The sequence below is a fragment of the Sminthopsis crassicaudata genome, chromosome 3 (assembly GCF_048593235.1).
Source record: "Sminthopsis crassicaudata isolate SCR6 chromosome 3, ASM4859323v1, whole genome shotgun sequence".
Classification (NCBI taxonomy): domain Eukaryota; kingdom Metazoa; phylum Chordata; class Mammalia; order Dasyuromorphia; family Dasyuridae; genus Sminthopsis; species Sminthopsis crassicaudata.
In genome coordinates this window covers 395,783,021-395,855,109 of record NC_133619.1, presented here as the reverse complement: position 1 = coordinate 395,855,109, position 72,089 = coordinate 395,783,021, and the positions used below count along the sequence as shown (strand labels likewise).

The window sequence follows — 72,089 nt, the reverse complement described above, 5'->3', positions numbered from 1 at the left end:
GGAATATCTCCTGGTTCTCAAACAGAAATAGTAATGAAAATGCCTCACATTTTCATAGCACTTTAAGGAATATAAAACACTTTCATCATAGAAACCCTGGAGGTATGTAGTACAAATATTATCTCCACTTGATAGATGAGGAAACTGAGAATCAGGGGTAACTGGCCCATGGTCCAAGGTCTCTTCTGATTCTAACTCTGGCATAATTTTCTGTATGTCTCCTTCTCCAACTTTTGCTGTAGCCTCTCAGTCAGACCATTTAGAAATCTGAGGAATGCTCAAAAGTGTTTTGCATTATGTGTATAAAAACCGGGAAAAATGCCCCTCTAATTTCCCCTATTAGACCATAAACCCCTTGAGGTCAACGAGCACGTTTTATTCATTTTTGTATCACAGTGCCTTAGTCATTTTTGTTTCACTAATACTTAGCACAGCCTTCAACATACTTTATGTCCTTGTACAAGTATCCAAATATTCATCAAATTAAAATGAAACTAAATCCCCATCATCTATCTATCTGATAGGTCATCTCTCTACATAAACAGTAGAAATAGATTAGGGAACCCCTCAGAAACCTGAAATAAGCACCTGAGAGGGAACAGAAAAGAGACATGGATGAGCTGTGCAAGGTTGGGAAAATGAAATGAGGAAGCAAAGCCATGTCAAGAAGAGACAGAGGTGGGCAGGAGGGTCAGACATCAGGAGACATTTCTGACCACTCTCTTCCTCTCCTGTCACCTAAGGATTTGGAGACTTCCTCTGAAGGTCTTTGACCTAGTTAAGTACCTTCCCCTTCCCTTACCTCTCTCCCTCACCCTTTCTCAATGGTAAAACCTATGAGTTAGTTATCTTTAGCCCACAAAACCTTCATAACTCTATAAAAATTAGCAATTATAGGTACAAATAATTGGGATGAAGTCCAGCTAATTCTGTCTTAGGAGCTGTCTCATTTAGCATTTCTTATTTAGCTCTGAAAATGAGCCTTCTCAGTGCAGCTTCTTTCCTACTTGATTATCAGAAAAAATTGTATTTTCCAAGAAGTAGTCCAGAAGGGTCCTAGTAAATATCCCTTGATCCCCTTTTTTGTCTCCTCCATAAGAAACCAAGGCCTTATAAAAGTTGCCTCTTTGATTAGGGATGAACATGTCTAGTTGAATGTCCTTACTTCCCTTACCATTTTACTATCACCTTAAGGATGATTTATTTATGTATTTTTCAATATTTTATTTTCAAAACAAATGCATAGATAGTTTTTAACATTCACCCTTGCAAAATCTTGTATTCCTAAATTTTTTCTCCTTCCCTATCCCTTCTTTTCCCCTAGATGGCAAGTAATCCAATATATGTTAAAAATGTGCGATTCTTTTATACATATTTCCACAATTATGCTGCACAAGAAAAATCATATGAAAAAGGAAAGACATGAGAAAGAAAACAAAAAGCAAGCAAAAAAAAAGTGAAAATACTATGCTATGATCCATACTCAATCCCCATAGTCTCCTCTCTGGGTGTAGATGGCTCTCTCCATCATAAGACCATTGCACTTGGCCTGAATCACCTCACTGTTGAAAAGAGCTACGTCTATAAGAATCGAACACTATATAATCTTGCAGTTGCTATGTACAATGTTTTCTTTGTTCTACTCATTTCACTTAGCAAAATTTTGATCCATCATCAATTAGTATGCCAGTTCATACTGTCAGAATGAGATTTTTTTAAAAGGAAGAGGTATACATTTATGGTAAAAACAAACAAACAAACAAACAAAATCCAGGTCTTAGAGGTTACAGGGAGAGGAACCAGTTTGACCCATACTTGTTTATCTGGAAGGAAGCCTGTGAAGTATATGGACTCCTCCAAGGAGCCATGTGCTATATTAAACCATATGACCCTAGAGATGGTAGCAGATGGAGATTACACAGCCAGAAGCCTGGGTACCATTGGAGTGACAGAAGTAAAGCTACAGGAGTTCCTGTACCAGGCCACCTTCTCCTCAGAGGAAATGTTATTGCATTAAAGAGGAATCAGATGCAAAGAGCTTCAAGAAAAAGCCGCATGGATTGGAGGAGTAAACCCATGCCTAATAGCACCTCTTGTAACATAGTTATATGTCTTTCACCTTCAGGGAAAGATATTCAGCTCTCCAGTTTCTTTAAGAGTTCAATTCTGCTATTATCTATGCACTTTCTCCTTGTAGGGTATTACATTGGGAATTAAATAAGTCTGGAAGGATTGTACAGGTCCCCAAGAAAAATGTGGGCTCATGGGAGAGGGAGAAAGTTATCTTGACTATTTATTGGGTTGTTAAATGATTTTTTCTGGTTTTTGGGGGGTTTTTTTTGGTCAGGTTAAATATAACCTTTCCTACATTTGTTAGTTCATTGGAGTTGTGTGTCATTTTTTAGTTGCTTCCAACTCTTCCAGACCCAATTTGGGGTTTTCTTGGCAAAGATACTGCCATGATTTCCCTTTACCTTCTCCAATTTGATGAGGTCTAGATTTGGGGTACCCAAATGAAAATTAGGTCTAGTGGCAGGTTTGGGGTACAGGGAGTCAAATGGAGCTCCCTGCAACCCCTTTGGATTCAGCGTAAGGATACAGAGTTAAATGAGGTCTAGTGGCAGTGCAGAGTCCCCAGTAAGGGAATTTACAGACTCAAAAACCTAGATTGATAAAAGAGGTTTATTATGGGGTTTGGAAATAAGGTTAAAGTCTAGTTAGTAAAAGGTGTTAGGTAAAGAGAAGAGGGCACCGGAAACAGTGTTCTAATGGGCAGAGAATCCTTGGTGCCAGACATGGTGCTGGCATGTTTGGAACCTCTGCAAAGAGAGGACTCCAGCTCGGCTCTTTTATAATGAGAGATTTAGCTAAAGGGGCTCGTGGCTGGAGTCCCAAGTTGGCTCAGATCCAATGGGGGGTGTGAGAACCTAAGTTGGCTCAGATCCCGGTTGGGGCTGAGAGAGCCCGGATCGCCTATTGGAATTCAAAGGGGTGCTTTTGACCAGGATTTGTGAATCAAAGGTCCTAGCTTCTTGAATTGTTAATGCATCAGCTAGGAGGGGCTGGGAATCAGAAAGGAATAAATCAATCTGAAAGGACTAGTTTCTTAAAGGGATCACAACCAGCGTCATTCCCCCCTCACAGTTAAAACTTAAATTCATTTAAGAGAAAAAAAGGACTTGGGGCAGAGTCTCTTATTGAGGCAGAATTTTAGATTTTCTCCTTCAAGAATTTTCAGAGTTCTGGGGTCCCCTCTTCATTCCTCCTCAAGCAGTTACCTCCAAATGCATGTGGGATAAAGGGGGCAAGGATCTCCTCTTAACTGCTTCGAGATGACAAGGGTCGTAGAGATTTGGGGGTTCATGCCAGGAGGTGAGGCGTGAGGTATGGGGTTTGGGGAAGGCAGCAGGGCATCTAAGGGGTGTTTGTCTCAGTCAGTCGTCCCCAGTCAGTTGTCCCATGTTCTCCAGGCTGAAGAGCAGTTGAGAATCCAAAGTTTGAAGCCTAGAGAAAACAGATCTCAGGAGCAGATTAAAAGTGAGGTGTCATCCAGGGTGGAGATGGTGACATTCAGGAATGGGGAAATGCATCAGGTCCCCTCTGTGGGCTGCCTGAAAGAATGCAGATGGCCCATCTAACTATCAAAAAGAAGTAGGAGAGAATGCTGGGGGCAAAATATTATTTGTCTATAGTAAAAGGTGTTAAGTAGCCTAGAGTTTAACCCTTTCACTCTTAATTTCCAGGAAAGCTAATTTCTCCTGGGGTTGGGATTAAGGGTGTGGAGTAGGAAGTCCGGGAGGCAGGAGGCCTTGATATCTAGTTAAGATAAGAATGCAGTTTAAGCTCTTAGAAATCTTTTAACTGTGCTGCTTTTTTAAAAAAAAAATAAAGTTGGTTCCTCAATAGGCAAAAGATCCAGAGAGAGTGCAAAGTATCAGTGCTGCCTACCCAGTTTACCAGCCCCTGAGGTGTTCGGATGGGGATAAAAGGGGAAACAGACCCCAAATTCCTACCAGGGAGCACGCTGGGGGCCAGTTCAGCCCCTGTAGTGTTCACTGTCCTGGTGGAAAGGCCAGTGTTCCTCCTGCTTGAACTGGACAGAGATTGGGGTTTCCTCGGACAGTTTCCGTGGCACTTACAGGCCTAAGTTTGGGAAAGATTTGTATTTAAAAGTCATCTCCGCTCTGAGTGTCTTTTCAGGAGGCAGAAGTTGCCCTGAGAAAAAAAGAGCCGAGAGTCTCAGGTTAGAGTTAAAGGGAAACCAACAGGTGTTAGCAGCAGAGTGGAAGAAACGTAGAAGGCTCAGAATGGGCTCCTCTAGTTTTGGCCTTAGTATATTGACCTTGGACCCCTGAAAAAAGTGGAGGGGGTGGGTGGGTCCCAGGTCTCATTAGCTGAGTTTTTCAGCTTTGAAAGAGACAAGTGTGCTGGGTGTGAGTTGGCTCTCTGCTTTTTGCCTGAGGGCAGTAGTATAGTATCAGTCCCAGGAAAGAAAAAAGAAGCACTTTTCGGAATGGACTTGTCCAGAGAGTTGGTGGGTGAAGAGAGAGAGATTGGAATTCAGCTAATCTATTCAGAGTTTAGGTTTGAGATTGAGGTATTTTTCTCAAACCCAGTGTGGCTCTGCATTAAGAGACAGCTTAAAGGAGAATCTCTAGGGATGGAGGAGGGAAGCTGCCCCATCTTTGCCACAAGCCCGAAACCTTCTCCAGACGTCTCTAGGAAAGTGAGACAATGTCTTCAGTAGGAAGGCTATTTGTCAAAGTGCAGGAATTTGTGCAGGTGTCCCTGGCCCAAACAAATCCTCAGAACCGTTTAAGGGCCAGGCAAAAGGTCTGGGAGGGGCGTGGCCCGCTTGTCCAGATTGCCGGCAAAGTTCTGTTTTAAAAATTGGTGAAAAACTTTTCGGGAGATTTGAGAAGATTAAGATCGAGTCCCCAATCTCCCCACTGCACAGTATCCCAAGAAGGGAACAGGATAGCAGCATATAAATGGCAGGTTGCCAAGCCATAGGGGAGAGGTCTGAAAAAGGCCTTGGGTTCTGTGATCCCCACTCCATGGGGGAGGAGGAGGAAAGGCCAGAGCGAGGGTGGGGGAGAAAGAGATGCCCTGTTACCCAGTGCTTCCTCAATATGAGGGCTCCTCTGGCGATTCCACATAGGAACTTGAGGGCAGGGCAGCTCATCTAAGCCCCCAAACCTTGCTGGGAGAACAAGACCTGAAGGAGACGGCCCCACCCCTGTCCAGGGAATAGCAGCTGGGTAGAGACATATCTCCAAGCTCACCCCAATTCAGTGACCCTTCTCCTCGAGGCTACAGCCTGACCATTAGAGACTCCATTGTATTTAACAGTGGAATGGGAGAAGGGCCCAAACACAGATTCTCTTAAGTTTCTCTGGTTATCTCCCCAGAACAGATCAAAGAGAGTGCTGGTCTGGGACCCTCGAGAGGGGTGGGGTTCCCAGAACGGCCATGTGTCTCCTTGGTGGTGGTGGTGGGGTGTTAAAGAGATACTTCCTCTCAGTCTGGGAGTTCCTGCAGGAAAGCAGAGTTTTCTGGTGAGAGAAAAAAGGATTAGAAATGCTTTGAGATGCAAAGGAAGCTCCTTTGTCTCTGGAAGGACTTGGACTGAGTGAGTTTCCTCAAGCCAAGCATTTGCTCAAGGAAGAATTTTAGGGGCAGAGGTGTAGAGATAGGGTGAGATGAAAGAAGGAACACAGATATTCTTCCTGGAAGAATACTGCATGAACAGCTCAAAACCCAGATTGGTTTTGAGTTTGGCCGCCAAATTATGTCTAGTTTTCGGGGATTTGGTCAGGGAACAAAATGATGAGGTCTAGATTTGGGGTACCCAAATGAAATTGAGGTCTAGTGGCAGGTTCGGGGTTCAGGGAGTCAAATGGAGCTCCCCTGCAACCCCTCAGGATTTGGCGCAAGAATAAGGAGTTAAATGAGGTCTAGTAGCAGTGCAAGAGTCCCCTGTAAATGAATTTACAGGCCCCCAAACCCAGATTGATCAAAGAGGTTTATTGTGGGGTTTGGAAGTAAGGTTAAAGTCTGGTAAGTAAAAGGTGAAGGTATATAAGAGGGCATTGGAAACAATGTTCTCGTGGGCAGAGAGTCCTTAGTGCCAGACATGGTGCTGGCATGTTTGGAACCTCTGCAAAGAGAGGGCTCCAGCTCGGCTCTTTTATTTTATTCTATTTTTTAAAATTAATTTTATAATTATAAATTTTTTTACAGTATATATGCATGAGTAAATTTTTTTATAACATTATCCCTTGTATTCATTTTTCCAGATTTTCCCCTCCCTCCCTCTACTCCCTCCCCTAGATGACAGGCAATCCCATACATTTTACATGTGTTACAGTATAACCTAGAACAATATATGTGTGTAAATCCAATTTTCTTGTTGCATGTTAAGTATTGGTTTCCGGTATAAGTAACCTGGGTAGATAGACAGTAGTGCTAACAGTTTACATTCACTTCCCAGTGTTCCTTCTCTGGGTGTAGTTGTTTCTGTCCATCATTGATCAACTGGAAGTGAGTTGGATCTTCTTTATGTTGAAGATATCCACTTCTATCAGAATACATCTTCATACAGCATTGAAGTGTACAGCGATCTTCTGGTTCTGCTCATTTCACTCAGCAACAGTTGATGTAAGTCTCTCCAAGCCTCTCTGTATTTCTCCTGCTGGTCATTTCTTACAGAGCAATAATATTCCATAAGCTTGGCTCTTTTATAATGAGATATTTAGCTAAAGGGGCCCGTGGGTAGAGTCCCAAGTTGGCCCAAGTCCAGTGGGGGCTGAGAGAGCCCAGATCTCCTATTAGAATTCAAAGGGATGCTTTTGACCAGGATTTGTGAATCAAAGGTCCTAGCTTCTTGAATTGACAATGCATCAGCTAGGAGGGGCTGGGAATCAGAAAGGAATAAATCCATCTGAAAGGACTAGTTTCTTTTTTTTTTTTTAAATTAATAGTTTTTATTTACCAGACATATGCATGGGGTAATTTTACAACATTGACAATTACCAAACCTTTTGTTCTAATTTTTCCCCTCCTTCCCTCCCTCCCCCTTGCACAGATGTCAGGTTGACCAATACATGTTAAATATGTTAGAATATAAATTAAATACAATATATGTATACATGAAGGACTAGTTTCTTAAAGGCAACACAACCTGATTCAAATTCATTTTACAGATGAGGAAACTCGGGCAAACTAGTTAAGTGACTGGCCCAGGATCACCGGGCTAAGTGTCTGAAGGCCAGATTTGAACTCAGGAAGATGAGTCTTCCTGACTTCAGACACAGACATCTTCTGAGACAACTAGCTTTCTTTACTTTTTTTTTTTTGTAAAGACCTAAGACACAGTCCAAATTCTGTTGTTCCCAAAGGAAAACCTGGACTGGGAGTAAAATGAATCAAATTCTGTTGTTCTCAGAAGAAACCGTGGTTAGAGGCTGGGGTCAAAATAAGAATAAGATTATTGAAAAGCTTTTTTTCACCCTCCCCTCAAGATTGAATTATGTCCTTGTAAATCCAAACCTTCACTTCTGGGCCACAGGTTGTATTAGTCATAACTATTTCTGTCTCAAGTTTCCCTTTCTTGAGTTTTCTAATGACATAGGCTAGCTTAGACATAATGAGATCTGAGGCACTAGTTCTGCTGAATTTCCTAGCTCCACATCTCTGCAGGTCATTGCTTCAATCCAAGTCTTAGGATCTTGGAGATGAAAAGGCCCTTGGAAGTCCATTACTGTGTAGCCATGCTGTCTACAATATTCCTGATAATTAGGCCATCAAGTCTCTGCTCTGATTACCCCAACCATAGGGAGCTTCCTGCCAAGATATAGATCGGGATGGCTGGAGATAACGCAGTGGGAGACCTCGGCGTTTTTTAGTTTTTAAGGTGTCAATTTGACCAAGCAGAACCCGTTTCATTTTAAAACTGTTCTTGCTGGGAAGTTTCTCCTCATATTGGGCCGAAATCTGCCTCCAGATTTTCCACACTAAAGCACCCCAGTTCTTTCAAGTGTTCTGCCTATACCATGGCTTCCAGATTCTCCACCATCCTAGTCATCCACTTCTGGACACCATCTACTTGTACAATGTGCCCCTTCAAATGTGGCCATCAGGCTTACACACAGGACTCCGCTAGGACACCACCTGCTCACTGCACGAATGCATTCTTCCCACAGATGCAGGTGCTCTGGAACTTTTCCTTCAGGGAGATTATTGTCACTGAATATTGTGTCTAATTGTTGGGGCAGCTACAGGACAAACCCTAGAGTTTGATTTCCAATAAAGTCCTCTAAATCCAGTGCTTCTTTTTGCACTGCAGCAGAGGAGGGTTTTCAGAAGAGGCAGAGGAAAGAGTATAGGAGATAAGCTAGAATAAGGCAACATGCTAACATCTTGTGTGGGGGCAAGGGCGTTCCTGCTTTCTGCCGCAGTCAACTTCTGGTGCCAGCCAATTTACCAGCTTGTTCCTTCAATGCCCTGGACTGCCAACTCTGTAGCACTGCAGCTACTGTGCCATTCCCCTGGGTGACTGCCCACTGGAGGGAAGCAGACTCTTTCCTCACCACTACCAGCTGGGAACTCAAGGCTCACCTGAGACCTTACAGAAGTACCTTGGGGGAGGACAAGGGCAAAGTGCTTCACTCCTGGGCACCCGGTCTCCACCACTGGTAGATGGCAGTCCTAGCCATAGCCCAGTCACTAATCTCCCCTCCCCTCCTTTCCCACTGTGCTTTCTGAGAGACTTCTGTGGGGTAGTTGAAAGACCCCAGTTTGACTCCTGGCCCTGACATTTATCCTCTCCAATTCTTAAGATAGTTCCCATCTTCTAGTATAAGAAGAAAATTTGTAGTTTGTCCTTCCTTCTTAAAGAGAACCTGCATATCCGGAAGGTAATCTCCTTGCAAGTGAATAGGATTGAAACAGGATTATGCAAAATAATCAGCCTCACTTTCTCCTGCTGAGCCTTCTGGGTCCAGTGACAAGCTATAAATAAATCAGAATGACTGGAGATGACCCCAGTGCAGCCGAGACCTTGGCCTTTTTAAGCTAACGACTTTCTCAGGTCGCCGTGTGACTGGTGGCAATCAATCCCCATTCAGTGATTAATACTTAAGTAAGAAATGAGACCAAAAATGGCTTTTTACCTGGTCCTCCTCCCAAAAAGTCTATCTGGAAAGGAAGACTCTCAGGGTTTCTGGCGCAAGCAGAAACAATTGCTATTTACACTCACTCTGAGCCAACAAAACCCAACAATGAGCCAGCAAGGCTTGGGCCTGGACCACCACACCTTCTGCTTGAGCAGGCTCTGATCTCCCTCTTACTGACCTCTGATCTCCCTCTTACTGACGTATTTACACAGGGCCGGGAAAAGTTGAATAATTCTTGCTCCCCATTGCCACCTTCAGGCCCGTCCTTCAGCAATCACCTCTGCTTCCTGAAAGGTCACCAGAGCCCAGATCATTGCCTCCTTTCCTTTCAGTACCTGGCCCATAATGTTCTCCTCTACTATAACCTCTGCCTCATTTAGCTTCCCATTTCCTTAAACTTCTCTACCACCTTGACTTTTGTTTCCAATCTACCTCAGCTATTCACAAGTGATTACACCTTTGCCCAACTTGCATCATTCTCTATCTGCCTCTATCTCTACTCCTACTAATTCAACTAAATTTCCCTCAGGTGCTATAATTCCTATTCGGATGGTGAGTCTTTTAAGAAATCTTATTTCTATTAATATCTATTATTTTTACATAGCTTTCTTTCCAAAATGGGCCTTTCCCCTTTTCTATCCAGAAGTCACCTCTTGTAATTAAGATTTTGTTTTTTAAAGAAAGAGAAAAAAAAGGTGGTCAAGCAAAACGAATCAACTGTGTATATATTGTTCCATAGTGGTGGGCCGGAGCTAGAAATTGACTCAAAAGAACTGATTGTTAAATTTTCAGTATGAGCATCTATACCTTGGAAATCTTCAAATACATTGTTGGTGGAGTTGTGAACAGATCCAACCATTCTGGAGAGCAATTTGGAACTATACCCAAAAGGCTACCAAACTTGATCTAGCAGTAGTATTACTCCTGGGCTTATATCCCAAAGAGATCTTAAAGGAGGGAAAGGGACCTGTGTGTGCAAGAATGTTTGTGGCAGCCCTCTTTGTAGTGGCCAGAAATTGGAAACTGAGTGGATGTCCATCAATTGGAGAATGGCTGAATAAATTGTGGTATATGAATATTATGGAATATTATTGTTCTGTAAGAAATGACCAACAGGATGAATACAGAGAGGCTTGGAGAGATTTACATCAACTGATGCTGAGAGAAATGAGTAGAGCCAAGAGAACAATGTACAGGGCAATAAGACTATATAGATGATCAACTGTAATGGACTTGGCTCTTTTCAACAAGATGATTCAAGGCAAATTCATGTGGACTTGGGATGGAAAATGCCATGCGCATCCAGAGATTATGGAGACTGAATGTGAATTGAAGTGTAATATTTTCACTTTTTTTTTTTTAAACACATTTTGTTGTTTGATTGGCTTTTTTCCCCCTTTCTGTGGTTTTTCCCTTTTGATCAGATTTTTCTTATACAACATGGTAAACATGGAAACATGTTTAAAAGAATTGTACATATTTAACTTATTTCAGATTGTTTGATATCTTAGGGAGGGAATAGAGGGGAAGAGGAAGAAAAAATTGGAATATGAAGTTTTGCAAAAATGACTATTGAAAACTGTCTTAATATGTATTTGGAAAAATAAAATACTATTAAAATATTCAAATGTTACAAGTTGGGGTTTGATATATTTTTTTTCTGATTGCCTAGATTTAGTGTTGGAGAAAATGTTAATACTTTTTCCTCATCTCCAGATCTGGTTAAATGTTTAGTAATACCCACTGTCTGTAGCCTCTCACCTTTACAAATAGGAAAGGGAGATGCATTCCCTCAATTCTTTTAGGACTGAGTTTAGTGATTATAATTACCTATATGCTTTAGATTCATTAAGCTCCTTTTGGGGGTAGGGGCCTGGGAGTGGATCAGGATCTAAGATTTCACTGGTGTGGAGTTTATAGTTGAGTAACTTCCCCCCTCCCCCAGGCCTTGAAGGAAGAAAATTATTTTTTCTTCTTTCATTAAATTTTATTCTTATTTTTGCTTCTCTCCTATTTCTTGTTTAAAAAAAGAAAAACTCTGTAATTAATATGCATAATCAAGAAAACAAATCCCCATATTAGACATGCTTCTTTTTTAAATCAAATAAATCTATTATTATCTAAAACCAACCTTTATTAGTTCAATGGATTCTTTTACTTTCAGTTTTATTCATCTCTCCTTTTATTTTCATTTTGGTATTTAATTGGGAATTTTACTTCTGTTCTTTTTCTAGGTGTTTTTTTTTTGTTTTTTTTAGTAGCATGTCCAATTTACTGCTCTGCCTTTTTTCTTTTTGTTGATATATGCATTTAGAAATGTAATTTTTCCCCTAAGCTTCATTGTATCTCTCAAATTTTGATATGCTATTTGATTGTGGTCATTCTTTTTAATGAAATTATTGTTTCTGTGATTTGTGACCTCATTCTTTAGGATTTAATGATTTAGTTTTTAATTTATCTTTAATCTATGTTTCCACAGCCCTTTATTGAATATATTTTTTCTAATAATATGGTCTAAAAAGAAAAATTTAATAATTCTGCTTTTTTGGATTTGTTTCTGAGGTTTTTATGTTCTAATATATAGTTAATTTTTATGAAGTTGCTGTGTGTGGCTGAGAAAGACATACTCTTTTCTACACATTTTTTTTTTTCTCAGAAGTCTATCATATCTAACTTTTTTAGGATTCTATCCATCTCCTTAACTTCTTTCTTATTTATTTGATGGTTAAATTTATCAAGAAAGAAAAACATTGGACTCTCTCATTCTGCTCCCTGAACCAATTCCTCTATAAGGAGATGGGTAGCATCCTTTATCATTTTTCCTTTTGCACTATGGTTGGTCTTTGTATTCATCAGACCTCTTAAAGCTTTCAAAGTTGTTAATTTGCCTTTATAATATTTTTGCTATCATATAAATTGTTCTCCTAATTCTACTAAATAGTTCATGCATGTTGCTAAGTATCTTTAATGAAGAGAGAGTGGAGGAGTACATTCCATTGGGGGATGACCTGTATGATTGCATGGATATGAAAGTCTACAAAACAAGAGATAAGGAAACAGCTTAAGGCTCCAGTGTAGTTAGCTCAAAGCACCCAAAAGGTAGCAGCATAAAATGGGTATTAATAGGAGAAGGGAAAATTGGGAGAAGAGAGTTCAATTAAGAAACTATTACAACAGTCCAGATGACTCTAATGAGAATCTGGACTGGGGTGGTGACTGTGTGAGCACAGATAAGGAGATGGATAAGAAAGGCATTCTGAAAGAATTGACCAGACTGGGCAGAAGATTGTGGGGAATGAGGAAGAAGCAAGAGTTTAAGAATGACTATTATGTTTCAAACCTGGCTGACTGGAAAGATGATGATGAAATCAAGAGAAATAAGGAAGTGGGGTGTGTGAAGGTTTAGTGAATGTAACATTGAATTCAGTTTAGGAATTATTAAATTTGAAGTGTTTATGGGACATTCAGGGTAGAGATAACTGGTATGCAAATGGAGATAGAAAACAGAAGCTAAAGAGAATGATTTGGGGAGTTACATGCAAAAGAGGTGATAATTAAAATCAAGGGAATGGATGAAATTATTTAAAGAAGAGAATAGAGAAAGAAAAAAGGGACATAAGACAACCTTGAGCATACTCACATTTAAAAGCTAGGAGGAGGAGAATGAACCAGGAAAGGACACAAGAAAGAGATCAGATAAAATCAGCAACTAACACAGAAAAATTATGAAGAAAGAAGAGACGCAATAGAAAATTCATGGAGGCTGGATAACCATTTGTCTAATTTGTTGGAAATAAGATTCACAATTTGGTAGGGTTTGAACTAGATCATTTCTGAAATTCCTACCAACTCCAAGTCTATGATTCAATGAATGATACAGGGATTCAGAATATAAACAGATAAATAAATACAAAGCAATTTCACATGGGAGAAACTAATAATTGGGGGAATCATGAAAGACAATATATATGTGTATATGTGTGTATATATACATATATATATGAGGTGATCTTCATCTGAGCCTTGAAGAAGTGTAAGAATTCCAAAAGAAAGCTAAAAAAACTGGTAAAAACCCCAACCCTTTTTAATGACTTGAACTTTCTTCAAGAAACTCAGTTCATCCTGTATTTTAGCATGTCTAATGATATCTTTGGGGCAGCTAGCTGGTGCAGTGGATGGGATTAGAATCAGGAAGACTCATCTTCATGAGTTCAAACCACTCTAATATCTTTGCCAAGAAAACCCTAAATGAGGTCACGAAAGAGTAAGATAAGATTGAGTAACAAAAAACACTGTTCTTACAAAATAGTGCTTTGCTTTTTCCCTCATCCTCTTTTACCAATCTTTGTTTCCATCTTCCATACATATCTTTTAAAAGATCTAAGTTGGTTGTTGAGTTCTCTGTGTACCCATCTAGATCTCTTGAAGCAATTCCTGGTTCTCCTCATCAGAATTGTTTCCCTATCTGCCTTTGGAGTTTATTTCCTCAGAATTTCCCCTCCTTTTTGAGCTTACTTCCCTTGTAGAACTTGAATCCATAGAATAATATCAGTCTTTAGCTGAACCCTTTGCAATCTGCTTTCCCAAAATCTAGGGTTCCTGTCTAGAATTTCCTTTCTTCTACCACAAACTCTAGGAAGAAGTGGTCACTTCCCTAACAGTCTCATCATTTCTAATTCCTCCCTGTTGGTCAGACTCAGATCCAAAACAGAACTCTTGTAGGTTTCTGTACCTTTTAAAAGATGAAATTATAATTTAAACAAGTCATTCATTAAGAAGTGCTTCTCTTTTAAAAAAAAAAAAAAAAAAAAAAAAAAAAAAAAGAAGTGCTTCTCTTTTGGCAAAGGGGGAACTTTAACAGTTCATCACTTCTCTGCGGTGCCTCCATGCCAGCCGAGTGATTGTCTTTTTGCACTCCTCTATTTCATCTTCCTGTTGAATATAGGGCTCTGGTAGGGCAAAGATTGTTTTGTTTTTGTCTTTGTGTGCCCCATGCCTAGTAGAATGCTTCTCACAAAGGAGTTGCTTAATAGATGTTTTGTTTTACTGGATCTGTGGTTGCATTGGTACCAGGAACTCCCAGTGAAGAAACTTTAATACAGATTGCAGCTTAGGTAAGGAGAAGTTCAATGACCTCAACTGGAAGATCCCCAGGTCTTCCTGAGAAAGCCCACTCCCTGTATATTATGTATATAATAAATGATGAATAGAGCTGCTCTGTTAATATTGACTGTGGGGGGGGGTGCTTAGGTTAGACCTAAAGATTTACCAACTATTCAAAATAGTGACTGTTTGAATTAGGTAATTGTGGGAAATAATATAATCTCCTTCTAGATATTTTTATAGAGAATTAACAACTACCCACCCAGGAGCCTAACATCAAAGGTAGCAAAATGTCAAAAATGATGTCTCTGGATTCTTGCCAGACAAAGAATTCATCAAGTAAAAAGTAGATGCTCCCCTCCTTAAATGATACCAGCCAGCTGTTTCTGGTCTAGACAAGTTCCCCCCAAGTGTGGGAACTTTAAGTTTCTCATTTCTGATCCCCACCATAAAGGCCCCCCCATCACGGGGTGACAGTGGGGATAATATGGGGAATACCAAACCGGAAACTGACATTTTGAATTGTACCCTTGACAGGACTTCTTCATAGAAACAAGAACTGAAATATCATCTGGGTAGCCAAGCAAAGCAGGCCTCTATTTCAGTCTGAATCATGAGCAGGGGGCCAGCCCCCTTGGACAAGATAGGTGGGCACAGGAAAGCCCAGCAGTTCAGGGGCAGAAGGTATAGATGCTGGGGAAGCCCACCTTTCAGAGGAGTGGACTGATTCTAGCTTGAGGCCTAGGGGCAGAATTCTACTGTGTTTTCTTTCTCTGGGTCATGCTCAAGGGCTTTTTTCTCTGAGCAGGTCAAAAAGAAAAATACTCTTCCTGCTAGCTCTCCTGAAGCCCCTTTACCTCCAGGGGACTCCAGGCCATGTCCTGTCAGAAAAGCTCTCCCAGAAGGGCCTTGCCTCCTGCTGTAGTGAAATTCTATGTTTCCCTGCTCCTTTGGTACAGCCAGGATGGCCCAAGCATCAAGAGCTGAATCTCACTGGCGGTAACCAAACAGCCAAAAGGTAGCTTTGTCTGCTCTTCAGTTCAACAATGTAGAGATGTAGCCAGCACGTGTGAGTCATTTGAGAGACTTTAGGTGAGACTGTTGCCTTTGGTCTATACAGATTTTTTTAAAACTTTTTTTTTTTTTTTTTTTTTTTTTTTTTTTTTTTTTTTTGTGTGTGCGAATATCATTTTCTTGTTGCACAATAAACATTAGAATCCGAAGGTACATGCAACCTGGGCAGACAGATATTAGTGCTAACAATTTTCATTCCCCTCCCAGTGTTTCTTCTCTGGGTGTAGCTACCTCTGTCCATCACTGATCAACTGGAAGTGAGTTGGATCTTCTTTATGTTGAAGATTTCCACTTCCATCAGAATACATCCCCATACAGTATTGTTGTTGAAGTGTACAGTGATCTTCTGGTTCTGCTCATTTCACTCAGCATCAGTTGATTTAAGTCTCTCCAGGCCTCTCTATATTCCTCCTGCTGGTCATTTCTTACAGAGCAATAATATTCCATAACCTTCATATACCACAATTTACCCAACCATTCTCCAACTGATGGACATCCATTCATCTTCCAGTTTCTAGCTACAACAAAAAGAGCTGCCACAAACATTTTGGCACATATATGTCTCTTTCCCCTCTTTAGTATTTCTTTGGGATATAAGCCCAGTAGTAGCACTGCTGGGTCAAAGGGTATGCACAGTTTGATAACTTTTTGGGCATAATTCCAGATTGCTCTCCAGAATGGCTGGATTCTTTCACAACTCCACCAGCAATGTATCAGTGTCCCAATTTCCCCACATCCCCTCCAACATTTGTCATTATTTGTTCCTGTCATCTTAGCCAATCTGACAGGTGTGTAGTGGTATCTCAGAGTGGTCTTAATTTGCATTTCTCTGATCAGTAATGATTTGGAACACTCTTTCATGTGAGTGGATATAGTTTCAATTTCTTCCTCTGAGAATTGTCTGTTCATATCCTTTGACCATTTATCAATTGGAGAATGGTTCAGTTTCTTATAAACTATGGTCAGTTCTCTATATATTTTGGAAATGAGACCTTTGTCAGAACCTTTGTTTTTAAAAATATTTTCCCAATTTGTTACTTCCCTTCTAATCTTGTTTGCATTAGTATTATTTGTACAGAAACTTTTTAGTTTGATGTAATCAAAATCTTCTATTTTGTGATCAATAATGATCTCTAGTTCTCCTCTGGTCATAAATTCCTTCCTCCTCCACAGGTCTGAGAGGTAGACTATCCTCTGTTCCTCTAATCTATTTATTATCTCCCTCTTTATGCCTAAATCATGGACCCATTTTCATCTTATCTTGGTATATGGTGTTAAGTGTGGATCCATATCTAATTTCTGCCATACTAATTTCCAGTTTTCCCAACAGTTTTTTCCGAATAATGAATTTTTATCCCTAATGTTGGAATCTTTGGGTTTGTCAAAGATTAGATTGCTATAGATGTACCCTTTTTTGTCCTTTGTATCTAATCTGTTCCACTGATCTACCGGTCTATTTATTAGCCAATACCAAATGGTTTTGGTGACTGCTGCTATATAATATAGCTTTAGATCAGGTACACTTAGACCACCTTCCTCTGAGTTTTTTTTCATTAGTTCCCTTGCAATTCTTGACCTTTTATTCTTCCATATGAATTTTGTTGTTATTTTTTCTAGGTCATTAAAATAGTTTCTTGGGAGTCTGATTGGTATAGCACTAAATAAATAGATTAGTTTGGGGAGTATTGTCATCTTTATTATATTCGCTCGGCCTATCCAAGAGCACTGAATGTCTTTCCAATTATTTAAATTTGATTTTATTTTTGTGGCAAGTGTTTTGTAATTTTTCTCATATAATTCCTGACTTTTCTTTGGTAGATGGATTCCCAAATATTTTATACTCTCAACATTTGTTTGGAATGGAATTTCTCTTTGTATCTCTTGCTGTTGCATTTTGTTAGTGATATATAAAAATGCCGAGGATTTATGTGGATTTATTTTGTATCCTGCCACTTTGCTGAAATTTTGAATTATTTCTAGTAGCTTTTTAGCAGAGTCTTTGGGGTTCTCTAAGTATACCATCATGTCATCTGCAAAAAGTGATAGTTTAATTTCCTCATTTCCTACTCTAATTCCTTGAATCTCTTTCTCGGCTCTTATTGCCGAGGCTAGCGTTTCTAGTACTATATTGAATAGTAATGGTGATAGTGGGCAACCTTGTTTCACTCCTGATCTTACTGGGAAAGGTTGCAGTTTATTTCTATTGCATATTATGCTTACTGACGGTCTTAAATATATACTCCTGATTATTCTAAGGAATAATCCATTTATTCCTATACTCTCAAGAGTTTTTAGTAGGAATGGATGTTGGATTTTGTCAAATGCTTTTTCTGCATCTATTGAGATGATCATATGGTTCTTATTAATTTGATTATTAATATGGTCAATTATATTAATAGTTTTCCTAATATTAAACCAGCCCTGCATTCCTGGAATAAATCCTACTTGATCATAGTGTATTATCCTGGAGATGATTTTCTGAAGTCTTTTTGCTAATATCTTATTTAAGATTTTAGCATCAATATTCATTAAGGAGATTGGTCTATAATTTTCTTTCTCAGTTTTAGATCTACCTTGTTTAGGTATCAGTACCATGTCTGTGTCATAAAAGGAGTTTGGTAGGACTCCTTCATCCCCTATTTTTTCAAATAATTTATATAACATTGGGGCTAATTGTTCTTTAAATGTTTGGTAGAATTCACATGTGAATCCATCTGGCCCTGGGGATTTTTTCCTGGGGAGTTGATTAATAGCTTGTTCTATTTCTTTTTCTGAAATGGGACTATTTAAGCAATTTATCTCCTCCTCTGTTAATCTAGGGAGCCTATATTTTTGGAGAAAGTCATCCATTTCACTTAAGTTATCAAATTTATTGGCATAAAGTTGGGCAAAGTAACTCCTTATTATTTCTCTAATTTCCTCTTCATTGGTGGAAAGATCCCCCTTTTCATTTGTAAGACTATCAATTTGATTTTCCTCTTTCTTTTTTTTGATCAAATTTACCAAAGGTTTATCTATTTTATTGGCTTTTTCATAAAACCAACTCTTGGTTTTATTTATTAATTCAATAGTTTTTTTACTTTCAATTTTATTGATTTCTCCTTTTAATTTTTGTATTTCGAGTTTAATTTTTGGTTGGGGGTTTATAATTTGGTCTTTTTCTAGCCTTTTAAGTTGTAAGCCCAATTCGTTAATCTTCTCTTTCTCAATTTTCTTCAAATAAGCCTCTAAAGATATAAAATTTCCCCTTATTACTGCTTTAGCTGCATCCCAAAGATTTTGATATGATGTCTCATCATTATCATTATCTTGGGTGAAATTGTTAATTGTTTCTATAATTTGCTCTTTCACCCAGTCATTCTTTAAGATGAGATTATTCAGTTTCCAATTACTTTTTGGTCTATTTACCCCTAACTTTTTACTGAATGTAGCTTTTATTGCATTGTGATCTGAGAAGAAGGCATTTATTATTTCTGCCTTCCTACATTTAATTTTGAGATCTTTATGTCCTAATATATGGTCAATTTTTGTATAGGATCCATGAACTGCTGAGAAGAAAGTATATTCCTTCCTATTGCCATTCAGTTTTCTCCAAAGGTCTATCATACCTAGTTTTTCTAATGTTCTATTTACTTTTTTAATTTCTTTCTTGTTTGTTTTGTGGTTTGATTTGTCTAATTCTGAGAGTGCAAGGTTGAGATCTCCCACTATTATAGTTTTACTGTCTATTTCTTCTTGCAGTTCTCTTAACTTTTCCTTTAGAAAGTTAGATGCTATACCACTTGGTGCATATATGTTTAGTATTGATATGGCTTCATTATTTATGCTACCTTTCAGCAGGATATAGTTTCCTTCCTTATCTTTTTTAACGAGATCTACTTCTGCTTTTGCTTGATCTGAGATAAGGATAGCTACCCCTGCTTTTTTGGCTTTACCTGAAGCATAATAGGCTCTGTTCCAACCTTTTACCTTTACTCTGTATGTATCTCCCTGCTTTAAGTGTGTTTCCTGTAGGCAACATATTGTAGGGTTCTGCTTTTTGATCCAATCTGCTATCCGTCTCCGTTTAATGGGATCGTTCATCCCATTTACATTTACAGTTAAAATTACTAATTCTGTATTTCCTGCCATCGTATTATCCCCAGATTATACTTTTTTCCCTTGACCCCCCTGATCCCCCTCCCCGATATTTAATTTACAGACCCCCCTTGTGACGCGCAACCCTCCCTCTTTTTTTTTTTTTTTTTTTTTTTTTTTAAGGATCCCTCCCCCCTCCCTCCAAGTCCCTTCACTTATTCTCCTTTTCCTTTCCCCTTTTCCTCTCCCCCCTTTTAATGAGGTGAGATAAAATTCTCTGAAAAACAAATATGTTAATTATTTACTCTTTGAGCCTCTTCTGATAAGAGTAAGATTCACACAATGATTCTCCCCCTCACTAAGTTCCCTCAGATATGGTGTATTTTCTATGTCTCTTCCTGGGATGTAGTTTCCCTCTTTTTATCACTCCTTCCCCTTTTTCTGAACCGACCTCCTTCCCTTTACTACACCCCCCTTTTTTTTCTTTTATATCAGTAAAATCAAATTATCCTTGAGTATTTTTTATATACCCACAACAGAGTTACAGTTCTCAAGGGTTCTGTGTACCTTTTTCTGTTTCTCTTCAGTCTTGTGGATGTAGATCAAATTTTTTGTTTAAGTCTGGTTTTTTTCTTAGAAACATATAGAATTCCTCTGTTTCATTGAATGACCATCTTCTTCCATGGAAAAAGATGCTAAACTTAGCTGGGTAGTTCATTCTTGGTTGCAGTCCTTGATCTTTTGCCTTACGGAATATCAGGTTCCAGGCCCTTCTATCTTTTAATGTGGAGGCAGCCAGATCTTGGGTGACCCTTATTGTGGCACCTTGGTATTTAAATTGTTTTTTTCTAGCTGCTTGCAGGATTTTCTCCTTTGTGTGGTAATTCTGCAGCTTAGCCACAATATTCCGTGGTGTTCTTTTTTTAGGGTCTATTTCAGAAGGAGTTCGATGAATTCTTTCCACATCTACTTTCCCTTCTGTTTCTATTATCTCTGGACAGTTCTCTTTGATAATTTCCTGTAAAATAGAATCTAGGCTCTTTTTTTGGTCATAGTTTTCTGGAAGTCCAATAATCCGCAGATTATCTCTCCTAGATCTATTTTCCAGGTCTATAGATTTTCCCAGTAAGTATTTGACGTTGTTCTCCAGCTTCTCATTTTTTTTGTTTTGTTTGACTGATTCTTGGGTTCTCTGTGAATCATTCATTTCTATTTGTTCCATCCTGACTTTTAAGGAGTTATTTTCTTCTTTCACAGTTTTTAGTTCTTTTTGTAAATGCCCAATTTCGTTTTTAAATGAATTATTTTGCTCTATTGAATTTTTTTCCATTTCCCTAATTTTTTTTTTTTTTGAGAATTATTTTCTTTTTCCAATTCAGAAATTCTATTTTCTTGAGACTTTTTTATCTTTTCCAATTCAGAAATCCTACTTTCCTGTGTTTTTTTAACCTTTTCTAATTCACTAATTTTGTTTCCCTGCATCTCCTGTGAATTCTTTATTTTTTCCAACTCCAATTTCAGGACGTTGTTATTTTCTATCATAGCTTCCCTTTCCTTGCCCCATTTTTCTTCGATCTCCCTCAATTTCTTAAGAGCTTCTTCTAGGAGAGAGTTATGTGATGGGGGGCAGGAATCGTTCCCCTTTAGGTTGTTGTCTGCTGATTCTCTGCTGTCAACTTCCTCGGGGTTGGTTACCCGCTCTTTCTCTGTATAGAAGGAATCTATAGTTTTTCTAGCTTTTTTGCTCATACTTAAAAAAATCTTTTGGGGTCTGTCTCTGGGGTAAGAAATTATTTACTTCTTTACCAGCTTCCTCCCAGACCGGATGGATGCAGCGGCCCCTGCGCCTGAGCTAAGATAGAGCTCTGGGAGAGAGTTCCCCACCCCCTCCCTGGAGGTGCCTCAGAGGTGATTAGCACTACTGTGCTTCGAGGGCGTAGAATAGTGAAGACAGCACGAAGCCCAGCCTATGTGTCCGGGTGGGGAGTGGATGTCTGCAGCAGGTGACGTGAGAAGCCCCTGCGCTCAAACTGGAAGTGTCTGCCAGAAACCGCGGTCCCTAGTTCAAAGGTTCCGCTTCTCTGGGACTTCCTGGAGCTGAGTTCCACTCCCTCCAGCTATGCTAGGCAGTGTGTGTTGCCTTGGGCCGTATCCACCCACTTGTCAATTTCTTAACTATTCTCAGGTGGTAGCTGAGGCCACACCCCCTGGTGCCGAGTCAGCTGAGTCACCCCCCCCCCCATGGGGGAAAATCTAATTTGAGTTTTAAAATATTTTGGCTTTCTCTTATGAACTGCTAAATAATTAGCAGAGAAGAGCTAACAGCCTGTGCCAGATTCCTTTACCTCAGTGGCTTCTCTGATCCCAGAGCCCCTCCCAGCGCAATGGGCGCAGTGTGCCCCTACCCCACCGTCTGTGCTGGTCTTTCTTATTCCTCCCCTGAGAACTGACCTTTCCTGTTGAAACTCCAGATTCTCTTCAGCTGGTAAGTCGTGCTTCCAGTCCTTGTGGTATCTATCAGTTCTGAGCTAATTCTGAGACTTAATTTATCTAATTGGTTGTGAGGGAGTGAGGACGTTCACTGAGTCTTGTGTTTCTTCTCCGCCATCTTGGCTCCGCCCCTTTTTAAAACTTTTTAATTAAAATTTTAAATTAATTTTAATATTAGAATCCTGGAATTTTAGAGGTGGATGATACAGATAGTGTGATGTAGTAGAAAAGTCAGTGAACTTGGACTTGAAATTACACGATTTAAACCAGAGCTCTTTTCCCAACTATCTGTATGGCTTGGCCAAGTCTCATGAGCCTATCACTCTAGAAAATATTTTGTGACGGAGAAGTATCATAGTGGATAGAATGTTGGACATGGAGTCAGGGAGATTCTAACATTATTTTTTGCATGACCTTAGGAAAGTCTAGCTGCCTCAATTTCCTCCTTTTTAAAATTGGGAAAATAAAGTTACTTGGGTTATTATGTGAAGATCAAATGAAATATCATCTACCTTTGCAAATATTAAAGTTGTAAATAAATGTTAGTTATAATTATAACATAAATATTATTAACTTGTCCAACCTACTCAGGTAAGGAAACAATCCCAGGAAGATGGAATAATTTGAAGAAAGCCACACAGGTAAACAAAATTAAACATACTTTGTGACAATTGTCTATACTATAAACTCTAAAGGTAGGAAATAGCTATAATAGCTTCATTAGGATTCCTGATTTCAAATTCTGTGCTCTTTCCTCAATGTTAATCTGAATTAACACTTATCAGTGAAACAGATGAGAACAACCCAGTGGTTCAGTGAACAGAGAGCTGGGCCTAGAATTAGGAAGATCTGAATCTGACTGGTTTCAAGTACTTAGTGGTTGTGTGATCCTGAGAAAGTTACTTTATCCCGTTTGCCTATTTCTTCATCTGTAGAATGGGTTGGAGAAAGAAATGGCAAACCACTCCAGTACTGATCTTTGCAAGAAAACCCCAGATAGGGTCTGGAAGAGTCAGACCCCACTGAAAACAGACTAATAACAACACGTTCTGATTTAAAATTCAGAACTCTTTTCAATGCACTATATATTTCCAGCCTCTGCTCAAATTCCTCTATGATGGGTAATTCTTTCTGAATCAGTCTTTTCCATCATTTGACTTGAAAAAAAAAATCTCCCTTTTACCAAGTTGAAATCTCTCTCTCTGAAATGTTCACCAATTGAATTTAATCCTGCCCTCTGGATCAGGCAGAATAAATTTCAATTTTTTTTCAAATGATAGACAGCTCTTGAAATATTTGATGGCATCTGTATTGTCCCCTTCCTAGTCTTTTCCAGGCTAAATACTGCTACTTTCTCTTACTAACCATTGATAAGAAATATTTGAGAGCCCTCTTACCATACTGGTCACTTCAGTTTGTCAATGTCCCACCTACAATGTGGTACTCTGAATTGACCACAAAATCCCAAATGAGTATTATCAGACCAGGAGAGAGGATCTCAGGACTACCACTTTCCTCATTCTAGGTGTTAGGATTATGTTTTTACTGCTAATTTTTGTCTTTACATCAGGCATTTTCCATCCACCTTCTTCAGACTGAATCTTCCCTTATGATAAAAAAAAATAATTTGGCACAAACTAGTGTAGAGACTATGTTTGACAATGTATACAGTATTCCCTGTAGTAGTTCCCAATCTCCCTGTCACAAGGAATGAGATGTATTTTGCTCTCTCTTTTTCAGGACCTCCTTTGGTTTTTTTCATTCCTTAGAGTCCTGTGTCCTTTTAGAGATCTTTTCCTCTATGTTGTTGTAGTCGTTTAATGACATTCATTTTTTTGATTACTATGTTAGACTGTTGAATTTGAAGTCCATCATAATCCTAAATTGGTTGGTGTGGCTTTTTTTTTTTTTCCATGTAACTGCTATAAAGTCCATCTTCTATTTTTTGCAATTGATTTTCTTTAACCTAAATGAAGGTTTTCACAAAAATTTTTCCTTTAAATTTCATCCTCTGAGATTTACCTTATCCTTTTAGTCTATCAAAATGTTTGAATCTTGTTTCTATTTTCCTATATATTAGCTTTTCTTCCCAGCTTTGTGGTATTCTTATCAAAAATTTGAAAGATATTTGTATTGTTATTCAAGTTAGTATATCTATATTTGTATGTATATTAAGCAAAGCTAAGGAGTCTAACATTCCATCATCCCTAAATTATCATCAATCAATATTTGTATATGATCAAATAGCTTAGAATCCCCCTATCCCAACCCACCTCAAAACTCTTCATTTTACCTAGATTATTGTTAAACTCTAGGTATTCATAATGCATTTTTTTTTTTAGGGAGCTCATTTATGGCTTGTTCAATTTCTTTTTCTAAGATAGGATAATTTAAATATTCTATTTCTTAATCAATATAATTTATATTTTTGTAAATATTCATCAATTTTTACTTAATTTGTCAATTTTATTGGAATATAATTGGACATAATAACTTCTAATAATTACTTTCATCTTATCTTCATTGGTTCTGTATTCATCCTTTTCATTTTTGATACTGGTAATTTTCTTCTTTCTTCTTTAAAAACCAGTTAGCCAATGATTTATCTATTTTGTTGGGTTTCCCCATAAAACCAGTTCTAAGTTTTACTTATTAGTTCAATTTTTTTAAACTTTCAATTTTATAACCGTTCCTTTGATTTTCAGGATTTCTATTTTGATATTTAATTGGGGATTTTAATTTGTTCCTTTTCTAGTTTTTTAGTTGTAAGCTCAATTTATTGAACTACCTTTTTTTCTCTCATGATGCATTGTCTATCTCCCCAAACTCAGATGCCATGGTAATTGAAAATTAGGAACCACAAATGCCTTCCATATTCACTACTCTCAAGGATAATGAAGGAAAGGAGTTTTCAAACACACTGTTTTGTAGAGTGTATAAATGATCAGACTTGAGAGAAGGAAAATTGATGCAGCAAAAGTCACACGATGAAAGAAAAGTTTTGTATCAATTCTTCTCAAATACCCTCAGTAAAAGAATACTCACTGCTTAGTGAGATAGCACATTTAGTTGTCAGACTACTCTAATTTTATTGATTTCTTTTTTTGTTTTATATCACATTCTTTTCTTCTTCCCCCTTTAGCAAGATGGTCCTTATAATAAAAATTTTAAAGGAAGAAAGAAAAAAGCAATTCAGTAAAATTAACCAATTCATCAACCCAGTCCAATAGTATATGAAGTATTCCATACCCAAAGTGCTCAATCTTTATAAAATCTCTCCTTCAGAGGCCATCAACACCATCACCATCATCATCACAATAATATTCAGTTAGTAAAAAAAATTATAAAGCATTTACTATGTACCAAGCATTTTGCAAAGTATTAAAAAGGGTAAAAAGAAAGGAAAAAGACAGCTCCTGCTCTTTGAGGAGCTAAGAATCTAATGGAGGAGACAACATGCAAATAATTATGCACAAACAAGATATATATTTGATAAAGAGGAAATAACCAATAGAGGAAAGATACTAGAATTAAGAGGCATAAGAAACATTTTCTATAGCAAGTAAAATTTTTATATGAGACTTGAAAGAATAGAAAATAGAAATGAGGAGGGAGAATCTTCCATGCATGGGGGACAGACAATAAAAATACAGAGAATCAGGAGCTGAATTCTTTTTGAGGAACTGGTCCAGAAGGCCAGTGTAACTAGATTTAAGAGTATTCGGAGGGGTAGATGGTGCAGTGGATAGAGCATCAGCCCTCATGTCAGAAGGACCTGAGTTCAAATACAAATCTGGCCTCAGACACTTAACAGTTTCTAGCTCTGTAACCTTGGGCAAGTCACTTAAACCCAATTGCTTCAGCCAAAAAAAAAAAAAAAAAAAAAAAAAAAAAAAGTGTGAGGGGGAAGGAGGTATGTGACATGTAAGAATACTGAAAAATTGTGGGACTAAGTTATAACCACCTTAAAAATGCCCGAGGATTTTTTATTTGATCCTAGAGTTTCTTGAGTGAGAGTAGCAGGTGTCACAGTCACACCTGCAGTTTAGGAAGATCACTTTGGTCGATAAGGGGAGGATGGACTGGAACAGGAACAGCTTTTTGGTAGGCAGATGAACCAGCAGTCTATTGTAATAGTCCAGGTATGAGGTGATGAGGGCCCTTACAAAGAAAGGCAGTTTCAGAGGAGAGATGGAGCATGTTTGTATATGACTGTTCACTTGTCACCCTCAGGAGATTTAAGCTCCCTGAGGACAGGGACTCTTTTTTGTCTCTTTTTGTATCCCCAGAGCTCAGCTTTGTGCCTGGTGCACAGTAGATGTTTAATAAATGTTTTTTGTCTGACTGGTTCTTACTTTACTTTGCATCGGTTCATATGTTTCCTCATGCTTCCGTGTAGTTGCATTCATTATTTCTTACAGCACAATAACATTCTCTCACATTCATTTGTCACAACTCATTTACTCTTTCCCCAATAATAGGTATAGACTTTGTTATTTCCATTTCTTTGCTGTTAGAAAAAGTTCTGTTAAGAATAATTTGGTGTATTTGGGACCTTTTTTCTGTCTTTGACCTCTATTACTTTCTTAGCATAATTTCAAATTGGAACCTTCTTCCTTATATTGAGCTAGAGTATTCCTTCCCCTATTTTTTTTTTTTTTTGAACTAGCACTCTACAAGAATCCATGGCAACTCCAGCCCAATGACAACAATTTGTCCTGCTACATGTCTCCTATCCTTTAGAAACATTGCTGGATTCCACAGCTAGAATATTTATAGCACCAGGTGTGCCAAATGTTGGGATTTCTTCTCTTATTGTCAACTTATATGAACTAGAATGTATTCCTAGAAATCTGCCTTTGAAATCTAGGTCCAAGAAGTGGTGTCTTATCTGTATGCTTCCTGGGAGAGAAAAGAACCTTAGTAAGGCACCTTGTTCATCTCTGGATACCTCCACAAAAGTCAAACAATGATGTCTCATGACGGCATGGATGTCACCTTATGTAGTTCATATTTAGTAGAATCCAAGTCCTGGCGGGCTCTACCAATTTGGAACAAGTTTCAAGTGTGGTTCCTTTGACGACTGACTGTATCTGTTTTTTAATGACCAGACTAGTTAAGTCAGAGTTTGAAAGATATAGAACTTCTATGAAGGCCTTGGCAAGATTTTCCAAAACAACTCAACATGAATTTTGTTACATGATGTAACTTAAGTGAGAAGGTAGATAAAGTGGAAGATGGCCAAAAATATGTAGGAAAATATGCTTGGGATTTAAAAAATGAAGACCTCAAAAGCCTGTAGAATATTCACAGAAGCCTCACTTCTGGCTGTCATGAATATTTTCTTAAAGAAGAAAAACAAAAGACATAGGACATGGCCAATACTGAACATCTCAAGAGAAGGAAAAGTATAATCTCCTTGAAGAGAGGAAACGTGGTTACTTACGTGGGAATCATTTCTGAATTAGCTATCTAAGGGCAGTCAAATCATTGATTGATTAAAACACAAAGGAAAAAATTAAACAAATCCAAAGAAAGGATAAAGGAGAAAAGAAGGGAAAATATAATTTATATAACTCTAACCCCATCAACTATTGACTCTAATTATGATTCCTTTTAAATTGTCTTTTTCCAATTAGATGTAAAAATAATTTTTAACATTTATTTTTTAAAATTTTGAGTTCCAAATTCTTTCTCTTCCTCTTTCTTTCCCCTCCTCCCTCATTGAGAAGGCAATCATGATATAAGTTGTATATGTGGAATCATGCAAAACATAACTGCATATTAGTTATGTTGCAAGAAAAAAATGCAGACTCCCTCCAACATTCAAGAAAATTTTTTAAAAATTTGCTCTGGGGCAGCTAGTTGGCCGAAGTGGATAGAGCACCAGCCCTGAAGTCAGGAGGACCTGAATTCAAATCTGATCTCAGGCACTTAACGCGTCCTAGCTGTGTGACCCTGGGCAAGTCACTTAACCCCAATTACCTCAGCAAAAACAAACAAATAATTAAATAAAAATAAAAAAAAATAAAGAATTTTCTCTAATTTGCATTTAAATTCCATTAATTCTTTTTCTGGAGATGGATAACATTTTTCATCCTAAGTCCCTTGGAATTGTCTTGGATCATTGTACTACTACAAATAACTAAGTCATTCATAGCTGATCATTGCACAACATTACTGTTACAGGGCATACTATTCTCCTGGTTCTGTTCACTTCACTTTGCATCAATTCATGTAAGTCTTTCTAGGTTTTTCTGAAATCAACCTGCTCATCACTTCTTATAACATAATAATTCCATCATAATCATATGCCACAATCTATTTAGCTATTCTCCAAATGATGGACATCCCTTCAATTTTCAATAGTTTGTCACTACAAAGAGAGCTCCTAAAATATTTTAGGATATATGTTATTTTCCTTTTTCTTATCACCTTAGGAAACAGACCTAATAGTGGACCTGGGTCAAAGTGTACACACAGTATTTTAGGATATAATTCAACCTTTCAGGTGACTTGAATTTGTTGAGGAAAACTAGATCTTCTCTTATTATATTTTCACTTACCTTGGTTTCAAGTATATTTTTCAAATATTTTTTTTTTTAGTCAATGAAAATCTACCCTTCTCATCCTCTCACCTCTCCCTGCCAGCATTTTGAGAAGGAAAAAAATATATAAAATCCCTGTAACAAACATGTATAGTAAAGCAAAATAAATTTCCACATTGGCCATGTTCAAAACAAAAGTCTTAATCTACACTTTGAGTCCATCAGCTCTTATATAAATAAGGTCCATAGCTTCCGATCCAGAGATTTTATTATTAGGTATGCTCCCCAAGGAATTCATTGGTTAAAAAAAAAGTCTCTCTAGGTTCTGAAATGTTTATTATAGCACTTGTTGTGGGAGAAAACAAGTGGAAACAAAATAGATGCTTATTGATTGGAGAATGGCTAAACCCATGAAATAATGGAATATTACTGTGCTATAAGAAACAATAATCCAGAGAAGCATGGTCTTACTTAAATTGATGCAAAATGAAGTAAACTGAGCCAAAGTGTGTGTGTATTGTGTGTGTGTATATATTAAATGGAGAAAACATTATATAAATAACTACGTACAAACAAGCTGTATTCAGGATAAATTGGAAATATTTAATACAGGGAAGGAACTGGTAGGGGAAAGAAAATAATGTAAAAATAAAAGACAACAATAAAACAACAAAATTTAATTCTTTAAAAAAAGAAAAATCCAAAAAAGTTTAATGATTATACTAGATCCCACCTCCAGTAAGTGGCAATAGGTGGGAGTTTCTAATAGAAATTGTGTAATGTAATATAATGGGGCAGCTAGATGGTACAATGAATCATCAAGGAATCAGGAAGATCTGAGTTCAAATGTGATCTGTATAATCCTGGGCAAGTTACTTCACCCCTATTAACCTCTGTTCCTCATCTGCAAAATGGTGACACATAGAGAAGGAAATGGTAAATTGCTCTTTCCAAGAAAACCCCAAGGCCATGACTAACTGACAGAACAAGTCCAATGTAAGGAGTGTGTCTTTAGAGCCTAGCTATGCTTTACTTTTCTGAGCCTCAATTTCCTCACTTACAAAGTGGTATAAAGTAGAGAACTACTAAATAGTCTTTGGGATCTTTTCTAATTTCTCCTAAGTCCTTTTCAGCTCCAGCTCCAAATCTATGATCTTGTGACTCTTAATCCATTCCTTTCCATTATTTCATGCCAGTGCTTGTTATTTCCTTACGCAATTATAAGCACTATTGAAGGCAAGACTCCAATATATTCATCACATTTCCTACAATGCAATGCCTAGTGAAGAGCATTATTGGAAGCCATACACAATTGTTTAATTGAATGGTGTGATTTGTCTATGAACTTCAAGAGGGTAGGCATTTTATTTTCTCCTTCTGTAACATCCCCCCCCCCCCCTCAGGTATTTAGTACAGTTAGAATATAATAGAGGTTTAGAGTTGATTGACTAACCAAAAAAACAAAATAGAATTTCACTAAAGAACAGATATAATCCCTTGGGATATGAGTCAAATCAGGAGAAAGACCTGAGAATAAGTGAAACTCCTCATTTCTCATCTGGTTGTATTACTCTAGGATTTCTCTTGATTTTTCCACCATTCCCCAGGAAACTCCTTAATGGGATAACCTTAATGGGATACTATCAGTCTTGGTCCTCTGACTCATCACTATTTCAGCCTCTCTGATAGGAGAATGGGGCCCTGAACTCCAACCTCGAATTAAAGAGAAATAAGTTTAGACAAGTACTTTCTCATCTGGATACAATACTTTGGGATTTCTTTGTAAGATTATTGATTAGATTATAAGTATTTTGAGGTCAGGGATTGTCTTTTTCTTTTGGCATATGTTTTCCCAAGACTTAGCACAGTGTCCAGCACAGAATAGGTGTTTTATAAATGTTTATTCCCTATGGCCTTTGTATTGCTCACACTGAACAGGATTGAAAGTTTCCTTGTGCTATGGTGAATCAGGTTTTTATAAAGATTTTAAGTATAAGGAACATGTTTAGAATTTTTCCTAAACAATCCCCAAATTAAGCATAAAACAATTACCTAATCATCCTGATAATAAGGCATAAAGAAAGAAGTTCTTCAATTACCTTTATGGAATTAGGGTACTGGCTATTGGATAAAGGCAATTGAACATACAAAGAGAAGTACTAATAACTTATAGGCTGAATGATCAGCTTTACCTCTAGTAGCGTTTTAAAAAAGCAAGTCAGTGCTGAAAAAAAAAATATTCATTAACTTTTCTTTTTTCTTTACCTATTATAGCATTCAAGAGGTGGCAGAGAAAATTTCCCCCAACCTAACTCCATTTAGCAACTAAAATACATGGAAGTACCTAGTGAAATCCAGCTGAAAGAGGAATTAAAAATCCATGAGCTAGAGAGAGAGTCCTGTGTAGAGTAGCAGCCTCCAGAGCCCAGTTCATGTGGTCCTCAGTTATGAGTTTACTTTCTTTTCAAATGTACATAGTAATGCCCTAAGGTAAGATTTCAACTGATCCTGAAGCTGGATGTATACTGGACTCTACAATCAAATATCAGGACCACGAATTCACTCAAGATCAGAGTGTCTGGTAGAATGATTTACCCAGAGGAGATGCTTTGTTTGTCCAATTAAGGGGAAAAAAAGCAAAAGCATCACAAAAAGACATTGGGGCAACTAATGATTTTGGAGTTACAACTTGCTTTAATAACATGTTCGTCATATGGGTGCCTCTCTATTAGTCTATGGGCATTTAATTTTTACTTAGTACATTCCAGTAAGTGACTTTTCTTTGAATTGTGTCCTCAACCTGAAAATAAGTATATTAGTGGGAGCTCATGAGCTACAGTTTTAGAAATGTAGTTATTCTTGGGACACTGAATCTACAAATCTGGGGGGATTGTCCAAAAGAGTAATATATGTGTGTGTGTGTGTGTGTGTGTGTGTGTGTGTGTGTGTGTGTGTGTGTGTGTGTGTTGCAGAATTATAGCACTTTTTAGATGAAAGTAACTCAAGCAGGAATTTGTTGGAATTCACAGGAGCTTTTGGAATTCACGGAAGCCACCTGACACTGGCTGCTGGAGATCCAACCCAGAATGTGTCTCTTCTTGTGAGAAGATGATACAAGGAGACTGAGAGGCAGTTGCTGTTCTCTGACCTCTCTGAGAGGCCTGGAATTGTCTGACCTCTCTCCTCTTCCCTCTGCCTCCAATTTATCTCATTCCCAGTCCGCAACACCTGTGTCAGCAAAGGCTGCCCTGCAACTCCTTCAGGTGTTATGATCCACAGCTATGGAGGCTCTTGGAGAATTGACCTTTCCCTTAACAGGAACTGACTTCCATGAGATGTTCATAATTTCTTAGTTATTTAGTTTTTTAATTGAAAGATTTGAAAGAAATGCTTTATCTACCAAGGTAGTCAATTCTATTTTTGAATTAGTCTAATTGCTACTAAATTGTTTTTTCTTTTTTTATTTTGGTCTGAACTTGTGACTTCATTAACTCAGGGAACTCCATGAGGAAATTCCCTTTACTAATGCTTCTATAACTTGGTCTTAGAGAGTTGTCTAAAGATTAAAGTATATCCTCACATAGCTTATATGTAAGATGCCATATCTGAAATTAGATCTTCCAGCTTTCTATGTACCCAAGCTATTCTTCACTCATTTAACCTAAATTCTCATCTCTCTTAAAAGTAAAGTGATATTATTGGATAGGACATAACAATGAATCAAATTTTGGGGGCTATAGATTTCAGGGAACATATAGGAAACTCCCTTGTAAAGATCTTAAAATCAAATTTGGAGAAGATAAGGGTGTATATGTGTAAGCATATTATAAAAGGAAGTGATACAGTAGTGGTCTGGCTGAAACTAGGAAGAGGCCATCACTTCCTCCAAACAAGTCTGGGTGGGTTCCATGGACTATGTCTGAAAAAAAGGAGAAGGAAGTTCCCTTGTTTGGGGATGTTATTTGAGAATCAAACATTTTCCATGGTCAAAGTGTCTTTTTCTTTTTTGTAATACTCTCATTTCCTAGAATTCTAGGATTAGAAGGAAAAGAGAGTCAAGGATCAAAAAAACGAGGGCTAGATGAGACCTGGAATTCCAAGCTCCTCATTTTATAGATGAGAAACCAATAGCTTAACTGACTCACTTGCTTAAGATCATACAGAAAGTAAGCATGGGAGGGGAGGAATTTGAACCCCAGATCTCTGACTCCAAATCTAGAATTTTTTCTACTCACCTCGGTAGAATAAGACAAGACTTCTTTACAAGTCCATTACCATAAATGTATTTCATACTTAGTGAGCTCTTCTGAAAAGTTGTTTAAATGGTTAAAAAGTTAAATTAAACTGGAAAAGCATCTGATAAAGACAAATACATACAACTCTCTCAGATGATTGGTTAATTGCCTATTTAGAGCTTGGGACTAGACCAAAAGGCTTTTTGAGGAAATTTCCAAGTGTATAATTCTAGGTTAATTGGAGTATTTATGGTTTTTCTTGCTTTTTCTTTTTTTAATAACAATGACCGACATTCACATAGTGTTTTAAGGTTTATAAAGTCCTTTGAGGGTAACTGACAGGCTTCTAGCCTATCAGTGAGTTAAGAGAATGTCTACCCCAAACATATGAAGACATTTCCTGGTGTAATGTGCAGATGAGAACCCTTTGTTGCAGTAGCCATGAAGGCAGCTGAAGCAGGTGCTGTGGAGGTTTAAAGTTTGATCAAACACCAAAGATTCCAAGGTTATCTACTGCATCCCAGCCCATTGCCAACCTGACTCTGTCTTGCTACTGGACTTTGATGACTCTAGAAGAGATAGTGAGGCTGACAACTTTGTGAACTTCTGCTTCACTTAAATCCAACTCACCTACAAGTCAAGCCATCATCCTGTGATGCCACTTTGAAAACAAAGAATGAATAGCAACCTCTCCCACTCAGCACCTACCTTCTCCCTTTTGTTTAAATATTGCCTCTTTTCCTCTCATAACTCCTTTCAACACAACCAATTTTTTTTTAGTGTGTCTGAAATGCCTCTGTGTCAGCTTCCAAATCAAGCTAAGTCATCAAGAATTTAAGTACCTACTCTGTGACAGACATTATGTTAAGTACCAAGAAGAAAAAGAAAAAACCTTTGAATAGTGCTTCAAAGATCACATTCCTTCCTTTCAGCCTTATAACTCTATACGGTAGGTGCAACAAGTATTGTTTTCCTCATCTTTGAGATGAGTTTCAAAGAAGAAACTATATGCTTTAAATGGTCTAACAGTGATAAATGGGAGACCCAGGCCATTTTATTTCATTTTTTAAAATTAAAGCTTTTTATTTTCAAAATATGTATATGGATAATTTTCAACATTCCACCCTTATAAAATCTTGTGTTCTAAATTTTTTCCTTCCCTTCCACCCACCTCCTCCTTTAGATGGCAAGTAATCCAATATATGTTAAACATGTGCAATTCTTCTATACATATTTCCACAAATATGCTGCACATGAAAAATCAGATAAAAAATGCAAGCAAACAACAACAAAAAGATTTTGAAAATACTATGTTGTGATCTACATTCAGTTCCCACAGTCTTCTTTCTGGGTGCAGATGGCCCTTTCCATCATCACAAGACCACTGGAACTACAAGCCGTTTTATTTCAAATTTCCAGTGTACTCTCTGCTATATTCATTGTTTCTCTATATACCGAGTTGGTCATTTGAATGTGGTATAACTTTTGAAGTAAGCTTTATTTCCTGAAAATATCTTTTTAGGGGTATAGTCTAAATTCTATTCAGAAGCAGCCTGGTGTAGTATAGAGTATTGAATCTAGCCTCTTAAAAAACCTGAGTTCAATGACAAGATTATGTGAGGATCAACTGTGATGGACTTGGCTCTTTTCAACAATGAGGTGATTCAAGCTACTTTCAATGGATTTGTGATAGAGAGAGCCATCATCATCCAGAGAGAGAACAATGGAGAATGAATGTAGATCAAAGCATAGTGTTTTCACCTTTTTTTATTATTATTGTTGTTTGTTTGGTTGGTTTTTTCTTTCTTGTGGTTTTTCTCTTTTAATCTGATTTTTCTTATGCACCATGACAAATATAGAAGAATTTCACATATTTAACCTATATTGAATTGCTTATTATCCTGGCAGGAGAAAGGGAGAAAAATTTGGAACATAAAGTTTTACAAAGGTGAATGTTGAAAACTATCTTTGTGTGATTTGGGAAAATAAAATGCTATTTGAAAAAGAGCTGAATTGAAATCCATTCTTGGGCATTGTGGTCATAGAAAGTTGGCTTAACTTCTCTGATTCACAATTTCCTTATATGTAAAATGGGGATGGTAATATTTGAAATATCTATTTCCTGAAATTGTTTCCAGGCTCAGAGAAGATCATATAATTAAGTACTTTGTAACATTTTAAGTTTTATAAAAATGTCAATTATTGTCACATTGTTGTTTTTTTCAATTTTTTTTTGTCATGTCTGACTCTTTGTGACCCCATTTGGGGTTTTCTTGGCAAAGATACTAGGAAGGTTTTCCTTCTTCAGTTCATTTTACAGAAAAGGAAACTGAGGCAATCAGGGTTAAATGATTTGCCTCATTGGTAAGGACTATGCATAGCACCAAAGAGCACTAAGATAGTCATTAAATTTAGGGAGATTCATGCTAACTGGCTTATATTTGAGATTAGTCCCATAGCATGGCAAATGAGCCACTCAGATTAGGAACTAAACTAGAATTTCATTACTAAAGAAAATTGTTCAAGGGATCACATGTAATTGGAAAGCATCAGTAAATGGAGTCTCTAGTAAATGTTTCCCTTTTTGTTATCTTCTCTTTCTCTTCCTTCAACCATTTCCTTTTCACCCACACACCCACACATATAAAAATCCAATATTGTCTCCTTTTAAGGAAAAGATATAAGGACATTTACTATACAGAGTAGGTATTTCTCTGTTAATCAGCTGACAATACAGGTGTTATAACCATATTGCTGTACAGAATGGTGGGGGATGGGATTTCCCAGCAGCCAAGGAAACATGAAACTGCTTTTAGAAGCCTCTAGTGGATCCCAAAGCAACAGATGGATTCTGAATTGAGTGTCAGAGCTGTTATTTTCTAGTATCCAGAAGTGAAGATGGGTTAAAATGTTTTATCCACTGCAATCACCACCAAAGTAAAAAATAAGATATTTAGCATCTATTTCTACCAGGTACCAAGGAGAGCAAGGAAATACCAGCCCAAACTTTGTTTTCAAGAGAATTAGAAATGCATCATGGAAGTATGGGTAACCCTGTTCCTGCTCAAACCTGGATTTATTTTGCAGAGGGGCAGAACTGTGTTTAATGTGACTTACCGGAGGGTATTGGATTCTTGATTTGCAGAAAGAACTCTTAGTGCAATGCTGTGTTCCTATGTAAGGGGTTTGGTGAAAGGGAATCCATGGCAGTCAGTTGCACTTTGGGATAAGTCTAATTGTTGGAAAGTTTATCTAAACATCAAATTAAAATTTGCTTCTTTGTGACTTTCATCCATTGATCCTCATTCTTTCATCTGAAGAGAAGTAAAATATATTCCTGCTCCCACATAAAGGACCTTCAAATACTTGAAGAAAGCCATTATGTTCTTCACTAAGTATTTTCTTCTCCAGGCAAAACATTCCCAGGTGTAGATCAGATCTTTAGATTTATCCTCTCCAGTAGTGCCTCTTACTCTTAGCACAAATGAACTAGCTGTGTGGTGCTACTTGTTATCAATTAACCACTAATCTGGTAATTATTGTGGGCTGCTTTGTATTACTATTTCTATTTCTTTTTGTTTATATATTTTCCTTCTTGCTAGAATATAATCTCCTTGACAACAAGCTCCATGTTTTATAGAATAATAATACACTTATCCCTTCCATATTGTGATTTTTCCCAAGATCGTTTCAATTTATCACGGGTCAACATAAGAAATTAAATGGGAATTTCTTGAGAGTTTTGAGGAAGCCACAAATGACACACAAAGGACACAAAAAGTTTAGAAATTAAGAAATGCACAAAATATATCTATAGTATTGTATAATATCAACATCTACATTGACCTTTTAATACCATAATAATTCACGTTTCTTCTCTGTTATGAAGAGAGGGCCAAAAATTTTTGTGCGGGTTTTTCACATGACAGGGGTACTGCCTAATTCTAATCCAACTGTAGTCATATTTTGCATTTCAGTGTGTGCATTTAGACAAACCTTTTGTGAGGACATACACACACCACATTCTTCATAAAGTTTTCAAAGGACTTTCCCTATACCAATCTTGTGAAGGAGATACTATAAATTACATACAGATAAAGCTAAGGCTCAAAGGGATAAAGATAAAGCTTGTAAGGGGACTTACCCAAAGTCACACAACTAGTAAGTGGAAGATCCCCAGATCTCCTGATTCCCAGTCTAGCACTCATCCCACTGACTATACTGCCACTCCTATGTGGTTAATATACACTGAATAAAAATCTAGTTCTCTGAATCTCTTGGGGAATGAATGAGTTATTCTGAAGAGTTAATTTTTCCCAATAGCTAAGAATTTATTTTTAAAAGAACAAAAAAAATTTTGAATGTTTTATTGATATAGTTTGCTTTTCACATGATGATCACTTCCCAGCGACTATCCTTCATGGCATCCCCCCTTAGAATGTAAAAAAAGAAAGAAAAGCAAAATCTTCGAATATAGAGGTTGCACCTGGCAGATTACCTCATATTTTATACCTGTAATATGCAAACTTTCTACCAAGAGGGAACTACTACATGAGACAATAGGTGGAGCACTGAGTTTGGAGTCAGGGAGACCTGAGTTCAAATCCAACCCCCAAACCTCTGTGACTTTGAACAAGTCATTTAATCCTTGTCTCTGGAGAAGGAAATGGCAAACCACTTCCTTGTCTTTGTCAAGAAAACCCTATGGTTTTCACTACTGAATATAACTGAAAAAATTGAATAATACCAAGGGAGAGGAATAATGTTTAATCAACAAATTGCGCATTTCATTTAGTTTCAATTTATTATTTTGGTGTTCTTTTCATTTATCTCATAGAGGTAGCATAGAGGTCCTAGACTTGGATTTAAGGAGACAGGTTTGATCCTATTTCTGACACTTATGAACTGTTCAACCCACAGAAAATTATTTACCCTTTCTGTGATTTAGATAGCATAAGTTGCTCATAACTGGTATAGGTTGTGATGTACTATATCTGGAGTACAACCAAATCATAGAACTTGAATGATAATGTTTTATTTTATTCATATGTCATGATTTATTTAGCTATTCTCCACTTTTTTTTTTTTTAATGTGGTAGGGTTTTTTCCCTTTGCTATGAATCTTTTGATATGAAACAAGAATTTTGATTTGCCTGGGTCATGTGCTTTTGAAATAGAAATCTTTCTAAAATGTAACTATTACATGTGTCCTGCTTTCATAAGCAGAATATATGACGCACAACAGCCCTTTCCTTCATTCAAGAACATTAATAATACTCTATAATATGATGACCTAGAATCTATTGAAATGTTTAGTTCACTTGCCTCCACATATCAACCAGACACTTATTTATTAAATATCTACTATGAGCCAGGTATTATGCTAAACGCACAGTGACTCTGCAATGCTGAGGGGCTATTTATTTGATTTTTATTTTGTGCCTACTTTTTTTATTAAAGCTTTTTATTTTTCAAAACATATGCTTGGACAATTCTTCATCATTAGTCCTTGCAAAACCTTGTGTTCCAATTTTCCCTCCCTTCCCCCCCACCCTCCCCTAAATGGCAAGTAGTTCAATATATGTTAAACATGGTAGAAATATGTTAAATCTAACGTATTCATATATTTTTACAATTATTGTGCTGTTTTGTTCCTACTTTATAATTTTGCTATCACATCTTTTTTCTGTCACTGTCTACCTGTAATACCTTCTCCTTTCCTTCCACCTCTTCTGTTTTGATGCTTCTAAACTCTTGCTTAATCAAACTTGTTATAATTGCAGATAAAATAAATCTAATTCTATAGGAAGGATGAGAAGAAAGTCTCTCACACACAAAGAGAATGAACTTCAAAGTGTATAGAGAGCTAGACGTGAAGTCAGGAAAACTTGAGTTCAAATCAGAAACTACCTACCCAATATCAGAAAAAAAGAATTGAGTGAGTTATGAATTTCCAGTTCGAATTACAATGAGTTAATGAATTTTCAAAGGAAAAATAAAACCTCTACAACTAGATGGATTTACAAGCAAATTCTGTCAAACATTCAAATATCAATTCCAAGGTCACTATTTGTAATAAAGAAAAGATGCTTTTCCAATCTCCAATCTCTTTCAAATATGCCCTTGATGCCTAAAAAGTGAGACAAAATCTAGAAAGACACCCATATCTTTAATGAATACCAATGCAAAAATTTTAAATAAAATGTTAGCAAATGGTCTACAATAACATACTAGAAAGATTGTCCATTATGACCAGCTCAGGTTTATATCAGGAATTCAGTCAAAATATAATAAATTATGTAACGGCATAAATAAAAGCCAATAATTATGTCAATAAATTATGAAAAGATTTTTTGACAAAACACCTGTTTCTGTGAAAAAACTCTAAAAAGCATTGGAATAAACAGGCTATTTCTTTAAATAATATTTGTTTAAAACTCAGAACAAAACATTGTGTTTCCATTTAATTTAAACTCCTTGAAGGTAGAAACAGTCATTTGCTTTTTTTATTCCTGGTGCTTTCGCACTGTGCCGGACACATGGTAAGTGCTTAATAAACTTGATAAATTTGATTGATATGTTGTGGAGAAAAGTGTTTCTTTTACAAGACAATCAGGCTTAAGTGATTTGCCTAGGGGATCACATAGCTAAGTGATAAGTTTCTGAGGTCAGATTTGAACTCAGATTTTCCACACTCCAGGTCTGGTGCTCTACCATTAAGCTGCCCCTTCAAAGACTATCCAAATAAGATCAGGGTAAAATAAGAATACTTATCATCATTACTATTTAATTACTACTTAATGTAATAAAGTATAGGACAACTAGGTGGCGCAGTGGATAGAATGCTAAACCTGAAGTCAGGAAGACATCTTTCTAATTTCAAATCTGATTTAGACACTTAGAGCTGTGTGACCTTGGGCAAGTCACTTAACTCTGCCTCAGTTTCCTCATCTATAAAATGAACTAGAGAAGGGAATGGCAAAACAGTTCCATGTCTGCCAAGAAAATCTGAAATCAGACATGACTGAAAAATGACTAAACTTAATGTAATATCAGAAATTTCTTCTCTAGCAATAAGACAAAATGAGGGAATAAGCATAGCAAAAAAAGTTACAACATTTTGCAGATGATATGATTTAATAATAATTATCTAGAAAAGAGGCCAAGAATCTACCTGGGGATAAAAGATCACAAACAAAATAGAGAAAACTGAGGAAAAAATCTATCATATCTACTGAAAGGAGAAAAATTCATGGTCAAACAGGGACAGAGGTTAGAGAAGATAAAATGGATGATTTTGATTACATAAATTTAAGAGATTTTGCATAATCCACTGCAGCTTAATTTAGAAATGAAAAAAATATTTTGGAGTTAGTCCAATATACATGAGGAACGGATTTAATTTTATAATAAGAATCATTTTCCAATAGATTAATAGTCAAAGAATATAACTAGTTTTTAATAGATTTTTATTTTTTCCAAATACTTGCAAAAATGGTTTTCAATATTCACCTTTGTAAAGCCTTGTATTCCAAATTTTTCTCCCTTCCTTCCCCTCACTCCCTCTCAGACAGCAAGCAATCCAATATAAGTTAAACATGTGCAATTCTTCTACATATATTTCTATATTTGTCATGCTGCACAAGAAAAATCAGAACAAAGGTAAAAGAAAAAAATACAAGAAAGAAAAAAAAAAGCAAGCAAATAAGTGAAAGTACTATGCTGTGATCCACATTCAGTCTCCAGCATCCCCCACAAATCATTTCCACATATCAGGGGGCTTTCCAGTAGGGGTAGAGGAGGGGCAGGAAGGCATCTTTGTAGCCATTTCTAGCCTCCCTCTAGCAGAGATCTGAATAGCAGATACAGGATAGGAAATGTTTCCTTTTCTGGATGTTCAATAATTATACCTTTCTTAAAAACATGAAATAATTTTTTCACAAGTGCAAGTCAATTATTGAGCAAAACCAGGAGATCATTATACATGGCAACAAGAAGATTATAAGGTGATCAATTCTAATGGACATGGCTCTTTTCAACAACGAGATGATTCAGACCAGTTCCAATGATCTTGTGATGAAGAGAGCCAATTACACCCAGAAAGAGGTCTGTGGGAACTAAGTGTGGATCACAACATAGCATATTCACTCTTTTTGTTATTGTTTGCTTGCATTTTATTTTCTATCTCATTTTTTCCCTTTTTGATTTGATTTTTCTTGTGCAGCAAGATAATTATATACATATATATGCACATATTTGATTTAACATATATTTTTACCATGTTTAAAATATATTTGATTACTTGCCATCAAAGGGAGGGGGTGGGGAGAAGGTGGAGAAAAATTGTAACACAAGATTTTGCAAGAAATAATGTTGAAAAAATTTTTAAACGTATAACATAAAATTATATAAGATTACTATATAACTTATGGCATCCTCATTAGAGAGATTGATTAGGAGGTGCTCCATATCTATGGGAAGGTTAGATTTCGTGTGAGTTGGAAAGAAAAAAGATCCTAGTTTTCTAGCTTCCTGATTTGAGAGAGAAAACATTCCAGGTTTTAGGTCTCTTCAGATTCCCCAAAGGTTGAAAAAGACTCTGGGAAGAAGCTGACATGTAGAAAAACCAGCACTTCAATCATTTCTCTACTGCCAGTTTAAAAAGAGCCTGGGCCAGAAATAGTAAAGACCTGATTTAAATCTGATCTCAGTCACTTTTTAGTTATGTGATCCTGAGCTCAGTTTTCTCATCTGTAAAATAATATTATAATAATAGTACCAATCTCTTTTTTTAAAAAATTTTTTATTATATATATTTTTATAATATTATCCCTTGTATTCATTTTTCCAAATTATCCCGCCCCCCTCCCTCTACTCCCTCCCCCCGATGACAGGCAATCCCATACATTTTACTTGTGTTACAATATAACCTAGATAAAATACATGTGATAGCACCAATCTCACAGGGTTGTTGTGAAGATGAGATGGCACATAATAAATATAAATGTTAGTTATCATCATCATCATCATCATTATTTTCTCCTTGATTGAGATCCAGAATTCTCACTTGTTCAGTTATTTCTCATTGGATGAGTTCATTCACTCTCTGAATTTTTTGGTATATACATGTGTGTGTATGTATATCCTTTGGTTTCTATTTGCTATCTGTTAGGATATATGAATTTATTGCTATTTCTCATATGCATTTACTGTGTAACAGGCATCTAGTGGGAAGAGAGTTAAATCCCTGGATATATAACTTGAGGCATTTTTTCCCTCATTAAAGGATAGTGGGAAAGAACAAAACTTGAAACTAAAAATTATTTCCTCAAGACAATATTTAAGGGAGCAGAAAGATGTAATTTTAGCCCAGTATACCCTTTCTCTGAGACGAGCTAAGTAGACAGCTTTTGGTTCCATTCTCTTGCAGAAGCAGGAATAAAAGTCTCCTTTGGAAAAGGGTGGAAGGAGGGAGGAGACTCCAAGATTTATATTTGCCTTCTATAAGCCACAATATGAACATATTGGTCTAAAAACATAACATACCCACATATATCCTACACTAAAGAAAACAATTGGGTTGAAAATACAGTTATCAAAATATACCTATGGACCCCAGATTAAGAAATCTCCACTATAGATAATATATCTTTAACAGGCAATGGAATCTTGGACAAGTTATAGTTTAACTGTTCTTCTTTGATATTCTGTAAAGTTAATTGTTGTGGTTGAAGAAATACTGCAAGAAGAGAGAGAGAAGATAATTTTTTTTTTCTGAGAACTTTCAAACTCTTACCTTTTGAAGAAATGCAAAGAGAATTCTTGAAAAGAAATTTTTAACTGTTATCCTGAGAGAATTGAATTGTGGATTTATGTTTCCAGAATTAAGAAGTTAAGAATTGTATTTTTTAATAATAGCTTTTTTATTTTTCAAAATACATGCAAAGATAGTTTTCAAACATTCACCCTTGCAAAACCTTGTGAGGAATTGTATTTATATTTAAAAAGGAGTCGGGCTAATTGTTCTCACAGATAATACATTGTAAACTATGTTTTTACTTTATTATTTGTTACACTGTTGATAAATTTTCTGGACACAAAATGATGTTTGCTTGAGCCTATTGATTAGGAAATTTGATATTGAGGTACAGATAAAAGTTTAAGAGGAAAAAAAGCTTTCTCTAGTTTACTAACAAATAATATTTAATAAATTAGGTGGGGGCTCAAAGCTAACTGATTAAAGAGGTTTCAATTTTAGCAATTACTGAGAAAATAGCAAAAAATGGGATTAGAAAAAATAAGTATGAATTAAAATGAATAAAATGAGCTTGTAGCAGGTAGGAAAAGGGGTGTTTCCCTTATATAGGGCTAATATGAGGATGATTGACCCTAAAATTCTGTTATATCTAAGCATTTTTATCTGGGATTTTAAATATTTTTTCTGTTTTCTATGAGTATCTTCTTACTCATTATAAACCCATTGTAATAAATGCAAAATGGTTGCCTGTGCTGATGATTAATAACATCAGTTTGCATGCTATTATATGTATTAATTACTTTTAACTTTCAACATATACAGTAATGAAAACAGAAGTTATATGATAAGTCCAACATTACGGGTTCCATGGAACATAACCCCCCAAATATACCAAGATAAATTTATTACTTAAAAATTTCATACAGATTGACTCAGGTTTTGATACTCAATACCTTCTCATTTCATCCTTAGTTGCCTCTCCCTTCTGATTAGAGAATTGGGGAGTAGAACACTAAATTCCTCCCAAATCCTTTCTTAACAGGTTTTACATTGTTACAAGCAACTCCATTTTCTTTTTTCTTTTTAATAATATTTTATTTTCCCCCAGTTATATATCAAGATAAAATGTTAAAAACTTGAATGTTAAAAATTGAGAAGGTTAATTCCATTTGCCATCAACAGCCCTACTAGATTTTAGTTACACAGAGCACTATTCTGCCCCACCCTTCCCATTCCTGACAAGTGAGTATCCTTCTCTCATCCTCCTTCCCTCCCTCAGAGAGGCCCTCTTCCAATCTGCATTTCAGCTTCTTTTGTGCATTATCTTCTCCAGTTAGATTGTAAGGTTCTTGAGAGAAAGGACTTACTTACTTACTTGGATCTCAGATTCAGATCTGTCTGAAGCCTATTGCCCCCTTTAGTAATCTCCAACTGAGGGAGGCTGAGCTGACAGATTGCTTGAGCTCAGGAGTTCTGAGCTGCAGTGGGGCTAAAGCTGATTGTGTGTCTATATTAGGTTTGGTATCAATATGGTGAGCATTTACCACCTTTGTCCCTAACCATTCATCTATGTAAGATTTTCTTCAGGGAAAATGTAGTAACATCCTGGAAGGGGAGTTTTGAGCAATAAAGAATGTATCAAAAGAAGCCTTTTCTCTTCTGTCTTCAAGGTGACAACTTCAGAATTGTGACCCAGAGGGAGTCAAAAGAAAGAAGCTTCAGTTGATCCTAAGCTATTGGTCTTTGCCCTAGTAGCTCCAGTTGAAGTGCAGCATTATTCCAGCCTAGCCAGTGGCTAAAGGAAAAAGAAGGGAGGATAAAGTTATTATAGTTATTACAGATTCAGTTCAGAAGACCAAAGTGACAATCCATGCAGCAAAGATTCTGCCCAGAGATGAGCCCAGTATCTGAGCAACCCGCCTAGCCACAGCTGCCTAATGATAAAGCAGGCTGACCAACCCTATCTGGCAGTCAGACACTTGCCTAGTGCTATCGGGTGGCAGTTACCCAGTGGCAGAAAGGTCTCTCTAGTTCCCATCTGGCAAGAACCCACTCCGTAGTGGCTGCTTAGCCAAGTCCAACTCTAGCAGGGCCTGATGAATAGCTAGCAGAGCCTTCAAGTGACTTGTTTGCCCTGCCAGTAGCAGATTGGTCCAAATAACAGAGAAACCGATTCCTAGGAAGAGTAAATCCAGCAGAGCTACCAGTCCAACAGAGATACTGATGAGTCCTGCAAAGAGCTACCCCACATGAACAATGGAGCAATTCAGAAGGAGTTTTGTGAGGAGCTCTGAAGAGAGAGATATTGCTGATGTCCAGTTTGTGAGGTTCCTTGACCATGTGTGAATCTCATTGGTATATTATTTGTGGGATAGTGTACTCCCGGTCTTGGGGAGCAACAGAGAACTACTGTCCTTGATATGCCATTTGGGTAAATACTTTTGCTAAAGAACTAACTGGGGTTACGGGTCGATTAAGGGGAAGCACAGTGGTGAGGGCTCATGAGTTAGTGTTTAGATAACCAACCAGATTATTCCTGTGAGAAATCACAACCATCTCTCTGGATCCAATGGTATAGTTAAATAAGAGAAACGCAGAGAGTGTTGACATAAATAATAAATATATGTGCAAAGACAAATATATCTGAAGTAATAATCTAATGTCTAATTCCTCTGTTAGATTTCATCTTTTGTGAATTACTGGAAGTCTCTATTGCTCTTCTTTTTATATCATAGCTACTCTATGATGCCTTGCTTCACAAATATTCAAATGTTCCCAGGAATCTCCTGCCCACAAAAAGGCTCTCTCTCTGGGCTCAGGCACAATGAGTTCAAATTGGAGAAAGTGTGACCCCAAAGAGAATGAATCAGAATTTTAATCTTATTTTCAGGTTCATTATTTTCCCCCTACTTCAGAGGACTAGGGAAAATAGCTTCGATAAAGCTTAGATATGTCTTGTGTCTGAGTTGTCCTCAAAAGAATTAGTAGAATCCTTTCTATATAAGTTATTCCTTGTATAATGAAGTAGATCTCAAGTATAAGACAGTTTAAAAAATTTCTTTCACTATAAAATAAAAACTTTAAAAATTCCTTAGTGTCAATTAACATGTACTTAAAATATAAACCATTATCTATTATTCCATTATTATCTATCATAACTATTATCCACCAGAGGAGGCAGCTAAATGGATCAGTGAATAAAACACCGGAATTAGAGTATGGAAGACCTAAGTTCAAATCCAACTTTAGACATTTACAAGCTATGTGATCCTGGGAAAATTACTTAACTTCTATTTGCCTTAATTCACTAGAGGTGAATTAAGTATCTTTGCCAAGAAAACCCCATGAATAATATGGTCTATGGGGTCACAAAGAGTTGATCTTGATTCAACAACAACAAAAAGGAATAACATCCATTATATGTCTATATCATTCAATTATTAGGAAAATTAGAAAAGACTCCCAGAATACTTGTGGAACTGAGTACTATTTCATTTCGCATGATCTCCCCTTTCCCCCTGATCACATGGACCCTTACCTAGAGCCCCTGGTCACACAATTCCTTTAGCAGGAGGTCAAGTCTTGGGGTCCACGAGAAGGGATCGGGGTACAGACTCTGCTCTGTGGAAAATTCCCCAGACCATAGAGTTAGGGTTGGAGAAGGTTTCTCTAATTACTTCAATCGTCATTTATGAAGGTGATTTTTCTCCTCCTTTCCTTTTCAGTTTTTTCCCCTTGCAAGATTCTAAACAAAAACAGTTTTACCTTGATGATTCTTCTTGTTGGAAAAGATGGTATCAAAAAGTTCTTTTCTATTGTTGATTAACATTATACTCTCTACTCCCTAAGCAACATATCTCTAACATCCTTTTTACTCAAAAGTTAATATACATAGTACTTCTTTGGGGTTCACTTTCATACTTGTGAATTGAGTTCCAGAAGGCAATTAACCACTACTCTTCTCAGTCTTAGCTCCTGAGCTCCCCCTAGTATGCTTCCCACCCTCAATCAAAAATAGTCCATTCCCTCTCAGAAAAGGCATTTATTGGGCAGTTAGGGGTCATACAGCTAGGGATAATTGAGAAGCAGATGAGCATAAGGGTAGTTTTCCTATCTTGGGACTCAGACTATATGCTAATAAAAAAAAACAATTCCAGAAATAAGCAGCAGCACAGCAGCTTGAATCCTAGAAGCAGAACTGGGTCTCAGTTCCAGCTTCTAGCCCAGTTTGAAATCTATAGCAGAATGAACAGGACAGGAATCCCAGACTGATATAATATTGCCACTCAGAAATTGTAGAGCTTTTTAGTTGGCTAAGTCTAGAGCTCTTAAATGGGTCATACCCACAGAACTATTGCTCAGACTTAAAACCAGGCCAGGAACTTGCAGAGCTCAGGCCAGTGGAGCAAAAGTCAGACATTATTTTAGGACAGTACATTTTTGATGCACCAAAAGCTTTCAGGCACCTATCCTGAGCTATCTCTAAGATCCTAAAATGACACTCAATATCCCAAGAAAATTGAAGAAGGTCCAGCAAAAACATTTCTTCCAGATATATGCAAAGCCTAGTCCTAACAAAATCTGAAGCCAGGAAAAACGATGGAAGAATGAATAAACAAACAAAGAAATCCCAATGTGAAAAGCTAGTATGAGTATGGTGACATTCATGCCAAACACAAACACAGAAGACTTCAAAATATCTAAAGCAAAACTTCAAAGAAAGTCATAGCTTGGGCACAAATTCTTTTCTTTTCTTTTTTTTAATTAAAGCTTTTATTTTTTAAAACATATGTGTGGACAATTCTTCAACATTAGCCCTTGCAAAACCCTGTGTTCCAATTTCCCTTCCTCCCCTCACGCCCTACCCTAGGTGGCAAGTAGTACAATATTATGTTAAACACGGTAGAGATATATGTTAAATTTGGGCACAAATTCAACAAGAATTTCTAGAAGAGATAAAGTGAGAATTTTAAAAAGAGTTTGAAAAGGCTTTAACAAATAAAATCAAAGTGCTACAGCAAAAAAAAAAAAAATTAAAGATATGGAAGAAAGTGTTGAAAAGAGAATTAACAACTTGATACAAGAAGTATAAAACCTTGCCCAATCAACAAACTCCCTGAAAATTGTTTAGTTATGTCCAAGTCTTTGTGACCCCATTGAGATTTTTTTTGACAAAGATAGTGATATGCCATTTTCTTCTCCAGTTCATTTTACAGATCAGGAAACTAAGGTAAACAGAGTTAAGTGACTTGTCCAGGGTTCCACAGCTAGGAAATGTATGAGGCTGAATTTGAACTCAGAGAAGATGAGCCTTCCTACTTCCAAGCCCAGTCCTCTTAGCCACTGCACCACCTAACAAACTTTCTCTAAAAATTAGAATGTTCTAATGGAAGATAATAACTTAATGAAACAGTTAAGAAATATTAAAACAAGAAAATGTAAGGTATTTCCTAGCAAAGATAACTGACCTAGAAAATAGATTGAAGAGAGATAACTAAGAATGATTAGACTACCTGAAAGCCATGACCAAAAAAAAAAAACCAACAAACTATATATCATATTTCAAGGAATCACTCAAGATAACTGCCCAGATCTCTTAGAACCAGAGGGTCAAGAGGAAATACAAAGAATCCACCAGTCACTTCCTGAAAGAAACCTCAAAATGAAAACTCCTAGGAACATTATAAGCAAAAGCTTCCATGTTCAAAACAAAACAAAAAACACTTCCATCTCCTGATTCCTAGTGTTTTCACTGGTGTAGTAGAGGGGACTATGCCTGAAATACTCTTTATTCTTTTCTCTGCTGCCTAGCTTTCCTGTCTTTCTTCAAAGCTCAGCTAAAGCCTCATCATCCGCATGAAACCTTTTTTCAATAGGACTTAATCTTAGTGACTTTCCTCTAAGATTCCCTCAATTGATTTTGTATGTATACATGATTATGACCTTCTTTAGAGCAGAGCTTCTTCCAGAGCTTCCAGGTTAAAAAAACAAAAACAACACAACAACAACAACAACAACAACAACAACAACAACAAAACTCACAAAAAAGATTGCAGTCAGCCAAGAAAAAGAACTTGAGTAACAAAGAGTCACATGATTTTGTTAGCCACCCCTTATAAAGGAACAGGAAGATTGGAATATCGTATTCCAAAAGTCAAATGATATAGGTTTATAGACAAGAATAATTTACCCAGAAAAATTGTGTATAATCCTATAGGAAGAAAAATGAATATTTAATGAAATAGAGGACTTTTGAATATTTTTGTTTAAAAGACCAGAGTTGCACTGAAATATTGAAGTGCAAGTACAGGAATTTAAAGAAATACTAAAAGGCAAACATGAATGAACAGTAAGCATTAAACAAAGATAAATTTTAACATGGTAGATAATATTTTAATATAGAGAAACAGTGCTCATCTTCTCTGAATGCTCTTCTGAGGCATCACAGAAGGATTCTAATTGGACAAAAGGCCTGGATTCTGTCATGTTTTGAAATTCTTTTTTTGAAGCAATTAGGAATTAAATGCTCAAGGTCACATAGCTAGTATCTGAGGCCAGATTTGAACTACAAAGAGGAAGGAATGGGGTGGGTGACTAACTCTTGAGCTTCATTCTTATTGGATCAAAGGAAGGAAGAACATAATACCCATAGTATTCAACAGAGAAATAAGAGGGAAAAGAGAGAAGGAAAAAGGAGGAATTAAAGGGATAGATTAAGGGCTGAATTAGTCCTAAGCAAAACAAACTCTAAGGAGGTACATAAATATTTAAAACTCTGCAGTGCCAAAGAACTGGAAACTTTGGGGGTGCCTATCAATTGAGGAAGAGCCAAATAAATTATAATATGTAATATATAATGGAATTCTATTGTACCTTAAGAAATTATTAAGGGAATGGCTTCAGACAGCCCTAAGAATATTTGCATAAACTAATACAGAGCTCAGAGACCAGAACCGAACAATTTATACAGTTTCAAGAAGATTGTAAAGACAAACAATTTTGAAAGACTTAGGAATTTTGATCAACCTAAGGTTGTATCTAAAATTTTAAATTCCAGAGGACTAATATTATAGCAGGCTACCCACCTCCTGATGGAGAGGTAAAAGACAGTATAGAAAGAGGTATATTCTAAATATATGGCCAATGTAGAAATTAGTTTTGCTTGATTATACATGTTTATAACAGGGTTTATCACTAAGTTAATCAGTCAACTGGCATTTATTAAACACCTACAATGTATCTGACACTGTATTAAGCACTGGCTCATAGTAGGCACTTTATAAATGTTGACTGATTGGAGATAACAAAGAAATACAAAATAAAACAGTCCCTGCTCTCAAGGATGGCACAGTAAAATTGGAGAAACAACACAAATAATCATGTATATATAAAAGATAAATTATGAGAAATCATTAAAATTAAGACACACTGGGAAAGATTTCATGCAGAATATATTGAAGGAAGCCAGGAGTTAGAGATGAGGATAGAGAATATTCTGAGCCTAGTCTCCCATGCCATTAAAACACTAGGAGTCAGGTGATGCAGGAAGCCAGTGATACTGGATCACAGAGTACATGGAGTTATTATGAATAGAAGGCAGATAGACTTGTAATGGAAAGTGCCATCTGCATCCAGAGAGAGAACTAAAGAGAATGAATATGGATCAAAGCATGTATTTTCACCTTATTTTGTTGTTGCTTTACTTTTTTTTCCTTGTGTTTTTTTTCTTTCATCTTTTGATCTGATTTTTCTTGCACAGCATGCTGAATATAGAAATATGTTTAAAAGAATTGCACATGTTTAACCTAAAAAAAAAAAAGAAGAAGAAAAGAAGGCAGGATAGGTAGGTTGTGTAAATGCTGGAACACAGGCTCTAGAGTCAAGAGGACCTGAATTCAAATCCAGCTTAGCACTTACTAGCTGTATGAGTCTGGGCAAATAACAACCCAGTTTGCCTCAGAAACAAACAAAAAAAATCAAAAGGTAAATAAAGAGGGCAGGTTGTAAAGTCAAACAAAGGATTTTATATTTGATTCTGGAGGTAATAGGGAACCACTGGAATTTATTGAAGTGTGTGTGTGTGTGTGTATGATAAAATCAGACCTGTGTTTTAAGAACATCAAATTGGAGTTGCTATATAGCTCAGTGAATAGAGCACCAGCCTTGAATGCAGGAGGACCTGAGTTCAAAGCCAGGTCTCAGACACTTGATACTTCATAGCTATATGACTATGGGCAAGTCACTTAACCCCAATTACTTTAAAAAGAAAAAAAAGAAAGAAAGAAAAAAGAAAAGAAAAGAAAGAAAGATCAAATTGACAGATGGATTGTAACTGTAATGGTTCAGGTGAGATGATGAGGACTTGGACCAAGGTAGTTGCAGTGTCAGAGAGAAAGGGTTATTATACAATACATATACAAGAGTTATTACAAAGGTAAATTCAGCAAGAGGCATCTGGCCTCTGACTGGTTATGTTATGAGGGATGAGAGAGAGGTTGCGTACCTAGGTAACTAGAAGTAATTGGGATCAGTAAGAGGGAAGTTAGAAAATTGGGGGGATTTGAGAGGAGAAGCTCATGATTTCAGTTTTGGGCATGTTGAGTTTAAGATACCTATAATTTATTCCATTCAAAATGTCTAAAAGGCAGTTGGAAATTTGAGATTAAAGGTTGGCAGAGAAGTAGAAGAGAGGTTAGGGCTGGACAAGTACATAGGAGAGTCATTTGCAAAGAAATGATAGTTGAAATCATGGGAATTGAGATCACCAATTGAAACAGTATAAAGAAAGAAGAAAGGGCCCAGAGTAGAGCCTTGAAGAACCCTCACTGTTAGAAGACAAAGTAGATGAAGATTACAAAGGAATTATCCTTTTTTGAATATGACAACAAACTGGATTAGACCCTTGTTACGGGTACTTGATCCTCATTAGCCAGGCCTTTCTCAGCTTCCACCACCATTAAGTTAGAAAAGTTCTTTTGGCAATCCTTATCATTTTTCAAAAGTCTTATCTCATTTTGGGTCTTAATCTACATGCTGGTATTCCTACAGTTTTGTGCTGCTTTTCTGAGTTCATCCAAATTTAGTTATCCTATAGTTCTTTTAAGATCTAAGCTCACTGGCAGGTGGGCATTTACCAAGGCTCTCTCCTGGACTCTCTCTCTCTCTTTTTTAACCTCTCTTTCTGTTCTCAATAGGCAAATGACCCCAAGATCTAGACATCCAGCCCTCATTTCTCCTTTGAGTCATTGTCTTGAATTACAAACTGGCTAGCATCTTCATCTCTGTAGCCTGTAGGTATCTCAAATGTAACATGTTCAAAAGAGAACCACACATCTTTCCCCAAAAAAATCCTCAGAATTTCCCTATTGTGATTGAAAACATCATTATCTTTCCAGTCATCTAGGTTAAAAGTCATCCTTGACCGTTCTTACCCCTATATATCACTTCAATTCCCAACTCTTGTCAATTCTACCTCCATGATAATCCCTTGCATCCAAATCCTTCTCTTTCCTGACTAATTTGGTTAAGGTCCTAATCATTACTTCCTAGAATCACTGAAATAGCCTCCTAATTGTTTACTCTGTGTTACCAGTCTCTCCATTCAGTCAGTCAATAAATATTTATCAAGTACTTACAATATACCAGGTACTACACTGGGGATACAAATAGGGATAAAAGATAATCCCTGCCCTCTAAGAGCTCACAATCTAGGGGGGGGAAGATAATAAGCAAATATATATATATACAAAGAAGTGATAATCCAGATAAATAGGAAAAAATTAAGGGGAAGATTCAAGAATTAACAGGACTTGGGAAAGGTATCCTCTACATCAAAGTCAAATTGATATTCCTAAAGCATTGAACATAGGTGGCTTAGTGGATAAATACAGGACCTGGAGTCAGGAATTCAAATCCATAATTGCTTGCTATATGATGTTAATTTCTTCCAACCTCAGTTTTCTCATATGGAAAATAAAGATGGCATCTCCCAGAGCTATTGTGAGGATCAAATTAGATAATATTCATAAAGTGCTTAATATAGTACCTGAAAGAGAATGGATGTGTGATAGTTATTGTCAATTTAATGTTAATTCAACTTAATGTCTAAAATGCACTACCTCCTTACTTCTTCCTCATAAAATCTCTAACTTCCTTCAACCCAGTTTAGATGCCATTCCTTTCTTCATGCTTCCTTATTTTTAGTCATTTTTATCTCTTGAAATTCCTTTGTATTTATTTCTCTCTATGTAGCACTTGGAGTCACTTTCCAACAAGGAACTCCCAGGTTTGAAGTTCTTGATGACTCTATATGACTCAAAGTTCTTTATGAGTTCATATGATTCAAACAGCTTACTAGGGCCTCATCAATATATTTACCTTTATTAGTCAAGGGACATAAATATTTCAAAACAAAGGTAGTGAATGAAATAGCATAGAAAGAAATTCCCAAATAAACCTTTCCACAAATATCCTCATGAGTAGGAAGTATGGGCATACCAAAGGGAAAATTTTTAGAGCAGCTCATATAGAAAGGAAACTTAAAAAAAATTTAATGAACAAAAATCCATCTTCTCTCCCTCCTACCCACTGTCCTTTCATTGAAAAAGAAAAATGAAAGCTTTATAGTAGTTAGGCACAATTAAACAATTCAAATTTTTTCATTAGTCATGTCCAAAAAATAGCAAGAACACACCTGTAAGGAACATGTGTGCCTGGGACACACATCTGAAGGAGCAACTCTTATGATTGTACTACTGAACCCAATGGCTTCTAGTGATACGTTGTACTGACATTGGTTCTTGTCCTATCCTCCCTCAACTTGGATCTTACAAGGCGTAGTATAGTCTCTGATGAGTATTGCTCCCTACTGGTCTTGTGTAGCTATTGCTCAATATTGGTCCTAGTAAGTCTTGTGGTATCAGCTAGCTAGGCTCAACTCATTCCTTAGCTCCCAGTTTTTATCTCTAGCCAGAATCCTTAGCTGAGGTGCTATCCTTTATTCATAAAAATAAATAAAATGTGAATCTGCCATGCTCTTTTAATTTAAATCCCTGAGGCTTTCTATAGCGTTTTTTTTTTTTTTTTCCTTCTCTAAAATAAAGCAGAAACTTTAATGGATCTACTTAAACTAGGTGACAAATCTATCTAGGGAGTATAATTCTATCTCTGGGGTACTCTCCAGTTTTATTTACATCTGGTCTCCAAAAAGTAAACTAAAATTGACTGTCCAATTATGGTCTAAGGCAAGAGAAGAAAAAGAAATGATAATTTTTCTTCAGCAGATTAGGGCATCCAAATATAGAATAGGGCATCCAAAAATAAGAATGGTTTTTAGATCCTTTCTTTGGTAGGACACAAGAAGTGCACAGGGAATCCAATATATCCTGAATGAAGCCACTACAATAAAATGCAGAGTATTTTGGTGCATACTGGTGTACTTCCCCAATTTGAAATCATACTCTCTGGCTGGGTCCCCAGAGGGGTGACTACTCTCAGCTCCTAGGGACTAACCCTATAAGTGTCTTATATTTTATTTTCTTTTGAGGCAGTGAAGTAGCACAGTAGATGGAGAGTTGGACTTGAAGTCAAGAAAACCCGAGTTTAAATTTGGCCTCACATGGACCCACATTTAACACCACATACTAAGATTAGATCAAAATGGGTCCAAGATTTAGACATAAAGAACGAAATCATAAATAAATTGGAGGAACATGGGATGGTTTACCTCTCAGACTTGTGGAGGAGGAAGGAGTTTGTGTCCAAGGGAGAACTAGAGACCATTATTGATCACAAAATAGAAAATTTTGATTACACCAAATTAAAAAGTTTCTGCACAAACAAAACTAATGCAAACAAGATTAGAAGGGAAGTAACAAATTGGGAAAACATTTTTACAGTTAAAGGTTCTGATAAAGGCCTCATCTCCAAAATATACAGAGAATTGACTTTAATTTATAAGAAATCAAGCCATTCTCCAATTGATAAATGGTCAAAGGATATGAACAGACAATTTTCAGATGATGAAATTAAAACTATTTCTGCTCATATGAAAGAGTGTTCCAAATCACTATTGATCAGAGAAATGCAAATTAAGACAACCCTGAGATATCATTTCACACCTGTCAGATTGGCTAAGATGACAGGAACAAATAACGATAAATGTTGGAGGGGCTGTGGGAAAACTGGGACACTGATGCATTGTTGGTGGAGTTGTGAAAGAATCCAACCATTCTGGAGAGCAATCTGGAATTATGCCCCAAAAGTTATCAAAATGTGCATACCCTTTGACCCAGCCATACTACTACTGGGCTTATATCCCAAGGAAATACTAAAGAAGGGAAAGGGACCTGTATGTGCCAAAATGTTTGTGGCAGCCCTTTTCATAGTGGCTAGAAGCTGGAAGATGAATGGATGCCCATCAATTGGAGAATGGTTGGGTAAATTATGGTATATGAATGTTATGGAATATTATTGTTCTGTAAGAAATGACCAACAGGAGAAATACAGAGAGGCTTGGAGAGACTTACATCAACTGATGCTGAGTGAAATGAGCAGAACCAGAAGATCACTATACACTTCAACAATGATACTGTACGAGGATGTATGCTGATGGAAGTGGATATCTTCAACATAGAGAAGAACTAATCCAATTCCAATTGATTAATGATGGACAGAATCAGCTACATCCAGAAAAGGAACACTGGGAAATGGGTGTAAACTGTTATTTTTACCTTCTGAATCCAATTCTTCCTGTGCAACAAGAAGTTCGGTTCTACACACATATATTGTATCTAGAATATACTGTAATATATTTACCATGTATAAGACTGCCTGCCACCTGGGGGAAGGGGTTGGGGGGAGGAAGGGAAAAAATCTGAATAGAAGTAAGTGCAAGGTATAATGTTGTAAAAAATTACCCATGCATATGTACTGTCAAAAAAAAGTTATAATTATAAAATTAAATAAAAATTAAAAAAAAATTGGCCTCAGATATTTACTAATTATGGGATTCTATGCAAGTCACCTAATTTTTGTCTGCTTCAGTTTCCAATTATAAAATGCCACCTACCTCCCAGGATTATTATGAGGATCAAATGAGATAATATTTGCAAAGTATTTAGTAGTAGGTGATTAATAAATATTTGTTTCTTTCTTACTCCATTTTCCACTAGAGTAGCTCACAAGCCTTAATTAGTTTGCTTCCTACTCACATTCAGCCAATAGGCTAAATTCACTATTAGCAGAAATCTTCCTGAAGTAATATAACAAGAACATTTGGTACACAACATTTCCTCCAAAGTCTATGGCACACTATCCCACAAATGCACATAGTATTCATTGGTGAGATCAAACTTAAAAAGCAATGGTAGTGAGGCAAGATACTCATGTGGCAAAGAGTAGCTCATCTCATCTGTAAGAACTTCATGACCTAGAAGGAAATTCTTTCTCTCTTCATAGATCTCTCAAATAGATTCCTCTGAGTGAAGCTTCTTTGCTTGGTTAGCCATTCAACTGGGCTCCTTTCTTAAGCCCACTGACACCATCCTTCTCTGTTGTTAGCTAATAAGCATTTCGTAAGCACCAGCTATATGCTGGAACTATGGAATGGGCCTGTGTAGCGAGCTATCGTCTCCAGAAGCTGCTGGATCGCTCTCTGGGAAGAGATCTGCTGTGTCTACTCAAATCTCTCCGACAGATTCTTCTTCCTGTAACGAACCGTTGTCTCCAGGCAGTTGCTGTTAACTCTTGTCCAAAGAAGTGACTTCCCTTCCTGCAGAGAGCCCCGTCAAGCCTGATGCAATTCAGAGTCTTTCTCTTGAATCCTGGCTCTGAATCTCCTCCAGCTCTTATCCTTCTCCAGGCAGATCTGATCTCTGAGCCCAGTGCTATCTCTTTTATCCTCCCAGAGAATGGGCGTGGGATAATGCAAGGGCTTCTGGGAAGAACCACCCCAGCCAATGAGCTTGCCCCCTCTATCAAGTCAACCTGAGTTCTCACCTTGTAATTGTCCAGAAAACCTGAATTCTCACCTTGTCACTGTCCAGACAACCTGAGTTCTCACTTAGTAATCCTAACATCTCCCCCTTTCTTTTGATTTAGAACATAGGACAGTCATGACCTCGAAACATAAATCCATCAATATGGGAAGTATTACAGATAATTACATAAATGACCTTGAAACATAAATCCATCAATATGGGAAGTATTACAGATAATTACATAAATTACATAAGCACATAGTAACATAGTAACATAACACATGCTAGAAGTATATAACATAATCATAAATTGAAAATTTATAAATGTCCATAAATCCATTGTCCATTAGTCTCATCTTGTGTGAGGAAGTCCAATGATTCCTGCTGGTTTTAAAGTTCTTTAACAGTCTTTTTATTAGCCATGCTCTTTCGGTGTAAGATGTTTCTTAGATCTTCTCCTTTATTTTGAGGTCTTTCTCTTTTTCTGTCTCTCTCTGATGGACAAGGCGAATATGACTCGTTGGCACCCATCTGATTCCTTCTCCTGCTGAAGAAATACAAGCAAACCCTCTCTCCCAGGCAGTTAACCTATCTAATTTCCTTCTATTTACCACTTTCTAAATCTCTTCTCATCATCTGACAATTACATTGGAGTTGTTCGCACTGGGCACAGCCCTGTTGGTTTAAAAGGCCTGTATTCTCCCCAAGTGTAATCCATTTTTGCAATCTGATTGCCTTTTGACTGACTTATCAGATAATCCCTTTCTGCCATGTGATTGCTTCTCTGCTGATTGATTAAATCAGAGTCCTGGCCTTCTAAAGGCTCTTTAGGTGTAACATCAGCTGCCATCATCCCATTTCCCTGAATTATTCTACACTCTGATGCCCAATGGAGTCCTCTGTTGCATTTTGGACATGGGGTTTTAGGTCTTCTCTCACCCTGTCTTCTCACTGTATCTCCATACCTACACTGAGCTCTTAGATGTCCAATTTTTCCACATTGAAAACATCTCCGAGTTTCTCTAGAAGGCCCTTGCCATGAGGGACCCTGTCTTTCCACATTCATCATTGTCCGGGTGTAAAAAGCATTTGTTCCCACTGTAGCACAGCGTCTTATGATCTCCTCTAAAGGAGCATCTTTGTCTAATCCCCATATAATTCTTTTGCAAATCTCATTGGCATTTTCCTTAGCCAGATGTCTGGTCATTATTTCTGTAGCTGAATTTTCTCCAATAGTTCTTTTGACAGCAGTTTGCAAACGTCCCACAAAATCTGCAAAAGGTTCATTGGGACCTTGCTGTATTTTAGTGAAAGCCTCTCCACGATCTTTCTGTCCAGGAAGGACACCCCAAGCTTTTATTGCAGCCTTAGCAATTTGCTCATATATTGTCATGGTATAATTAATCTGTTCCGAATTCTCTCCATACTGACCTTCACCAGCTAAGTGCTCAAAAGTGAATTGTGTGTTAACTCCTATTTCCAAATTGCATCTGACTTGAATTTTACATAATTCATGAAATTCCGCAAGCCATAATAAATTTTCTCCAGGTTCCAGACATGTCCTTGCTATGGATTTCCAATCATTCGGGGTTAGGACTTCATAAGACAAACCATCTAGTAACATTTTGACATAAGCTGATGTAGCCCCATAAAGGGTACAACCTTTTTTCAAATCCTTAATTTTATTCAAATCTAAAGGTGCATATCTTCTCCTTTTTTTACCTACAGAGTCAGTATTTTCAATCACAGGATATGCATGTATAAAATCACTTATATCCTGTCCTTCTCTCTTAGCTTTAACCAATGCTTTTTCTAATCTTGTCATAGGCTTAGGCTTCTTCACAGGCAATTCTGTTTGTGTTTCTGCCTCTTCCCCTCTTTCTTCCTCCATCTCTGAAGGTGGGGTTGATGTGGGCCTGTCAATAATCTGTTCTCTAGGCAGGGTTGAAGCTTCTTCAAGAGAATCATACCATAATTCCTCATTTAAATCCTCTTGCTCTAGGGAAAGATCTTGATCTTTCCTTTTTTCCTCACACTTCCTCCTCTGTTCATTTTTAGAACTTTTCCTTCTCCTACAACTTGCTTGATAGTTTAAGGCTAATTGAACTATGTTGTAGATATAAAATACTTCTGCAGAAATTGAACGAGGCCCATTTTTTGCTTGAAATTCTTTCATTTCATATCCCACTAGCTTCCATTTATCTACATCTATCTTTTCTTCCTCTAAGAACCAAGGGGATGTGCGTCTTAATGCAGCCAAGAGTTTAGCAATCTGTACCCAGGTTACAAGTAAACTCTGCTCCTCAATTATGTTGATTATACTCTCTATAGTACCACTCCTGAATGGGGGTGGAGCTGAGGTTGCTTCTGGGGCTGGGGATGAGTCGGCTGAAGTCCAGGGATTGAATATAGCTAACATCTGCCCCATTTCAGCTATAAGAGATTCCTGGTTTAGCCCTTAACAAGTTAAGTTCCTTATTTATCTATTAGCACGCTCACTTAATCTTTAACAAAGTTTCCTCGTTACTCACGGTTCTGGGTCAGAGAGACTGAGATCTAGATCAGAAGCTTTTCCACTGGAATCAGGACCGTGTCTGTCCCTGTTCGGGCGCCAAAATGCGAAGGTCTGGTCTAGCTCTTCTTGTCAGGATAAACAAATGTCCTTGCCCCACGTGTGGACGCCAATTGTAGCGAGCTATCGTCTCCAGAAGCTGCTGGATCGCTCTCTGGGAAGAGATCTGCTGTGTCTACTCAAATCTCTCCGACAGATTCTTCTTCCTGTAACGAACCGTTGTCTCCAGGCAGTTGCTGTTAACTCTTGTCCAAAGAAGTGACTTCCCTTCCTGCAGAGAGCCCCGTCAAGCCTGATGCAATTCAGAGTCTTTCTCTTGAATCCTGGCTCTGAATCTCCTCCAGCTCTTATCCTTCTCCAGGCAGATCTGATCTCTGAGCCCAGTGCTATCTCTTTTATCCTCCCAGAGAATGGGCGTGGGATAATGCAAGGGCTTCTGGGAAGAACCACCCCAGCCAATGAGCTTGCCCCCTCTATCAAGTCAACCTGAGTTCTCACCTTGTAATTGTCCAGAAAACCTGAATTCTCACCTTGTCACTGTCCAGACAACCTGAGTTCTCACTTAGTAATCCTAACAGGCCTGTGCTAAAAAGTTATTGTTATTTATCCTTTATTCTCAAAGAGGGCCAATGACATCAGGAAAGTGATGTCTTGACTTGCAATTTAGATTGCAATTGGATTTAAGTGAGAACTTTACAAAGTCTCCACTTTCTCTCCTTCAGAGTCAACTGAGTCCACTGACAAGACATAGGTCTGGACAACTAGAAATGCAGTTGGTCTTTTTAAGCTAAGGTCTTTCCCAGGTTTCAGTTTGTCTGAAGCAATCCTGTTCCCCAATTAAAGGTTAGGTAAAAACAGAGGCAAAACATGGCCTAGTTTGCCTTCATAAAAGAATCAATCTGAGAAGGAAAGGTCTTCTGAGTTTCTCCATAAAGGGTTGGAGATACAAAGGAAGATAAAAGGTAATGTTATAAAAATTTCCCACCAAAAAGGGTCTCCAATGGGAAAAGTTTAAAAAGTCCTGGCTCACCTTTGATCAAGCTGTGTATCCCAAAGAAATCATAAAAGAGGGGAAAGAACCCACATGTAACAGCTCTTTTTGTGTTAGCAAAGAATTAGAAAATGAGTAGATGTTTATCAACTGGGGAATGGCTGAATAAGCTGTGGTAAGGATATGACATTATCGTTCTATAAAAAATGATGAAAGGTCTGGAAACATTTATATGAACTGATGTTGAGTGAAGCAAATAGAACCAGAAAAACATTGTACACAGCAACAGCAGGATTGTGTAATGATCAACTATGATAGATTTGGCTCTTCTCAATGGTTCAGTGATGTAAGGCAATCCCAATCAACTTTGGATGGAAAATGCCATCCAAGTCTAGAGGGAAAACTATAGAGATTTAATGTAGATCAACACATACTATTCTCACCTTTTTTTTCTTCTCTTGTTTTTTCCCCTCATGTTTTTTTCTCTTAATATGATCTATACGGAAATATGTAAAAAATGAACCTATAACCAAAAAAACTTTTTTACATGTAACAGGGGAAAATAAAAATAATTCAAAATGGAAAAAACAAAAGAAGCCCCTACTTAGAAGATGGGATTTTAACTGGGAGTTATAGAAAGCAGAGATAAAGAAATAATTTTAGGCATTGTTGAACAGTCAATGAAAATACTCAGAGTCTGGAGATGGAGTGTGATGTGTGGGAAGCCAGTATCACTGGCTCCCCATTACATAGAATTAGAGGAAGAAAATAATATGTAAAAAAAACCAGAGTGGGGGTGGCAGGTTATAGTGAGTAACTGACATTCCTTGAACCAATTTCTCCCTCAGGTGACTGTCTCTTCACATCCCTGCCTAACCTTAGGTCTCTACTCCTAGTTAGATGCATGTCTCCTATTGATCTAAGATTTCTGATGACATGGTCTCTTTATGTGTCTCTTTCCCTAGTCTCCCCTATAAAGCATTCCTGAACCTGGACTTTTCATCTTAGTAACTGGAATTACTGGAGTCCAAGCCCCAACAGGTGTGATTAACTTGTTTATGTTTAGGTTGTTTATTCAGCCAATTGTTCAGCTCACTTCTTGACTCATTAAAAGGGTTTACACTTCATAAAGGGGTCACTAAATTTAGGTCCATCTTTTATCCATTAAAACCTTATTCCAAGTGAGTACATTCAGAGATTACACCAGCCCAGTTTAGGGAGGGGGGAAAAAAAAATCACATCTTGGGGGGGAAAAAAATCCTCCCTTGCTTTTTTTTTTTTTTTTTTTTTCCCATAAGGAATAGGGTATTTGTTTCTTTCAAAGCCTTAGAAAAGGCCCACTTTCTGAGAGAGACCTGGCCCCAAGTAGCAAGTTCTCTGAAACTGGAGAGATATTACCAGCTAGCTGAAGCCCTCAAGCTTAACAATATATTTTTTTTTAAGCCGTTTTTTTCCTGGACCCTGATTCTTAGAACTTTCTTGCAGAGAGTTACGCTCTAGCATACTAAATGCTGGTAAGTCTATGTGACTATATTTAATTTCCATTAGCTAAAACTACTATATAAGCTACTCTTCCCACAAACTGACTAGACCTTTGGAATTCAGGATCTCCAAATTTCTTAATTCAACAATTCTTTTTCTTTCTTAAATAAATGACTGGGAAGAGAGAAAGGTGCTTCAAGAAAATTAAGACTAGAGTAGGAAACTGATTCTATTTCCTCTAACTTAGAAACTTTCCTGCTTTTTACCTAGTTTTTACATATGAATTTTTCTTATTTCCCCAGTAGAATATGAAACTCCATGAGGTGACAGGGTGTTTTTTTTTTTCTTTTTTGTTCTTACCTGAAATTTATTTTAGTTGTCTTGTTTCAGTCATTTTCTTGATAAAGGATACTGGAGTGGTTTGTCATTTCCTTCTCTAGCTTGTTTTGCAGATGAGAAATTGAGGCAGAGTTAAATGACACACCCTGGTTACAGCTAGCAAATGTCTGAGACTAGATTTGAACTCATGAAGATGATTTCCTGATTCCAAGTCCAAAGTTCTATCTTCTGTACCATCTACACACAAAGCACTTTAACAAACAGTCAGGAGTGAATCATGAGATCATAGGATCTTGGGGATCCTCAGAGATGTGAGGGACCTTAAAGGTTCATCTGGTTCAACCCCCTCATTTCATAGATAAGGAACCTGAAATTCCAGAGACATACTTACCCAAGATTATACAGATTGCAAATTGCCTTCTCCATTTTCTTTCTCACGATGTATGGCTGTATTTCCAGAATTTCATTTTTTAGAGCCATTATTTCCTTTTGGAATTTTTGGCCATGAGATCATATAATTTTATACTGTTTTAAAGTTTACAAAGTGTTTTCCTTACAACCCTGTCAGGTGGGTGGATTGTCGAAGAATTCTTTTATATTCCCTTATAAGAGGTCTAGAAATGAGGGACAGGTGGGTTGCATAGTAGATAGAGTACTGAGTAGAGTGGATGAGTTAGGAGGCCCTGAGTTCAGATCTATCCTCCATCACTTGATACGTACTAGCTGTGTGAACCTGGGTAAGTCACTTAACCCTGATTGCCTTGAAATAAACAAATACATTAAAAAAAAAAAAAAAAAGAAATGAAAGACTCAAAAGAAATTATTTGCCTTTGATCATAGCACTGCTAGTTTCAGAATGAGGGCTATCTTTCAAGGAATTCTATGATTTCTTCTCTCTGAATTGTTTGAAATATACTTTCTCAAATTCATGTCATATTTAACCAACAGTCTTTTCTACCTTCACAATTATAAATTCTTAGATAACAGCATCACTTTTTCCCTGTTTTTTTCTCTTCTTTTCCAATCAGTTCCTTTCTGGATAGATTTAAATTAAAAATAGCAAGTTCCCTTCATTGTTTCTTACATCTTCTGAGAGATTAAATTACTAACAAAGCAAATATCTTAAATATGACATATATTGAATTTCTATTGGGAGAGGGTTCTGAAGTTGTGTTTCATTGGTAGAAGGACTTTTTGGTAAGTGTACTCTTTTTACTGGTAAAGATGTACAATTCTGGGACTTATGGTCTTAGAGAGATGATGGGGACAGTAAGAAATTTTCAATAAAATGTATTAAGGACTTACTATGTATTAATAAGCACATTCCTAAGTGACTGAGGATACAGAGGATGTCCCCAAGGAGTTTACAATCTATTGGGGGAAGACAATGTGCACATGCCTACATATAAACTATATAATGGATAAATTGAAATAATCAACAGATGAAAGGGCATTAAAATTAAAGAGGATAAGGAAAGGCTTGTTGAAGAAGATGGGCTTTTATCTGAGACATGAATGAAAACCAGGGAAATCAGGAGGCAGAAATGGAGAGAGCAGTAAATGAACAGACTTGTGACTTGTTTGTGTTCCCACGGCTAGTATGTCAACACTTCAATAGGTCTTTTTGACTAGATGGTCCTTTATTATCCTACCTGCTGTTTCTTGTTAAACATTTTAGATAATGAAATTAAGCTTACTTGGAATCACTTGGAATCACTAAAGGCATGTTAACAGGAACATAGAAGTTTTTATATATAGATATATAAAAGTTGGTGTGAAATTAAGAATGACTGAGAAAATCAGGAATGTTTTACTTAGAGTAGAGCAGTGTTTTAAGACCGGAGAAACTGAGGACTTATCTAGAATTAACTCTCTTGGGCAACATGATAATACAGCACATACTGAAGACCTTAAGTTTCCAGTGACTAGCCAGGTATTTCAAGCTTGCCCCTGGTAAGAAATAGTGCCAGGTACCTTTTCACAATTTATGAATTTGTGCTAATAAAGCTACCATTGCTCTCTAGAGAAAGAAGTCTTTCAGGAATATGATTATCAGGGAGCATAGGGCCTCTGCTTCAACTGTCCTCCAAGGGGTAGAGGGACTCTCTGTGAGGAAGAGGAAGCTCAGAGCAGAAGCACTAACATTACAGGTGTATTCCCCCTGGGTGTATGAATGCCCCGATCTCTGCACTGAAGACTCCTGTGGCCTTGGATAGCTATAATCTGTGACAATCACAGATGTCACCCACCTTGGGGAACATAGACTCAGATCCCTTGGCTATCCCTTGAAGCTGACCAAATTCTCCAGGGAGGCACAATAAGTACCCCTATGAGAATCAGGAAACTCAGACTTTCCAAAGATACTGTGGTGGCTTCTAATAACTAGAAAAAGAGAAAAATGAAAAAAGGATTCTGCTCATTTTCTTACTCCACTTTTTGTAATGTACTAAGTTTATTTCTTAACAGTAGGTAACTATTGTCTGATTCTCTATTATATGCCCTACATCCTGATCTAAGACCTCTTCTGTCTCTGCCTCTATGAACCCCATTCTGGGAGGCTACAAATAAATTATGCTTCTTTGGGCCACTGATCCATCCATAATGAGAGTACATTAAGATAAATTTGTTACAATTTGATTCATCAATAAAAAATAAATAAAAGTCATATTCACTGATTTGTATTTCTGAGTTGTTATCTATCAATGACATCTGAATTAAATTTAAAAGTAGCTAGCTTCAATGACTTAGTTGTCACAACGGACAAAACATTGGGCCTGGAGGGGGGAAGATCTAAGACACCTACTAGCTGTGTGACTCTGGGCAAGTCACTTAAGCTTTGTTTTCCTTAATTCCTCATCTGTAAAATGGACAAGGAAATGGCAAGCCATTCAAGTACCTTTGCCAAGAAAAACCCGTGGATAAAGTTCATAAAGTCACATAGAGTCATATGTAATTGAACAAAAACAACAGCTTCAATGAACAAATTGCCTCACACAGGAAAAGCATCCACTGCCCAGGAGAGAGCTATTTTTTTAGACTACAGTCATACTTCAAGGGCCCCCAAAATTTCAAGTGGCTGAAGTATGAAGACCACACTCTTATGCTTTAAAAGTCTGTTGTTTAAATAGTGTGTATGGGGAATATAGTATTTGGAGTCTGGATGACCCCAGATTCCAATCCCAGCTCAGCTACTTCTTGATATTTGTGTGACTCATAGCAAGATTTTTTCATTTCTCATTCACATCCCGAGTTTCCTCTATTACAAAATGAAAGGGTTCATAATTTCTAAAGCTATGTCCAGCTCTAAATATATGATTTTTGTCTGGATGACACTCTGAGGTCTCCTTAGCCCTAAATCACCATTTCTGGTTGTAATTTCATGCTAGTAGATAGAGATCCTGCAAGGCAGCTAGGTGGCACCATATTGCACAGAGCACCAGGCCTTGATTCAGGAAGACATGTTCCTGAGTTCAAATCTGACCTCTGACAATTATTAGATTTGTGACTCTGGAAAAGTCCTTTAAGCCTGTTTACTTCAGTTATCTCACTGAAATCCTACCCGTCATTTGAGATCCAGTTCTAATGCTACCTCTTTTGAGGCTATCAAACTGTGCTACCCTTTGATCCAGCAATGTCCCTACTAGGTCTGTATCCCAGAGATCATAAAAAGGGAAACGGACCCTCATATGCAAAAATGTTTGTGGCAGCCCTTTTTTTGTAGTGGCAAGGAACTGGAATGAAAGCCCATCACTTGGAGAATGGCTGAATAAGTTATAATATATGAATGTTATGGAATATTACTCTTCTATAAGAAATGATCAGCAGGATGATTTCAGAAAGGCTTGGAAAGACATATGCTAAGTGAAGTGAGAAGAACTGAGAAAACATTATATATGGCAATAAGATTATATGGTGATCAATTCTGATGGACGTGGCTCTTTTCAACAATGAGGTGATTCAAGCCAATTCCAAGACTTGTGATGCAGAGAACCATCTATATCCAGAAAGAGAACTGTCAGGACTGAATATGGATTCCACCATAGTTTCTTTCTTTCTTTTTTTTTTTTTTTTAATTTATTTTTTGTTGTTGTTGTTGTTTGCTTGCTTTTTTGTTTTCTTTCTCTCTCTCTCTTTTTCTTTTGGATCTGATAGTTGTGGAAATATGTATAGAAGAATTGCATATGTTTAACATATATTGGATTACTTGCCATCTAAGAGAGGGGAGGGAAGAGAGGGAGAAAAAAATTTGGAACACAAGGTTTTTCAAGAGTGAATGTTGAAAACTATGCATATGTTTTGAAAATAAAAAAGCTTAAAAAAAAAAAAGAAAAAAGCATTCCTTGAACCCACAGTTGCAAATAAGTTCTCCCTCTTCTTAGCTTTCATAATGCAATCTATATTTATAATGCATTTGTAATATTAATATTTTTAGTATATTTGGATAAGACTTAATTCACTTGCTATCATTTATGTAGCCCCTTATGTTCAGGGACCTGACCTTAAACATCTTTGCACTTTATTTCAGAACTTAGATCTGACACGTGTAATATAGTTTTTTGTTAAGTTACTTTAGTTGTGTCCAACATTCCAGAACTCCATATGACGTTTTCTTGGTAGAGATAATGGAGTGATTTGCCATTTCCTTCTCTAGTTCATTTTATAGATGAGGAAACTGGGGCAAACAGTTAAGTGACTTGCCCAGGATCACATAGCTAGCAAGTTATCTGAGATTAGATTTGAACTCAGGAAGATAAATCATTTTGCTTCCATCTCATCCACCATATCACCTAGTTGCACTTATCATATGACTAATAAAGGTTAAATGAGGTTTTCAGTTCTGGACCCTAGTTTCTGGGTTGCAACAAAACATTAGCAAATACATGAAGTCAAAAGAATTGGTACAGAGTAACCTATGGAAATAGAGGGAGAAGAATTAATATGTAGCAGGCTTTGAATGATGATCAGAGCAGATGTAATACAGAATCCTGATGAGGATTAACGACAACTAACCAGTGAGCTTAGTAAATGTGACCTTGCCTTAGGAATAGAGAGAAGTTAGCTATTGAAGGGAACGGAACCTCTGCAAACTAGATCCTAACAGTTGGGAGGAATGTTATGACATTCTTACTTTGTTACTTCACTTCCCTACTTTTCTTCATGACTTGGGCTGTGGAAAATAACACATTTAACTGAGATATAAAATGTGCCTGGCAAAATCTTTGAATTCTGAAAGAAGCCTGTTTACCTACTGACTTAATTGGAACATTTTCCTTTGAGATTTTTTCCCTTCGTTATTTTTTAAAGCAGTTTCAAATGATTTTTGCCAGTATCCCCCTGTTTCCAAAGAGCATAGTCAGAGTAATCTCTATGCCTTTTTGGTTTAGGCTTGGTGCAACAAGGCTCCTCAAGAAAATGTGGAAGATGATGATGAACCTAATGCAAATCAGGACATTTTGTTGCAAATCGCTATGTGAAAGCATAACCAAAATGGGACACTATCCCTATATTTGGAAAACATGTAGCAATGGAAGACTACTGGTTGTGAAGCTGAGGCTCTGATTTCATATCTCTACTATTCAGGACCTGCACTACCTAGGGGAAAACATTTAATCTTTGTAGACTTCTTTTTTTCTTATCTGTAATATAAGAGGGTTAGAATAGGCCTCAGTTTCTTAAAATGTGGTTCATAGTCCCACATGGAGTCTTAAAACTGAATGTGGTGGAGGTTATGAAATTGATTTATTATCAGTGAATGTTTGATTTTTATACCTATTTTATATACCTATACATTCAGAGTCATGTAAAAATTTCTCAGACAAAAAGAGATCACAAGTGGAAAAAGTTTAAGAGGTCCTGAACTAGATAGTCTCTAAAGTCCCAGCAGGTTTTATGAAATTCATATTAGATGTCATACTTCCTTTTGTTTTCATTTATTCATCTCCTTCCTCTATCAGTTTTCCTCCCTATTCTAAATGCAAAATTAATTGTTTTTTATAAAAGAAGTTTAAACATTCCTACCTTAAGAATAAATTTGATAGATTCATTTTGAGACTTTTCAAAAACAAATCTATAACAATAAAACTAAAGCTATATAATTATGACCAAACCTGATCCTAGAAGAGATAATAAAACGTATCCCTTTCCATTTGTTAGAAAAATGGAGGCCTATGGGTATAGAATATAACATATGCTGTCAGATTCTGTTGATTGGTTTTACTGAATTTTTAAAAATGTCTTATTTAAGGAATTATTTTCCTTAAGGAAAAAGAACTTAACTTTTCTTAGGAAAAAAACTCCACAGGTAAGGGTGAAGGGAAATGAATGTGATGTAAAAACCAAAAGAAATTAATAAACAAACAAAAAAAGACAAAACCAAATCCATACACTCTTTTTCTAATAGAAGAAATGTAAGGCCTGGATAGTTCAGAATAGAATACAAATGTTAAACATTTTTAAAAAATATTTTAAATATGTTTAAAGTGCCTTGTTTTATTTCCTTGTGGTTATTTTGGGCAAATAAATGAGGACAGGATATGAGTTTGGCAAACAGTATTTGTTGAGATCTGATTCTGAATGAATTTCCAGGCAGCATGTTTTAGTCATGCCTCATTCTTGTAGAAAAGGATTCTGAATGTTCTTAACAAACATGATGAATACTTCACTGGATTTATTTTCTTCTTTTAAACAGTTCCTTTCTATAGATAGATTTATTCAGTTAGCAAGTTAACAATTAGGGTCCCAAATCTCAAAATCCAAAAAGGTCTCAAAAAAGGTTTAAAAATATAGAAAAGATACGAATTCTTCAGTTCAATTTCACAAATGTCAGTGCCAATTATATTTAAGACATTGTGCTGATATACTAGGTGCATAAAGTGACCTATTTCCTAACCTTAAGGAGTTTACAATCTAATCTTGCCTCCTACTAATAATATAAAGCAAAATATACCCCCCCAACCCACAAATTCCAGGATCGAAGGATCCATTTTGTCTCACCTTTATGTTTCCACATACCTTCTAGCACATTGATCTATATGAAGTAGACAAAAGAAATACTTAATGTCATAAGCATTTATTAAGCACCTACTATATACATGCCAGACACTATGTTGAGAATTAGTTAAGCAAAATAAACACATCAAGTTCAACTATATGTGCTGTATTAGAACTTCATAGTCCCTCACTTCTGCAAAGAAAGGGACTCCAGTCCCTTCTTCAAGGCTAAGCAATAATGCAGGGTCCATTTCAATTTTTGTTGTTCTTTCCATTTATGTTTTTGTAGTTTTAGTGAATATCAATTCCTGCTTTTGTTTACTTTGTATTAGTTTATGTAAGTCTTCATATACTTCCCTACAATCTTCATTTTCATGTTTCATGATATAATATTCCATATCATTAATTTTGCTCAACAGATTTTTTTTTCTCTTCCCTCTTTTTATTTATGATATTCTTTAAAGGAAAACAGGGGAAGGGAGATACATTGGGAAATGAAGGTAATGTAAAACTGAAAGATAAAACTAAAAATACTAATTGAATGAGGGAATAGAATTTTAAAACCATCCAAAAAGGGAAAAATAGCACATCTTTCCAAACATAATATTTTTATACTTTGACCACTAATTAATGCAAAGATTTCCCCTTAGACCTAGATACATTATATTTGTAGGAAATCTTTTTTTTAGCATTGTAGGAAGACCACCTGAGAATTTAGCAAAGCCTTCTGGGAGCTAACTTTGCACCCAGAAACAGATAAGAACTAAATGAGGCCTACAAATGGTTCACAGCTGAACTCTAAATTGGCTGGCCTGTCTAGATAAGAGGTTAAAAGATCTCTGCTGCCTCTGAAGTATGGAGGTTCTATTAAAATCTACATTGGATTGATTAGTGAATGGCTAAACAAACTATAGGATATAAATCTAAGGGAATTATTACTTTTCTATATAAGAGATGAGGAATATGATGAATACAGAGCATAGGAAAATTTACACAAACTGATACAAAGTGAAGTAAGCAGAGCCAAGAAGACAACATATACAATAACTATAATATTAATAGATTTAAATACAAAATAATTGAAAATGAATGTTGAAAAATTTTAAAGTAAGCTTAGCTTAAAAGAAAAAAAATCTGTATCTTTGCACTAATGGAGGCTCCATATCTTTGAAAGATTGCACAAAATATTATTTATTTTTCCCATTTATTATTCAATTTTGCTTAATTTTTTCCTCATTTTTCTTTAAAAAAAAAATAGAAAAAAATCTTTGTTACAGAGGATTTCTTGAAGGGAGGGGGTGATAATACAAGAGGGAAATCTAGGTGAGGTAAAAAACAAAAGATATTTATATTTTTATAAAATATATTAAAAATAAATCTGAATGGAGACCATTCATTGTCAGAAGACCTTTTTCAAATTTTCTATCTTGCCTCTCTTTCTGCTGAGATTAAGGCTTTGTTTTCTTGACTTTTCAAGCCCTAATTTTCACCTTTGGAATGTGGAACAAAAAATTCTCATTTTTCCTTAAATATTGAGGGGAGGGGAGACAGCAAGGTGTAGCAGATAGAGTACCAGCCTTAGAATCAGGAGGACCTGAATTCTAATGTGACTTCAGACTCTTGACACTAGCTGTATGACCAGGGGTAAGTCCACCCCCCAAAAAAAAGAACCACATAAATAGGGACAGGTCAATGGGATTAATAAATACTATGGTTGATTTGAATAATAGATAAATGGCTTCCTTTGTGGTGTGACCATAAGTCAATAAGCATTTATTAAGTGCCTACTACATACCAGACTTTGTGGTAAGCCGATATACAAAAAAAAGGCAAAAACTTGTCCCTGCTGATGGAATAATATGTAGAATACAATGTACTTCAATACATTATTGGAGGCGACCAGTATAAGAATTTGTTTTGCTGGATTTTACTTGTTCCTTAATTTTTTTTTTCCTTGCCTCATCTTCCTCCCCAATGGGAGGAGGGGGTTAAGAATTAGGGTAAAAATATTTGACTCAAGAAAAATTCATTTTTAAAGTAAAAGAAATTAGACAACCTCTAAATTCCCTTCCAGCTGTAAAAGTATGAATTTATGGATCATACCATGGGGGTGGAGAAATAATTGGAGGGGGGAATGGGTTTTTAATTTAAAAAAATTAAAATTTTAAAGGAAAGAAATGAACAACCTTTAAATTAATTCTTTTGCAGCTGCAAAACTGAATTTACGGATCATCCCAAGAGATTCATGGGAGAAGGTTCTCCTAGAAACTAATTCCTTTATTTTCGGGGAAAGGAGACAATCTCCCCCCTTTCTTCATCCTTTCAGCATTTAGCAATGCCTAGATCTACCTGTAGATTAAATCCAGTCTAGAAACATTTATCAAAATACTAATTACTAGGTGACAGGCCTGGAGCTTAGTGCCTAACCCACAATCCCGAAGACTCTGGTTCGAATCCCGACTCCGACACTAAGGAGATTTGACTAGTCAAGTCTTCCTTCCCCCTTCTTTTCCCTCTCTCGCCCCCCTCCCCCCCCGCCTTTTTTCCCCTTCTTCCTGCTTCTCAGACTGTCTCTCCAGTAAAATGAAGACACTAAATCCTAATCTCAGTTCTCCAGTCAGGGAAATACGAGTACCTCTACGTGGAAACAGAGAAGAGATTATGTAAAGTGCCGGCGAGTCTAGGTGAGCTTTTATTGTTTATTGTTACTCGGGCGGCTGGCACAATCAGAAGGCGAGCTTGGATCGCCGCTCGGACGCCGGCGGAGGGCATTTAATGGCTGGGGGAGGGGAGCGCGGCCGCGGCCCCCCCCAGCCCACTGGACGCTGCCCGCCCCGCCTGGTGCTACCCGCAGGACGCGCCCCTCGCTTCGCCCGCTCGCCCGCTCGTCTCACAGGCAGCCAGTCGCCCCGGGGTGCGCGGGTGGGGGATGGGGAGCGGGCACCTCCGGGCTGGAAGCAGGGAGGGCAGCAGCTCGGCCGCCCAAGAGCGGGGTTGCCTTCCTCCGGCCACAAGCAGGCGGCCCTGCCACCGGAAAGCATCAGGTCGGTGGTCGCCCCAATTCTCAGCCCCGCGCCTCTCGCCCGCGCCCCCACTGGGGAGGGGGACGAGCGGACCCTCGCGCCCCCGCCTTGCCTAGCTAAGCGCCCCTTTTGGGGGGCGCGTCCTGCCCCCCCATGCCTCTTAGCAAGGGGCTCCGAGCCCACCGTGCCGGCCCAGCAACCCCACGTCCCCGCTCCGGAGCTCCGGTCCCCTCTGTCGCCAATCTGGCCCCCG

At 37.1% G+C, this 72,089-nt stretch overlaps 1 protein-coding gene across 2 annotated transcripts in view; it reads left to right on the top strand.

The window, feature by feature from the left end:
• The first annotated feature begins 71,358 nt into the window (after positions 1 to 71,358).
• Positions 71,359 to 72,089, top strand: part of DDX6 (DEAD-box helicase 6) — a 36,030-nt gene continuing 35,299 nt past the window's right edge. Inside the window, exon 1 of one of the 2 annotated variants that reach the window (XM_074302303.1) lies at positions 71,359 to 71,497. The gene's annotated coding sequence lies outside the window, so the exon portion shown is untranslated. Of the gene's footprint in view, positions 71,498 to 71,636; positions 71,858 to 72,089 lie in introns of those variants that run through there. The other variant, XM_074302305.1, reaches the window with a different exon arrangement.